Source organism: Hyaena hyaena, unplaced genomic scaffold (genome assembly GCF_003009895.1).
Source record: "Hyaena hyaena isolate Hyena2069 unplaced genomic scaffold, ASM300989v1 scaffold_68, whole genome shotgun sequence".
Lineage (NCBI taxonomy): Eukaryota > Metazoa > Chordata > Mammalia > Carnivora > Hyaenidae > Hyaena > Hyaena hyaena.
The window spans coordinates 3,391,427-3,463,515 of record NW_024080700.1 but is presented as its reverse complement, the minus strand read 5'-3'; positions in this window follow the sequence as shown (position 1 = coordinate 3,463,515).

Below are 72,089 nucleotides of genomic sequence, written 5' to 3'. Positions count from 1 at the left end.
TATTTAACATAAAAGCTACTCTTTAGCTTGAGAGTCTATCCTTTAGAATTTTTTGATGCTAAAATGCCTTTTTTTGATGAAACAATAGGAAGAGTAGATGGTAGATATTTGTTTGTCCTATACCCTTAATTGGCAAAATAAAAAGTTTATTACCTATGTCAAGAATCTAATTTAAAAAAGAATTACTGGTATAGTAGTCACTTGAGGTACATAATGTTAAATGGGTAGACTGAAAAAAACAAACAAGCATGATGTTGAGTAAAACACAGAATGAGATCTAAAGCACAATGTCATACACATAGACAGGAAAATACTGTATTTCAAAGATTTATGCATAGCAGGGATATATACCAAGTGTGGGGTGGGGGTGGGAGGAGAAGAAGGTTGAGAATGGGTTAAAGGGAAATGCATAAAACAAGAGAAGGGTCTTGTACCAATTGATGTTCACAATATATCTTAAAAGAAGTCAGTTGATTGAACGTTTATTGCTTGAGGTCCAAAATATAGACCACACCCCTCCCAACACTAGAAAGCACAGCTGCCTGTGGTGCTTTGTACCCCTTACTGTCTCCCTGGTCCCTGCAAAACCAGCATTGCAATAACACTCTATGGTTTGCAAAGTAATTTTTTCTTTATTAGCTCTTTGGATCCTTGAGACATCCTAGTGTTGTTGATATTATCATCCTTATTTTACAGACAAGAAACCTGTCAGAAAGTTTAACCAAACAATGAAAACATGGCAGAAAGTTTAGAGCTGAATCTTCTGACTTCCATAATTATGCTTTTTTCAGTTTCCTCCAAAAGGTCACGTTCCTCCGAGAATGAGATTCATCATATGGTAGGGGCAACAGCAAAATTATGAAATGTTTGCTGTTATGAAAAATCTTTTGGTGGCATCTTTCAATGCACTTATAAATGAAGAAGGCATTTTTTCCTCCAGAGCACTACCTCTGTCTCCTTCCTAAGTGTTCTTTCTCTCTTCCTGATACCTGAATTATAGGGCCAAAGTGATTCTTGGAGACAATTCTAATTTGGTCCCATGTAGGACAAAAGTCAAATAACTATAGAAGAGATTCATGTTTTATTTTTTTATTTTTTTAACAATTTTTTTTAATGTTTTATTTATTTCTAGAGAGAGAGAAAGAGAGACAGCGTGAGCAGGGGAGGGTCAGAGAGAGAGGGAGTCACAGACCGAAAGAGGCTCCAGGCTCCGAGCTGGCAGTCAGCACAGTGCCTGATGTGGGGCTCGAACCCATGAACCGCGAGATCATGACCTAAGCGAAAGTCGGACGCTTAACCGACTAAGCCACCCAGGCGCCCCTAAGAGATTCATGTTTTAAATGATCTGATTCTGGGGCACCTGGGTGGCTCAGCCCATTAAGCGTCAGGCTTCAACTCAGGTCATGATCTTACGGATGTTGGGTTTGAGCCCCATGTCAGGCTCTGTGCTGTGTCAGGAGCCTGCTTTGGATTCTGTGTCTCCCTCTCTCTCTTCCCCTCTTCCACTCATGCTCTGTCTCTCTCTCAAAAACATTAAAAATTTAATAAACAAACAAACAACTAAATAATCTGATTCTGGTTTTCTAAGAGTCCTTAGTGTATATGTCATGCCTATAGCCTTGCAGATGGGCAGTTTTTGCTCATGGCCACCTTGATTCTTCCCTGGTGAACTGTAATTCTTGTCCTGTCCTCAGAAAAACAGCTGCTGATATCTCAATGCATACCTGTAGAGTGTTATAAAGTTCCCTTTTAGTTGCCCTTCTTTAGGCTAATGAAACCAAGATTCTTTTGCATTTTCTCATAGAGACTGTTCCCAAGCCTTTAACAAGTTTTGGTTTTCATTCCTTTGCACTTTATATTCTCCCATTCCCCCTTTCTCTTAGACATTGCATGGCATCGTTAGATGCCAAGTGTGATAGTTTAGATCAGTGATCCTCAATATATATGTTCTGGACCAACAGCAGCAGTATCACCAGATTTGTTAGAAATGTGAGTTACCAGGTGCCACACCAGACCTACCAAATCAGAAACTCCATTGATTGCGTCCTGCAATCCAGCTTAGCAAACCTTTCAGGGAATTCTGATGTATGTTAAAGTTTGACAATTATTTTTCAGCACTCTTTTTCTTCTCTCACTGGGGACATAAGTCCTTCCTAGCCGCATTCATGTTGGATGTGCCCACATGACTTGCATTGGCCAATGGAATGCTAGTCAATGTAATATAAGTCTTAAATGTATTTGTATGGCTTTAGGTTGGCTCCAGTGCTTCAATGATTAACCACAAGAAGAACATGTCCTGGGTCCAAGAAAGTATAAGGTTATAAGGAACAGAACAGTTCAGTGTGCTTCAAAAAGAACTGGAAACAGAAATAAACTCTTTGGGTGTCTATCATTCTTTTAGTCTTGACTTCACCATGGACTGTATATGACACACTAGGAAGCAAATAATAGTCTAGTGAATGAACAATCTATCACTATGCTGCCAAAAATAAACAGATAAACAAGAAATAAATGGAGAACTGATTAGTTGAAGTACAGTCTACATTTTAGACTAACTTTGTTTAGATGTTAGTTTAGATGACCTTTTGGACTCTTTAGGGGTAAAATAAAATTCCAATCGCAGCAGATTGAATAAATAGAGCAGATTAAGTAAATGATTTTCTCACATTATATAATGTCTGGGGAGAGATGGATGGCATCCATGGTTCAGTGGGTTGATGATATCAGGATCAGCATGTCTGTGGAGAAGGGGCGGGTGCTAACTGAGCTGGTCTCGTTGCAGGTGTTTCAAATAGAGGGTATTTAATAAAGGAAGCAGTTACATGAGTGTTGGGAGAGGAGAGACCTAAGCGGAGATTGAGCCTCTACAAATGTTAGCAAGAGTATTAAGGACCAGAGAGATAAAAAGGGATAAATATGAGGCTACCTAGGCTGCCAGAGATCTCCATCATCCTGAGTTCAGATGCCTCTAGTATTCTCTTGAGTATGAGTGTACCTTGTATTACCTTCCTTCCCTTCCCACAATCCTTCCAATTCTTCCTCCATTACTTGTGGGTAGATCACTTGCACCCACTTCCTTATCTAAGGGTGCTGAAGATTACTCATCATACTTTCAGAAAACACTTGTGTTAAATAGACAGGCTCCTCAGGATGCCTGAATGGCTCAGTCAGCTAAGTGTCATACTCTTGATTTTGGCTCAGATCATGATCTCACCAGTTCAGGCGATTGAGCTCAATGTCAGGCTCTGTGGAGCCTGCTTTGGATTCTCTTTCTCCTTCTCTCTGTCCCTCCCCTGCTCGCACCCTCTCTCTCTCTCAAAATAAATAAATGAACTTAAAAATAAACTTAAAAAATACTTTATAAAAATAAATAGACAGATTCCTCTTTTAGAACAGGTGATTTTTTTTTTTAACACAATGGACCTGAAACAGAGAGGCAAGGAGCCTCAGTGTTTTCTCCCAGAAGCAGAAGTTGAGACAAAGATATGGTTTACAAATCTTGCCCAAGAAAATGTAAAGAAATTGAACAAGTCTTTACAAATATTTTTTAAAGTTATACAGGATTACACTTGAGAAACAGTATTCTATCCTATTTTTCAGTGCATGGTTCAGTGGTACTGAACACATTTACATTGCTGCGCATCCATCATCACCATCTATCTCTTGAACTGTTTCATCTTGCAGAACTGAAACTCTGGCTTCATTAAACACTAACTCCTTGTTGCCCCACCTCACCTCTCCAGCCCCTGACACTCACCATTCTCCTTTCCGTCTCCATGAGTTTGACTAGTTTTAGGAACCTCCTATAAGTGAAATGATGCAGTCTTTGCCTTTTTGAGACTGGCTTACTTCACTTAGCATAATGGCCTCATGCCTCATCCACATCATAGATGTTGGAATTCCCTTCCTTTTTAAGACTGAAGGAAAGTCCATTGTATGTATGTACCACAGTTTGTTTGTCTATTTATTCATGGATGGACACTGGGGTTACTTCCAGTTTTTGGGTGTTGTGAATAATTCTGCTACCCACTTGAGTATACAAGACATCAAACAATTCATACCCACAGCTGTTTCCCTTTAGATGTGGATAAAGAAGAGAAGCTTACATAGAACACAGGTTAATTCAAATTAAATTTGAATTAATTAAGTGTATCTAGTTAGCTTATGGAAACATAAACAGAGATGCCAAACTAAATGCCTTGGGAGAGGTCAAATATGTAAAGAGAAATCTGAAAATTATGAACAAAGAGGAAATTTATAAAATATTTAAGTGATTTTCACTAGGGTGTGAGTGGAGTGGATTATACTGCTGAGGTGCGGGGTTGTACTGGATTTTCTAGACTCTTCCTTAAGATGGATGGCAGAAACCCAAGCTCTAGAGAATATAGAAAAGTTGGATGGAGAAGGCACGTAGAGGGAAGAAAAGACTGAGAACCAGTGTTTTGTAAGAATAATTATAGGAGCTGAATTGGTAGAATACGGAGGGCCATTTTTGGATAGGACAGCATGTAGTTTCTAGCAGAGATCTTGAAAATCTGGGGATGAAAATACAGTCTTTTAAAGCTTGAGGTCAGAGGAAATCCTTAGAGGGAGAGACTGAGAGGTCATTAAGAAAATATTTATATACTTGGTTCACAAACAATGCTTGGACAGCACTCTCTGTGGTAGATTATACTTTCCAAGTATGACCATTACCCAGTGCTCTTCTAAAACTGTGCCACACTCCCAATAGGAAGTAGCGCCTAATTCCTCTATCCCAGAATCTGGATAAGCTTGGGACTCACTTGTAATGAAGAGAAGGTAGTGGAAATGGTGCTGTGTGACTCCTGTGCTTCGGTCAGAAAAGTCTTCATAGCTTCTGCCTTCCTGTTGGAATGCTGAGTCTTGAAGCTTTCAGTTGTCAGGAGTCATCTTCTTGTCCCGAGGCAGCCATGCTGTGAGGAAGCCCAACTAGCCAGACAGAGAGTCCACACTGAGAGGTCCTGAAACCTCTCCATATGAGAGAAAAAGATGCCCATAAAGTTTGTCCCTGGTGGTTATGCCTCCTGCACCTGCATGGGAGACCCTGACGCAGAACCATTGAAACTATAGGTCAGGAATTAGCCCCTCCCTGACTCCAGACCCACAGAGCCAGCAAGAGATCATAAGATCATTATTGTTGCTTCCAACAAGTACATTCTGGAGAGATTTGACACAGCTGTGGATAACCAGAGCACTGCTTTGGGACCAGGCACTGTTTTATGTACTGACGTATGGTGGTTTGAAAATACAAGTGTCCTTGTCTGTATTCACAGACCAGGTGTAAAAAGAGTAAATGAGGATAATTAGGAAGAACGCTTGTCAAAGAGATAGAATGGAATGACTAAGAAGAGCAGAAGAGGAAAATGACCAGTGAACAGGTGTAGATGGAACTTTCTTTGCATTTTGGGGTGAATGAGAGGAAAATGCCCTAAATGCAAAGTAAGCAGTGCTCCTTCCCTACTTCCTGGCTGCTGGATAGGATAGGATCGAGGAGGGCAAAACACCTAGAAGGGCAATGTAAGAGGGAAAAACAGAAACTTTAATATCTCATTGGGTCAAGTGTAACTTGAGTGACGCAGAGGTGTTAAGTCAGTTCCTAGAGATGGGTTAAATGCTGTTACAATAATCCCCCTTTTGGGGGCACTCAGGGGTCATGCTTCCTTTCAGGTGCTTATTGTTAAGCTGTGGGCAGAGCCATGCCTAGCTGTGGGTGTTTTGTGGCCAGAACAAAGGGCAAACTAAGTGTATATCCCCCACCACCACCCCACACACATAATTTATAGCATTTTAATCTTCCTACTTGTCTCTGCTTATGCATTTCTTATAGAATTATTTAATGATGTGAGTTCAATGGGCAATTTCAAAATCTACTTAATTTACCGTTTCTTTTCTCAGTGATGCAGCGAGGAACTGAGAACCATACGGCAGAAGTAGCAGCCTGAATGTGGTTGAGAGAGAAATCATCCAACGCCAGACAATTAACACATAGGCAGGCTCTCACCCCCTGTCCCTGGGTCCCAATAACCATGACAGGATGTAGGGAGTTTCACAGATCAGAGAAAGACAGAATCGTGTTAAAGGAACAGCATCAAACATATCTTACGCCCAGTCTTGGAATGCTCCCCGTGTCTCTAGATGTCCTATAATGTGAAGGGAATGCATTTTACAGGACAAATGCAATGAAAGCAAAGGAGCAGAGGCTGTAATCTTAAATTGAGTCAGTAGTCTGGAAAAAGGAGACATGGAGAGCATGCCCAGTAGCATTGGAGAAACTTGTTACTGTAAAAAGCTCAGGAATCCCATGTACGGATCTCTGACATCAGTGAATATACATTAGTAAGTCAGGAGGCATATGAATATTCAAAATTCTTCTGAATGGACCGACCACTCCGAGACAAAGAATGGAGTAGGTGGGAATGAGACATCACACAAAAGCAGGTGTTAAGAGTCCTCATCTGGCAGATACATCTGATTCACTCCTACGGGCTCTTCTCCAAAGATATTTCCCTATCAAAGCGCTGGCAAAGTGGATAGATCGCCAGGTGGGTCTCACCTGTAGTTCGGACATTCCACTCCTCCCAGACAACCTAGAACGGCCCATGTCATCTAATGGCCAGTCGATTTCAGAGCACTCTTTCTTTGCATGGGGGCAAACCGATAGGTCAGTTTCAAATCCAGGTTCGTAATAACTGAAGGGCATTACCCCACCTGGAAAAGACTTCAGATGACCTTTATCCAGCCTCATATGAAATGAGCCTGTCAGTCTCTGCTCAGCTTTTAAAGGTAGAAGGGTCTGCCCCACTCAACTGCTGCTAACCGTTGACAGTAGGAAAAGGTAGACCCACACCAGGACTTCCCTTTCATCCTGATAGACACGGGGTGGGGTGGGGAATGTGTCTGGTCATGTGGATGGAAAGCTGCAGACATCAAAATCGTCAACTGAGTCATAAGCATCAGCATGAAACTCAAACCGGAGAGAAGCTGGGATTAGTATCCAAACATGCCTCTGTTTCCTAATGCTCATTCAGACAGAGGTTCAATGGCTGGAAATTATTGAAATGAGGCAGATGTCAAGGGGATGCTACACAGGCAGCTACTTTCCAATAGCAGTCATTGTGTGCCTCCAGCTTCAGGATCCTTGTTAAATCTCCACATTGTGAACGGCCCTAAAGTACCTGCCGGTGCAACTTTCCTCTTTGTCGCCAAGTGGCACAAATGGATGAACAGAGTTGAAAGCTCCGGGATTTGCCTGGAGCTGTGTCATTCTTCCCATCATTAGATTTAGGAGAAGCCCCTGCGCCCCGCCACTACCGTGCGCACCATTTCAGAGTACGATTCGCTTCCTCCCTGTGGTCCTCGACTTCGCTCTGCTCCTCCCATGTAACTAGGGAGCCTCCATTTACATTGCACGGGAAGAGAAACGGTCTTGAAATAATAGATTTCCTCTTGGTTTTTCAACTGAGTACAATCAGGGTTGTTTTTCATTCTTCAAACCAACCGTTGTAAAGCATCTAAGAGGCAAGGAAATACACAGCTTTATGCTGGAGTGCAGGTTGTTTTTTGGCGAAGGTGGCCCAAGCCAAGGCATTCCTGGTCCTGAAGAAGACCGGAAGTGGGGGGAGGAAGCTTAAATGTGGGTCTTTTTTTTTCTTCTTCTAAGTCTGTAACTGCAACAAAGTCTTGCAACGTTTCGCCTACTCTGAGAACTGAAGCCGATGTTGGTAAAGAAGCTCAGTGGTATTTACTACTTCAGGAGGGGCTGAGGGGGACCCTCCAGAGGTTGCCAACAGATATAATGAAAGTCCTAGCTTTCTTCAGCGGAAAAAATAAGTCTTTATATGTAGGCAGGGTATATGACCAGATACAACTAAAAGTTTATAAGAAAGCTCTCTGTGTCCAAAGACACTATTGATGAAACCTGGGCGCTGTCTTATTTCACTGACAAGGGCTTTGCCGCAGCCTGAGGGACACGGGTTTTACTGGTCACTCACCTGCTTCTGGGTGACCCGGCATCACATGATTGAGCAGCTAGGCAGACAGACTTTCCTCCTGAAGAATGTCAGAACCCTGCAAACGTGCCCATGTTACCTTTCGTCCCCAGGCAATGCACATATTTTTTTGTGTGTTAAATATTCAACCTAAGTTAAATACTGAAAATAGGAGAGGAGAAAAAATTGCCCAATTCAGTATCTGACCTCACCTTACTTTATTTTTTTTTTCTTATTTTATTTTTTTATTTTTTATTTTTTTTTTACAAATAGTTTATTGTCAAATTAGTTTCTACATAACACTCAGTGCTCATCCCCAAAGTGCCCTCCTCCATGCCCATCCCCCCCTCCCCCCCACATCCATCAGTCCTCAGTTTTTGTCAGCATTCAAGAGTCTCTCATGGTTTGCCTCTCTCCCTTTCCCCCACCATTTCCGCCCTTCTTCTCCCCCTTGTTCCTCCGTCAAGTTCCTCCTAATCCTCCTATACTTGCAAACATATGATATTTGTCCTTCTCTGCCTGGCTTATTTCGCTCAGCATAACACCCTCAAGGTCCATCCATGTTGCTACACATGGCCAGATTTCATTGTTTCTCATTGCCATGTAGTATTCCATGGTATAGATAAACCACATCTTCTTGATCCATTCATCTGTTGATGGACACTTAGGCTCTTTCCATGTTTTAGATATTGTGGAGAGTGCTGCTATGAACATTGGAGTACATGTGCTCCTATGCCTCAGCATTTCTGTATCCCTTGGGTAAATTCCTAGCAGTGCTATTGCAGACCTCACCTTACTTTAGAGGAAGGTTGTAAAAACCAGAATGGCTTTCTTTCTTTCTTTTAAAGATTTTATTTTATTTTTTAAATGTTTGTTCATTTTTGAGAGAGAGGGAGAGTGTGTGTGTGAGTGAGGGAGGGGCAGAGACAAAAGGAGACAGATATCCAAAGAAGGTTCTGTGCTGAGGGTGCAGAGAGCCCTTATGAGGGAGGCCTTGAACCCACCAACTATGAGATCATAACCTGAGCCAACGTCGGCTGCTTAACTGACTGAGCCACCCAGGTGCTCCCAGAACGGCTTTCTTAAACTTACTTATATGAGCATCAGTAGAGAATATTACTCAGAGTATGTAGCTTTTGTTCTCTTCTCTTCCAACAAGACCATCAAAAAAAGGAAGAAAACAATCTGTCATATGTTATATATACTTCAAGAGTTCAAGTATTTTTAAATGTAAAACTTTTAAGCGCAACATAAAAAAAGTAGTTGAAAGCTATAAATGTGTTTTTGACTTCACAAAAGAAATATTTCATAATTTACACTCTCTATTCTTGAGGCAAGAGCAACTTCACCACTCATGAATTATTGGTTTCTTCGTCATGGTTAAATATTCACTGTCTGTCCATCTGTCTTGTTCATATTTTTTTCTGTTGATTTTTAGCACTCTTAGAAATAAGGAGTACATTTCAAACTCAATGCACGGGGGATTTTATTATAAATGGTAGCAAACTGGGAAAATGCAGACTTGATGTGTTAATCTCTACACACCGGTGTGGGAAGCTGGGTTGGTTACATTCATAGTGACGACTGTGGATGCTCTGTGGATTATATACTAGAATCACCTCACTTAAAAATAATCATATCCTATTAACTTTCCTTAGAAAAATCTTAGAACTTTTTAATGCTATGATCTGTTAAGATGTAGGTATGTGAATTTTTTAAATCACCATGAAGCTAAATTACCTGCATGTTCAAAATGGTATTCAATTGCAAACAAACCCTAAACAATAGTTAGAGTTGCAATATGCATTATCTCTAGAGGCTTGCCTGGATATTACATAAAAATGCCCATATTGTGAACTTCAGGGGTAACCTGCACACTGTGTATCATGACTGCACATACATACACTTCCTCCATCCTTCTGTGGTTCGTTTGTATCAATTTCACATATATAAAACCCCAAATAGGTATAAATATGCTCAGTTTTAGAAAAGGCTTGGTTTTGGAACAGATTGGAATTTGGGTTTTAGTCATCAAAGATGTGATAAACAACACTGGGCATTAATGTAGAAAACAGATTGAGCTTTTTAATGGGACATCAAATAAGACTTTATTAGCATCTATTAGGTTCCACCCAAAGCTCAGGAAATAGCATTAATGAGCATCATATATCAGCGTGTCTGTTATTAGATAACAGTATCCCTTAAAACTAGCAAGCCATATAGTACTTTATACTTTTTTACCTTTATCTTTAGAATTAGCTGACATTCTATCCTGTTACACTGGCCTTACTATTAGTAATAGTGAACCAATTTATAAACCCATTAGTGACACTTTTTCCAGAAGATAAAAACAGTCAAAATTATCTGGCAGCAATTAATCTTAATGGCTGTATGCAGTAAACAGCAATGGGCTAATTCCAGCTCTGTCAGCCCCATCAAACAATCCTGCATTAGGCAGCTTTTCAGTGATCCATTAAAGCATATTCAGAACAACAACAAATTCAATGCTGAAGGCATATGCACTAAACATTACAACAGTGATCTTCTGAAGCCATCATTATCTCTTAAATAGTACTTCCCCCATGTATTATCATTATGCTGTACATTAGAAATACTTTGATTAAACTCCCTTAATTCATAACAGACAGCTGCAGACCATTTATGCAGTTAATCTCAACACAACAGCTATTGAGGAAATATAACAAATGAAGGCTGTAAACTGGAAGTCATTACTATGAAAGATACTGGTTTTCTAGCCCTCTTAGAGCAGAGTGCATCGTAAGGATGGGCTTTGCGCCTACAATAATTGGGATGAAACTGTTAATGACCTTCCACTTTCCCTGTAACATCTGTCCTGAGGCTGATTGTATTGCAGACTGGGCGCGTGACCAGTTTAGATAGGGCTGTGTTCTCTGGGCATTGGCCAATCCAAGGGTTCCGCCAAGGAGGACCAAACCGGTGGCTACCTCCTTATTTCCGAGCCTTGGTATTGAGAAGTCAAGGTTTTGGTTACACGAATAATCTCACCGATGTCTTGGAATCATTAGTGTAAAGCACTGAAAACCTATTCTGCGCGTCTGTCATCGTTAGCGACAGCTTCTGATTTCCTTTCCAACAAGTGCTGTCTTTTAAAGTTTAATTCACAGTACTTGAGTTGACATCATTAAAAAAAATGATGCGTACGAAATGTTCTCTGTAAACTTTCTCTCCTATGTACGTGGTATTTTCTTTGAACAATTCAGAAAAATCTGCCTGCAAAAAAAAAAAAAAAATCCGCCCCCACCCAGATTTAAGTAGCCACACCCCAAGTTCATGTTCCGCTGAGTAAAATATGCACTGGTTGAATTTGATGAACAAGAAACCTGTGTAAATTTCCCCCATAATACACCTTCACAAGCTCTTTCCTTTTCACAGGTAGAGAAACCATAAACATGTTCATGAATGGGCTCTATGTGCCTGGCATTTTTTTTTCCCTCATATAGGGTTTATTTCAGAGTTCTAAACCACAGACACCGTGTCTACCTTTTGATGAAATGGCCAACTAATTAAAACATAAATTTAGAGTTTCTTGCCATCTCTGACAGTACTTTCAGCTTTCAGGGTTAGCATCAGTGAATTAAATATTGATCCCAAATGTAAAGTGCCGCCACTGTGGAGTGATAAGGGCTTAGCTTTCAGAAGGAAGACCGATCCCTGTGCAGTTTGCACTGAATGCTTATGGGGATTTCCACCATGGTGGCTAAATTGACCCATCCCTCCAAGATGTCCACGAACACATGAATATTAATGTTTGCCAGCGTGTAGAGAGTAGATTAGCTGGGTGGACATCACCCATCACTTTGGGCCCTCAGGTTACCTCTGAGGCTGTGGAGACCCCTGCTTGCCCTCTCCCACATTCCTATTCACCCCTCCTGGAACACCATACATTTTAAAGAAGAGGCAGCTCTGGGAAATTTTCTTGATTTTTCTCTCCTTTCCATTGCATTTATTTGAAAGGCATGGGTGTAATGACTGCTTCTGTCTCTTATTTCTCAGATTTGCATTTGTGACAAAGCTGTGCCAAATCCCTCTTGGGTACCTGAATAGCCTGAGGCCAATTTCAGGCCTCAAGTGTGGTTGGAAACAGCAAGGATTTTCACCCATTTTGAATGGTCTTCTCATCCTGGGCCTCAGCTCCCTGCTGCCTGAGTTACAAAGCTCTACTACCAACTGCGGACTCGAAAGTAAGTTTGAGATAATGCCCCTCCTCAGAAGTTCACAGCACATCTCAGTGTAGTAAAGCCTCTGATAAGGTCTAGAGCAAAGAAGCCTGTTTAACTGTGATTAACTCAGCATTCCCCAACCTTCCCAACCGAGTTTTGTTTTTTAAATAGAATAACTGTTGTCATCTTATGGGGCACTAATCTTTTTACAGAATATATTTTGAGACATGCTTTTCTAAATTCCTGTTTTTAATATTGACATCTCAAGATTAGTCTGTAGTAGGAAAGAGCAAGTTTGCAATTTGATTAATTATACTCTCCTCTGAGTTTTGTTTGTAAGTTTTGGTTTAGCTTAAAGATACCCCATTGTTGACAAGTGGGCATTAGCAAATAAAATTATGTTTGGAAAAAAAATTTGTTTGGAATTCACAAGCTTGCTTGACTTTGATAGATCTTGCCATCCATTCCAGGAATCTAAGTTTATCAAACAATGTTCATGTAGAAGTTTTTCTGATTAAGACATAAGGTTTTCTTCAAATAATGATTAGAGTTTTGCAACTGATGTTAAACATATGGATAATTCACGAATGTGCTCATTTACCCTGCTGGGGAACATTATCTTTAGCTACAACACAATTATATTGTACATGGAAAGTTCTATCTAGATATATTCATATATATCTATATCTGCCTCTATAGCAGAAGCTTCAAGTTATGAGCAGGTAAATTTTCCTGCTTGGAATCTCAGCATACACCCTCTCCCCCATAGTAACTGTGTTGTAGATGTAACTTATAAATGTGTTTAATCCACTGTAACTGCATGGCTAAAAAGTTACAAACTGTAATTAATAAGCCAAATTCAGTAGAGTTGCCAGGCCAGTAAATCAAACCAAATACAAAAATGATAAGGTGATAAAGTTAACTAAGAAATCCTTTAACACGTTTGATCTAGGATACTAAGACTTGAAGAAATGTAGGTTTAATTTTAGAAGATGAGTTGTAGATTTAGGCACTTGCACGCACGTGTGTGTGTGTCTTCTGACGTAAACTTTAATTGCAATATTTCTTTTTTTAAACTTATTTTTTATTTTTGGGAGAGAGGGAGAGAAAGAGAGAGAGAGAGAGAGAGGAGAGAGAGAGATCACATGCAGGAGCCAGTGAGGGGTAGAGAGAGGGAGAGAATCCCAAGTAGGCTTCACGCTGAGGTGGGGCTTGATCTCATGAACCATGAGACCATGACCTCAGTGAAAATTAAGAGTCACATGCTTAATTGACTGAGCCACCCAGGCACCCAGTGCCACCCAGGCACCCAGTGCCACCCAGACACTGCAATATTTCTAAACACTGTCCTAAACTTATGTACTATCTCACTCTAGCCTTCCATTTGGACAGATAACAACAGGTCTTTTTCCCAGAAAAAGTGTTAAGATTCCTGTATGGAATAAAAGAGAAATGAAGAATGAGAGAGAATAGAGAAAAGATAATTTCCTATGAAATCTAGGTAATAATTGGCAGTAATGGGGAAAAGAGAAAGTAGTTTTGAGGGTGTGTGTGTGTGTGTGTGTGTGTAAGAGAGAGACACCCACAAAGGTATGCTCTCACACACACACACACAGAGAGAGAGGATGGAAGAGAGAGTGAGAAGAAATAGAGTTCCTTTGGTGGATTTAGATAAGATGTGAAAAGTGAAATACAGAAAACCTGGGAGGAAACAGCATTTATACAGTAATTTTTCCAAAGGCGGACATCATGAGAATGGAATTAAGGATGGGAAGAAGAGTCTTACTGTCAGATGCCTGGGGTTCAGTTTGTCTTGAATTGTGAATCGAACACCTGTGTAAGCATCAAGCCTCAATTCTTTTCTAACCCTTGCTGTAGAGTTCAGTCCATGTGACTAAGTTTCAATTTCATTTCCTTGCTTGGCTGTCTGGTTCTTCACTGAGCCTGGTGCTTGAGTACACCAACCTTTGCCTGTCCTTTCTCCCAGAAGGCTGCTCTGGTCCATGCGTTCCACCCACTGCCTTGTCACCTGACCCCTGTCTTGCCCACCCCTTTCTCCCCTCTGCCTCCTTTTCCCTAGGGATCCGAGCATGCTTCACTTGGTCCTGGGTGCTTCAGGACCTTCTTACTAGCTGGGCTCAGGTAAACCCTTCACTGCTGTCTATGTTTCCAGTATCCCCAGCCCATGCTTTATACTGGACGCAGAGTCATCTTAGGAAATGCCAATTTGTGCTTTTCAGAATCCTCCTGAGCCCCATGCCTGGCAAGGTCCATATTCTTTAGCATGATCCATTTTCTACGTCTCCTACTTTGTTCTCTGTCTCCTCTGCCCCTGTTCATCTGCTTTCCTGACTATTCCTCAAATGCACAATGTTTATTCTCAAATCCATGTCTTTGCACATCCAAGTCCCCTCCCCCTAACTTCTTTTCCTATTAACTCCCTCCTACTCATCAATACTGAATTCATTTATCATGTCTTTTGAAAATCTCTGTCTCTGGCTAGGCAAGAGGCACCTACTCACTGAATTATAATTCACTGAACTGTAATTACTTTCCTGTCTCGCTTTGACCTGCTTGAGGACAAGGACAATGGTTTTTGTTTTATATCCTGAGCTTGTAGATGATTTCTTGGAACATAGTAGGTACTTAAAAAGTATTCACTGAATGAATGGACTAAAGATTGTACAGCAACACCGCATACAGGATCATTGCCTTTTCTGGTGTACTGTACAACTGCAGAATTCTTAAATGGCCAACAGTTAGTTTTTTGTTAATAGACATTAACTACATTATATAGAGAAAAAGATATTTGTAGCATTCATGTAAATAGATTAACAAGCACCGATCTGTGTGTGGTAGGATTGCAAGTGGTTTTATCCAACCTTTATGTGCATGAGTGTGTTGTCTAAATTCCAAAAAAAAAAAAAACCCAAAAAAACAAAAAAAGGAATGTTACTTTTATGATAATAAAAAAGAGATAACTTAAAAAAAAGAAATGTCTCCGGGCTGCTGGGTGGCTCAGTCGGTTAAGCATCTGACTCTTGATTTCCACTCAGGCCATGATCTCATGGTTTGTGGGACCAAGCCCCACATCTGGCTCTGTGCTGAGCATGAAACCCGCTTGGGATTCTCTTTCTCCCTCTCTCTCTATTTCTTTGTGCCCCCCCCCCCATAGTAAAATAAATAAATAAACATTAAAAAAGAAAAAAAAAAGAAAGAGAGGCAGCTGAGTGGCTCAGTTGGTTAAGCGTCCGACTTTGGCTCAGGTCATGATCTCACGGTTCCTGAGTTCGAGCCCTGCTTTGGGCTCTGTGCTGACAGCTCAGAGCCTGGAGCCCACTTTGGATTCTGTGTCTCCCTCTCTCTGTCCTTTCCCTGCTCATATTGTCTCTCTCTGTCTCTCTCTCAAAGAAATGAATACATGTTAAAGAGAGAGAGAGAAATGTGTTCTTAACACGGCTCACAGCTTTACAAAGGAAGAGGACAGAACAGGGCCCTCTGCTGCCACCTGGGTCGCTCTTGCTCTGTTCTACTCTTCCTGTTCCCTCTGCTTCTCTCATCTTCCCATTTCCCCCTAGGCTGCTGGTGATGGGAGATTTGGCCCAGACTTGGTGACATTTGGTTCATGTTTGCCTGTGGGTGGAGTGCTTCCAATATTAGTACGCTCGTCAGCTTTAGTACCTCCCTGCTAAATGAGACTCTTACCATCATCAACTAGCTATCCTCGTTGCCAACACATCCCCGAGTTGTGGTGGGAGGGATCTAGGCAGGGCTAAAGGGCTTGCTTCTCCTGGCATTCCTGGTGAAGTGTGCATCCTAAAGGGGGAGAATTGGACTCAGTCATTTCTTTGCTTCAAGACACTGTACCAATTTCTCCTAAGGAGGCAGAATGGGTGGTTTACCAAACTAAAATAAAGGAACCCAGCCAAACTCCCCACACAACTTCCCTTCAGCAGTAAAGTGTGTCCTGGGCATTCCTCTGGACCATGAAGACAGCATCTCTGCCCACTATGGGGCTGAGCGCAGAGCCCACTCCGTAAATGTTGTTTATGGGCTAGTCCTTCTGAGTTCCACTGAATGGGGCTTTCATTCCACTGAAAGTGAGCAAATTCTCTTAAATAGCAATGCAATATTTAATGTTTTTTTCCTAACGACATCTACAGACATATTGAGGAAAATTGGTGCACTGGTCTAATGCTATTAAAGATGATGAAGAAAACATGTAATGATACTTGAAATAGGCTAGCCTTCTCCATTCCTTCATGACAACATTAGGTGACCAAAGGCTTGGTTTTAGCGACAAGGTCTACTGATATGCTAAATCAGTTATGCTCAGTGAACATTTAGAGGGTGCTTAATACACTCAAGGTACCAGGCTAAGAGCTTCAGGGGATAAAATAGGAAACCCGGTCCCTGCCCTCAAGGAATTTACACTATGGTGCCTGTATATGAAGCATGATAGAAATTCTCTTCTCTTTGTAACTCAGTAGAATCAACATTTGTAGTTCCCTTTATTAAATGGTTTTCTTTCCATCGAGGTTTATTCTTAGCCCCACCTTGAACATTTCAGCAACTTACCAATGGCATGATCCATAACTTTTGGGCAAGGTTCTGTTTGTGCGTTGATGTATTTATTTGCGTTCTCACTCAACAAATATTTACTTAATGCTCCTATGTGCCAGGAGCTGTTTTAGGAGCTTAGAGATATAGTGTGGAACAAACCTTTGACACACACACTAGGAATTAGCAAGAGGTATGAAGAGAAAGCAAGCAGAAGGAGGGGGTCGTGAGGGCAAGGAGCTCTTCTGAGAAGGGGTGTGTCAGGAAGCCTTTCTGAGAAGTTGGCATTTGAATGAAGCCTTGCAAAAGTCTGGAAGATACGCATTAAGAGCAGACTTCCCAGCAAGTACAAACGACTGAAGCGGAATGAAGTAGGAGTGTCTGCAGAACAGTAAAAAGAGCAAAGGGGCTGAATTGAGGGTGTTAGGTAGGAGGTGAGGGTTGAGTCATCATCAGGCTCCAGAAAGGAGGGGACTTGTCGGCCAGGGCAAGGCCTATGGGCTACATTCCAAGTAGAGGAGTTTGAGCGTAGCATCTAACTAATCCGATCTTCATTTCAAAAAGATCACTCTGACTCTTCTGTGGAGAGAGCCTGTAGAATAAGTTAAAAAAATGAATAAGTATCTACTCCATTATTTCAGTCCTGGGTCCAAGGGGATCTGCACAAATACACTATTCTTTCCTAGTTTTGCTACACGGCCAATAACTTGTCCATACGATGGCTATTATTAAGGTGCAATTTCTTCTTGGAAGGTTTGGCTCAATATTGGGAAAAACTGTGTAACAACTAAAGCTCCCCAACAATGAGCTCTTGTTCCTAGAAGTGTCCAAATAGAAGCGAGGTGGCCTGCCATCCAGGGCATAGTACAAGTGATCCCTCTGCGAGCAGACATGGACTTGATGCATTTGCGAAATGCTGAGTCTTTGGACTCCTTTGCTTCCCATTAAATGATATAGATAGGACGGGATTCTACGTTTAAAATATGGAGAGTCTTGTGGACATTATCCTGTGCTGCCCACATCCGTCATTCTGCCACTTGGGCAGAATGGTTCTCAGCTTCTTCTAAAATCTCCTTGGCTGGAGAGTGCTGCTTTGTCCAAGGTCATGCTTCTTCCTGGGACATCCCATATCCTTGGTCAGTTGATGTAGGGTATTAAAAGGCTGACCCCTTGCTCCACCTTGGGATAACTTCCAAGGGCCCTCTAGCTCCAGAGCTCCTGAGGTCAGCTGGGACTTCATAGACACTTCAAGGCAACCCCACCTCTCTGTGTTCCTAATCTAGCCTTCTTTCCCACCTGTTGGTCCCTTTGGACCACTCTGCACCCTGCCCCCCAACACACACCACCATAAACTCTACCTCTGTGTTTGCTTCTGGGAACTCAGATAGAGAGCACCATTGTGTAGGAAAGTAAAGTGGCTTAGATATAGTTCAGGGCTCCTGCTTGCATTTTGAGCAGGTGCATTGTCACATAAGCCTTAAGGGAGCCTCAGGCCACGAAGGGTCTCTCTCTCACTCTGTATTCAGAGAGAGGACTGCTCAGAAATCTCCATGCATGCTCCAGGGAGAGACAAGGAGTGCACAGTGTTGGGTACACAGTGGCAGCTCGGTAAATATGTATTAAAATGTATATATTACAACTCCCAGTCATATGTGAACAGAGGGACACTGTGCTCTTATTGGAAAGGTTCTGTGCACCACCCTAAAGGGCAGAGGGCATGTAGGAGCTAGTGATTAGCAGCTCCTGAAGGAGAGTGGTGACCTCCATAGTGTCTCGGTCTGAGGGGCTTTGTGAGGAAGAGGTAGAATAAGATCATGGTTTCTCTTTGGTGGAAAAGGAAAAAGCTCATTGTCCCATGCTCTGGAAACTGCAAAGGATTCTGGGCCAGCCCCCGATGTTGAGTGAGAAAACTGAGTAGCACTGTAAGAGAAATTCAGAAACCACTCAAGGATGGAAAAGTTTACTATCTCAAATATTTTGAGCGAGTGCTATCTTTATAACTTCACCCCAAATCATTTGATATCTTCCTCTGATATTTTATTTTTACTTTTATGTCCCTTCCTGAAGTGCTTTAAGAATAAAAAAATTTTTGCAAGTATCTTTCATATGAATTGACTCGTTGGCATCAAAATGCTAGATGATAAATTGATCTACAATACAGAAAAATGGATTAAGTATGATATGTACAAGCGTAGATTTCACTGGAGCCATGCCTGTATTTTGCTGTATTTTGATCTGAGGGTAGGAGGCAAATTTTGTGGGCATTAACTTGAATTCTGTAATGCATCATGAAAAAATGAAAGCGTCCAGATAGGTGGTATGAAAAGGAATAAATACTTCAGCCCATTCATAACAGGGTTTTTAACCAAGGTTTATAACCTCCACCCTACCCATGGTTTGGGATGCTTCGCTCTGACCACGTTTTATTGCTTTTGTTGGAGGCAGTGCGATTCAGTGATCTAGATTAGGGGAAGCCATCCTGGGTCAGCAACTGACCCTCTGCTCTCTAGCTACACGACCTCACGCTGGCCACTCATCCTGGTGGCTCAGTGCCTCATCTGTAAAATGGGAATAAATATAATAATGCCTAACCTGTCAGATGGTTTTGAGAAGTTAGTGCACATCAAACGCTCAGAAGGGTGTGTGGCCCGTGAGAAGTTTTAAATGATTAACTATTATGCTTCAGATGGAGTACCCCTTTAAAGAAAAGGGGCTCCAAGGTTTCCAAGGCAGTGTGTGTGTCGTATATTTCATTTGGTGCCTCCCTGCTAAGAATGTCTCTGAAATGATTGTAGCAGACAGACAGAGGAAGCCTACTTGAAGATCCAATGTGGCTGCAAGGGAAGGCAGATACCCACTACCTCCTATGGACGAGTCCGTTGCTCCCCCCACCCCCATATCCAGCAATATTTTTCATTTTTCACAGTTTCTTCAGAGGAATTATTATTTCATGCATTTTAGCTCTCTTGTTTGTCAAATGGACACAAACTGTTTAACTGTTTATAGTGCAGTGGGAAATACTTGCTGAATAATTAGACTTCTCCGTGTCCAGTATGAGCGGATCTATAAGCAGCTTATATAGCTCCCATAAGCTTGTAGAGTGGCTCATACTTGTTTTGAAAAAGGATATTGGAGACGAGAGGTGGCCTCTGTTACCATTTTTATTGTTGCATTGTTTCCTTCTCCAGCTGCCGGCAGCGCTTCGTTAAGGCTTTATTATTGCATCTGGATTTCAGTGTTGACTGGTCTCTCTCACTCTTGGATCACATCCATGCTGTAAACAAGTCTTGCTTTGGAGTCAGTCAGACCTGGGTGGACCCAGGCTCTGAGAAAGCAGAGGGAGGGGAGTGATACAGCTTCTTGTGGGGTCTGCCACTCTGTCTCCCAGACAGCTGTGAGCAGGAAGGAAGCATCAGCTAAGGCAATGCCCTATGCAGGACCCAGGAAAGGTGGCCTTCTCCCCTTCCTGCTCAAGGGAGGTGATCTTCTATCTGCGAAACGAGATGCTTGGGCCCCTCGCGGGTGTTTCTTTCATGATTATGGAATCTGGTTCTGTCTAGTTACTTCCAAAGTCTGATCCAGGAACAGCAATACAGTGTCTTTCAACATGACCAAGGGTTTCCAGCCTCTGTTTCAATAATCTGTTTGGATCCAAATGTCTTCGTTCCTTGAATAAAACAAACAGGCAAAGAAAAACAAAATATAAGAGGTGAGAGATTTGCTCATTTCAACTCCCACAATATATTTTTAACCTGTAGTGAGTTTCAGATTTCCTGACCTTAAGGATCTTATTTCCTCATGCTGTGAAATGGGTACATTGCCATTCAAATCGGATTTCATGCAAAGCACTTTCTCCACGTTTGGGTTGTTTATTGCATTTTGTGCACTTCGTTTGAAGCATATCATTTGAAATCAGATTCATTAATTTTAACATCAGGAAATAAATGATCTTGTAAAGATTCGATGTGCATGTCTACAAAGAGATACTATTATGGGCTATATGGGAAATAATCATTATAATAGCATCCAAGAGCAGTCAAGAAAATTTATAGCCATGGGGTAATTATCCTATTCATGTTTTTATTTTTTTTTCTCTTTCTTAAGTTTACATCGCTGTGAAAATTCTTCCTCTAAGGCTAGGTCGCATCTCATGTGAATCCTAATTCAGATACAGGATATATTTATTATGCTGGCCCTGCTTTTGTGGCTCTAGACCAAGTGGAGTGGATACAGTTGCTGAGAATACTGTGTATTCCAAAGGAATAAAATCTAATATATAGCAATATTATGTCCTGCTTCTATATTCTACAGAGAAATGCCTAAACGTGAAACCATGCTTCATTCTGTTTCTAAAGCTGTATTCACATCCTCCCTCCCCCCACACTTTTGGGGACTATCATGCCGGTTTTCCAAGTAAACGAGGCCTTTACTCTACAAAGAATGAAAGCTCTGGAAGGTTGTGCTCTGGACTTGCCGTCTCCTCTGTCAAGTCCAGTCCATTTCTTGCTTCCTTTTTCCAGGCTACAAAGCTACAACAATGTTTATATTCATATGAAGTATTTCAGCAATTCATAGCCAATTTATCAATGACCACGCAGCTGCAGGCACCACAGTCTAAAAAAATATACCAGCGCACTTGGTGTTTACATAGGTTCTGAAAGCCCCGAGTCGTGGCCAGGGGACAGAAGCCCCGGAGTCCTATTCGAAAGGTACACTGGGGCCCCCAGCCAGAGATGGTGGAAGGGTGTTTGCGTTATAGCACAACACATCATTAAGGACACAATTGTTATTTAATGTGACACAATCATCTTTCTGCTCTTCATGAAATCCACTTAAGTAATTACCTTCTTAGCTCATTGGCTCCGCAAGCTGCCTGGCTTGAAAGGGTTATATATTTAAGGAAACATTAAAAACTGGCTCGTACAATCACCCCCTTCAAATCGACTTTTACTTATTAACATATTCAAAATGAAGATCTTTACCCCCCAGACATCCCCCACCCCCTGAAAGAGTGAGGGAACTCCAAGGTAAATAACTGCTCTGGAGCATTAGCAGGATTTCAAAAGAATAAGAACACATTAGCCAAAGTGTCTTCTACTTTCAGCCATTCTTAAGAAAACAGCTGATACCTGCATATAATGTCTGGCTCTTTGTAGTTTCACTTTGACATCTGTTTTAGCCAATCAATTTGTCATTGAAGCCAAAATGCTGCTTGAAAATTTGCCTTGGCTTTCTCCTTTTAAGACAAGAACACATTTCTGAAGAAAAAAATTCCTTTCCAAAGCTCAATGCAGGCTCCCCAAGCTGTGTGGGTCTTAATAAGTGGCGTAGTTTTGAAGCCTCGCTTTGAATAGTCTAGATATTAAGACGGATGATTTAAAGAATCCACGGAACTTATTTTCAGAGCACATTTACATGCCTTTCAAACAGATTTTTTTATTATGACGTGTCCAAGATGAGCCTGCAGAGATTTCGCATTATTTCAGAAAAGCCGCGCCGAAGTACAGAATTGAAATTACTTGCAAACACACATCTGCATTTGAAACTTTAAGCTCGCTTTCAAAATACACTGTACAATCCATGTTTACTATAAATACAGCGAGGTAAGTCTGAAATACCTTTATCTTATTTGGTAGCTCTGTGTTTGAGCCTCTTTGTTTGAACGGAAGTGTCAGCTGTATTTTACTTTATTATATAAAAAAGTTTCAGAATTTAATTAAGGGTCAAGTACCAGCAGCAGATAAACGCAACAGCTAAAGCATATTTCTGATCACTCTGAAGTCTGCAATCATGAAAATTATTATCATTGAGTAAAACTGGTCTCAATGATGGTGACTGGGAGACAGATTCTGTGTTACTCAGTCGTCATTTACATAATAATGGGTTCCAGTTTTCATCAGCACCTTTTGTTTGTACAGTGCTTACTGCTACAGTAAATTGTCAAAATGTCATTCCTCTCCAATCAGCCAGAAAATATCAACAGTAAACAAGGCACAGGAAGAAATTCTCTGATTAGAAGTGTGGCAGAGGAAGAGGAGAGAGCTCAAGTCTCCCGAGCGCTGGAAACGTGTCCCCAAGAATACAGTCGCCTGGCTTAGGAAAATGACTTCTTCCTTCCGCCCCCTCTGCCGGCCCCTTTAATGAAGAAATACCACTCTGTTGCTGAAGTCGCTCTGAAACCTCAGGAGGGTCCCTGGGGATTAATAGATTTACATATGTATTTGTCGGTGCCACTCTGGTGCCTCTTACAGGGTCATCAGCCTCTCCTTTTCCTGGCAAACTAGCTCGGTTTAAAAGGGGCCGGGATCTCCTAGTGATCTTGTCCCTGCTCATTCTCTGACTGTTCGCTAGTGGAGTTCTGGTAAAGGAGCTGTGGGGGAGGATTTGGCCCATGCCCACACTGCCATCACATGGGGCACTTACAGACAGGCTCCTATCAGCTGACTAACCAGGGCTCCAGCGGCTGAGAGATGGCTCCCGGGGGAGGTGCCCAGGGACTCAGGGGCTGGGGAAGAGCCCCAGGCAGCAGATGGGACTTCCACTCCCCTCTCGACTGCTCGCCTCGCTTTTCTATCCGGCCATCCCTTTAACTCGGGGATCAGACACGTGCAAGGATACAATGCCAAAGCCAGTGGCAACATCGAGGGCACTGAGCTCCGGGTGCCCGACTACGAATTCTTTCCACAAGCTCTGCACCCCACCCCGGCCTTCCACAATATTTAAAAGTATGTAAGGTACATGAAATCAATGAATCTTTCTGTTCCTCGGTGAAATCTGCCCAGGACCAGAAAAAGAGGAGGATGAATTAATACAGTATATGCCTTATAACCATTATAGTTACAAAGTATATTAAAATTAAAGACTTCGCATTGTGTTTGAAATAAAAATGAATATAGTGGCATTCTGCCAAGAGTCCCAGAAACCACTCTTGTGTGGAATTGAAACATTTGGCTCATATAATACTTAATTTATTTTTATGAAATGACAAGTTATATAAATGTATGTTTAAAACAGAGGGGCACAACATTTTTGGGGATAAGTTTCTTTGTATTCTGGCTTATATAGCCCCACACAGTTAAGACATATCTAAATAGAACAAAAAGCAATAAACTTCCCCCAAGTGTTTTTTTTAAAGCTACACGCTTCCCCAAATATTTCAAAATGTGATCGTAGAGTTAGGTTGTCCAAGAAAAGGCTCACAGTACCTTCTTTTGGGAATGAATGGGAGTTTAAAATCTATTGACATGAAGTGTTGACATCAGGAAATAGTCTGTAGAGCATTCAGGTTTCTTACCATGCACTTTATTTTGCTCGGCTACTTTTAATTTTTTCCCCCTACTTCTTCTTTTTGAAAATCCGACATTGTCCAAACCCTTTCGATTAAGAAACTTGGCTGAATGAACGCGCCGGGACACTGTAGTGGTGCATCAATAAACAGGGGGCTCGTGAAGCTGGGCAGCACGCGGGAAACAGGGCTGATCAGCGGTAATTACCCTGACACCTCATGCAATACAGGGAATTAACTCCTAGGACTTGGGGCCGAATGAAGAAGAAGTTGATGGTTCACGTTGTGAATGCATCAGTGCCTGAACCCATTACCAGTTTGAACGAAGATGGGAATTTGCTCTACTTTTGGGGGGCGGTGGGGGCGAGGTTGGGAATGTAGAGCGCTGTGCAGAAAATGAGAAAGTAACGGAGGATGCTGAAGCAACAGTCATTTGGATTTTTATTAAGGCCTTTACCTTTGGATTCTATACCGTATCTGTAATACATAAATCCATGGCAACCATTGTCGCGAAAGGAGGGAGCTTGTCGCTGTAAAGAAGAGGTTAGTGTGTCACCAGATTAGGTGAAGGTATTCCGCGACAGACCTAAAGGAACGGAAGTGCTCGAAAACACAGAGTCAGGAGGGGAAGCGCGGCTCAAAAGGCAACTAGTTAGCAGCTGGTACTATGACCTTTAACTGCATCCATGGTAACTGGGCTAAAGATGGAGTTCCATTTTATTATCCTCACACCCACAATGTTAAGCCTGTGAATCCCATTGCAATTTAATGGCTGAAATCAGAAGGCAGATCTGTGTTCATTGGACCAGTGCCGATACCCTCTTAGCTAATGAGCGCAATAAACATTTTCATGCCAGGAAACCAGTGCAAGTAGAAATATTATGCCATACAGAAATATATACCCAAACACAAAGAAATGGTCAGTAAAGCCCGTCTTTTCTGTGGACTTGCATATTCTGATGCTCAAAGCCAATCATCTTTTCAGAGAAGAATTTTAAAGAGCTGCAAGGCTATTAAAAACGGTGGCATACCAGAAAGCTTATTGTGCACGAGAAATCTGAAGTTATGAATTCTAGACTTAATGACTATTACTGCCTCTTCTATTATTTTCCTTAATGAATCTTATTATTTGTAAATGTATGCTTCCTTTTATGTGGTGCCAGTACACTTTGTTCTTTTTCCCTGACTTGGCGCTGTACCTTCAGCTCGTCAAAAAGAGTGCAAAAGAGACCCCCACTTTTTTGGTAACAGGGAGGACGTTCATATTATAACTTTGCCTTCCTGGCCATTCGGTCCATAGTTCCCTAAGAATTAATGGCAACAGAGTTGTATTGTCACAGATCGCGTGCAACCTGCAAGGATCCTTAGATCACATGTGTTTGTTTTGAAGCCCCAGGAAAAAAATGATGAAGACAGCTGACCACGAGCGGAGGAGCCTTTGATGGTGCCTGCCTTTCTGAACAAACACTGTTCGTGAACTTGCTTTTAATGGAAACACACAAATTCAGGTTCAGAAGAGGACAACTGAATCTCAGTTGCTCAGTTCAAGAAGCCGGTTTAGGGGTGCCTGGGTGGCTCAGTCGGTGGAGCGTCAGACTTTGGCTCAGGTCACGATCTCGTGGTCCGTGAGTTCGAGCCCCGCATTGGGCTTGCTGCTATCACTGCAGAGTCTGCTTTGGATCCTCTGTCCCCCTCTCTCTCTGCCCCTCCCCAGCTCACACACACTCTCTCTCTCAAAAAATTTTTTTAAAATTAAGAAGCAGCCGGGTTTAAAGGTTTAAGTCCGGTTAACAGATTCTATGAATCTTAACTCTGTGTTGGTTTTCTGTTCACATTCTCCCAATAATCCTTTTTACAAAACTTACTTTTACCATATTCAACTTCAGTGGTGTCAGTGTGCTGCTTGTATCGAAAGACTGCCAAGAATTATCCTTGAAACCTATCTTACTTGTTGCAACAAGGCATAGTTAAAGTAATAAAACAACATGAGTGCTTGAAGAAAATGTAACTTACGGGACATCCCCCCCCGCCCCCCCGCCCCCCGGCCGTTTCTTTCAAAATTTTCCTCAGGAGTTCTAAAGTATTTCCAAACTTTATTTTGCCCAAAATGGTCTTCTGAGCAAAGATGAGGGTTTAATAATTTTCTTTATCAGGAACAATAAATGTTTTCCTAATGGCACAATGCCATGTATCCTTTGTAAGAAAAAGCCTGAACTGTGTTGTTAACAGAAACTATTTGTTCTGGAAACGATAAAGGTCAGGAGGAGATAATTTGGGTGCTTCTTATCTTTTAAAACAGTGCCACTTTTATCAGTATCAGAAAGTTTTAGGAGGGTTGATAAAAAAAAAAAAAGAAGAAGACAAAAGAAGAACTTAGAGCCCTGAATAATCACACCTGTTTACTTGACTCATAAAAGGGCAGGATGTGCCTCTATCAGTTTAATAAAAGATGTTCTATCAATTTAGACAATTATACCAAAGATTAAGAATGTCATGAAGCTGATGAAATCTCCTAGGTAACATTAAAAAATAATATGCTTTTAGATCACATCATATATTAAATGACAACTGCCAATTTTTTTAAGGGAGTACTCAAAATTCTTTCCTGAATGACAATTTGAAGTTAAAATACTTTGTTCTTAACAGTTAACTTCATTGACATGACACTTCTCGGCTAAGGAAAGTTGGCGAATAAGGGCTTCTTAATTATCCAAGTAAAAGGAGATGGCAAGATAGCGTATTTTATGACCTCCCTGTATCTTCATTTAATTAAAGAACAACAAGAAATGCTTTGCTAGCACATTACTCGGCTGAAAATATTTGAATATGACTCACATTTAAATATTTGTTGTCCTCTTGACTTTATTTTATTCTGAACAATTGCTTTTCTTATCATTAGCTTGGTAAAAATTATTTCAAGCTTTAATAGAAAGATGCCATGGGACAATGAAAAGGAGCCCACCATGACCTCGGCCAGACCCAGCTCTGCGGAGGGCAAATTGTGGGATCAGAGACAAATGGTTTATGTAACGCAGCTCTCCTGCATGGCCCTTGCTTGTGCAGAGTGTGTAACACTATCGGCTCCTTTATGAGGACTGTTCTACAAATACCTGACAGCCACGAGGATCCTGAGAGGCCCTCAACATGGGCACTGGGGAAACCCCTAGAATCCCTTACTCATCTTTAAACATGGATTTGCTGTAGCCTTGGTACCTGAATGGAAGAGTCCACCAGTCCTCTTAGCCTCTACCACGTGGAGCCTCCCCCCGGTGAAGTCCACTGCTCCTGGTTGGCCCAAACAGTAAAGTAGAGGGCCTGAGCCCCACTGACCACCACAGAGACTATCAGTCCAGAACTCATGCGTTGGTGACAAACTCTGGGGGACAGGATACAAGTGGAGATACTGTCTGCCAGTCAGGATGTTCTCCTCTCCAAGGAGCTCTGGTTGTCACTCACCCCAGCTTTGCATCAGGCTCCCCTTTGCCAAAATCTGTCTTCTGCTCCTCCTCCTCTACCTTCACCTTCCGGATCTCATCCCACTTTCATAATTTAACTCTCTGCCCGGCCAGGCAAAGCACAAAGTGCTTCTGGCTTGTTTGCGACAAGGTATAAAAAGCACACTGTCACTTTGCACTTTGCAACTCGTGGGTCCCCGGTACGTATCCCCTTGGCTACATAGTAGAAGTGAAACTATCGCTGTTATTCTCGGCAGCCTCTGCAGGAACAATGCTCATTTATCAGGCTCTTAGCCTGTGCATGTCGTAAGCATGATCTCGTTTAATCTTCACAGCAATTCTATGGGGAAAACAATTTTGGGAGGCTAAGTCAATTCAGAAGTTAGAGAGATAGTAGGTCATTTAGTGGAGCTATAATTCTCAGAAAAACCGACTCTGATAAACTCTGAGTTTTGGTAGGCATTTTTGTGGTACAGACACTGAGTTCTAAAGATTCTTAAGCATTGTGGCTATTTGTGGAATTGGAGGGTGAGGGATCCTTTTCTAACTGATTTTCTTACAAAAGTCCCAGAATCTGCATCGACTTGACTGCTTAGTGAGAAAGAGTGTCGTCACTGGACTCCCTCTAAGAGCTCCTGTCTGGACTCCTGGACTTAGAGTCTTATCCTTTGATGCTTACTACAAAGCACTGACAGAGGGTGTTTGACTCCAGTCAGTCCTCTCCTTGTGCCTTTCTCTTGTCCATGGCATGCCTGTGAGTAACTTTATGCAATGCCCATGTGCAATTTTACCTCCATCGCCTGGCTTCCAGTGGGCATTCAAATGCATATCCATTGGATCAACTGACAAATTTTCGTGGCCCTCTTTAGTAAAAGCTATTCTTGCAGAGAAAGAATGTGGAAGAGAAATGATGAATTTTTCAGTTGAGATAAGCCGTTATTTACATTATTTACATGTACACATCACCCTTGCTCTCTCCTCAAAGAGCCATGCAAGATAATACATCAACACGTTTTTTGAGTTCTTCAGAAAAAAGGACTTAAAAATAAAGATACACTTGACTTTGCAAAAACATCCAATATGATTCAAGAACCACCGCTGCTTCCTGGTTAGTATGGAACGTGCACATCTGCATCTACAGGTTCACTCTGCCTGCAAGGAGTGGGGACCGCACGAGGGTCCAAACAAACTGGGCAGGAAACCAGGCATTTCCCCAAATCAGGGAAACTCTCTCCATAGGATCAGTGAAAGGAGCAGTTCCGATTCGGGAAAAGTCTCCCCCAGTGACTCAATGCATTCTCATGAGGGAGAACAAGTCATATCACAGAAGACTTGTAGAAGAAAGGCAGGTCAACAATAGAAAGCAATTTTCTAAATATATCAGATCTCAGACTATGGATAACAGGAGAAAGGAAAGCAACATGTTTCAAATGTGGCACAATGGCAATCTAATGCTGGAGAGATAGAAAAGCAAAATGACTAATAGGCAGAAACAGAGGAGAGTCGAAAGTCAGAAAATCAGTTTATGGGGATAAGTTCCATAACATTGAAGGCATGGAGAAAACATACAAACAATAGGATCCTGATCTTTGGATAATAAATAAGGCAATTTGCATGCACAAGTGACTCAAAATGGAATTGTATGGAAAGAAAACCAAGCAATAATTCAACATGAAAAATCATCCCATCCTCAAACAAAAACACAACTCTTCTTATCAAATAATATAGTCAACCAACCAGTTTCAGTCAATGTAGAGAAGTACTTTTGGTAGACGGTTCAGTGTAAGATTCAAAAAGACTCATGCATGAAGAGTAACTGTTTTTCTGAAGGCCAAGGTCATGACTTTATATATTGTATAAAGCACTTGGTATGTTTTTGGTGCTGTTGGTATTATCACTATTAGATCCATGAGGAAAAACTGAAAGGGTAAGTAGGCCAAGGAGAGTAAAACATTCAAGTGATAGTCTTTTAAAAATAAATATCACACACTGCCATTTAGAATAGGTTAAACATAAGGAAATTATAGATAAAGTTGGTATTGTGTCCTCCTAACATTTTGGAACTATTTTATTATACAGCAAGACTTCCCCCAAACAGGTAAATAATGCTAAACATGCCTTCCATTTATTTCTGCCATAGCACAGGGGTAACTGCATCCTTTGGGTAACTGTGGTAATTCCAATAGTCACTATAATAGACCTATACACAGAGGGGAAACATGTCAGATTAGTGGTACTCTAAGACCAGAAGCATGGCAGACAATGTGTGCTGATACCTTCATTAGGACGTGCTTACAATTGGTCAGTCTTTCTGGATGGTAATTGTTTGTGCTTAGAGATGATCTAACATTTTTACTCTATTTTCCCTGTGAATCCAAGAGTAATCTAAAGACTTAATTATTTCATGTGGTTAAAGAAGGAGCAGTTTGGATTTTCTGGGTAATGGAAATATAAACAATTAGGGTCAGAAGCTATGGTTCCTATCCATTTTTACTGATAATTTCCCCAAATGCATTATAATGGAGTTTCACATAGGCATACTTACCTTGCTCAAATTCAAGTACATGAATTTCCAAGAGGAGTTATGATGAACACACACACACACACACACACACACACACACACACACACAGCAGGAGAGAGAATTGTAATAGTTTGGGGCGATGTCCCCTGTCTTACCTTCGCCTTGAGCATTGCCATGGGGTAAAACTATACAGCAAGAGGGGTGTTGGCTCTTTAAATGGCCACAGTCCCTGTATCTCAAAGCACAATACCTCTCCTCTCTGAGTGGGGTTCTGGGAATCTATGTATAGGAAATGCTATTCACACAGCATTACATCCAAATATTAGACCATTGTACCATCTGTTGTTCACCCTCGGAAACAACGATCTATTCCGATCTGGGAGGAAAAATGGTCCAGAGTGACTTTATCATGAATTAGTACCATACTTCACTTTATAGCGGATATAAAGGAATTTTTGCTTCAAGGTCATTCAGACCCTTGCTTTTCACTTTAGCTGAAATCCTCACCTCCAAGTAAGATGTGACTCTACTTTATAAACATATTTACCATAATAAGTCAAGTGAGTTTTAGCTTGACTTGGGGGCCATAATTATTACATAATCTGTGTGATAAAATGTATAATTTATTAATAAATTCATGTTATCATATTTCTTTTTGGTCATTTGTTCCATGGTCCTAAAAATATAGTTCAGAAACAGCAGCAATATAAATGCTATGTACTGTTTGAGAAGAAAGTGGCATAGTGAGGGATAATTAAAAATTTTATATTATAAAATCACTGAATTCTTTATTTCTTTGACTTATTAAGCCAGATTAAATTGTCTCCGTTATCTCATCAAAAATGACTTCTACCTATTGTTGATTATAATTTCTTGTTTTTTTCATTTGCATTATACTGATACTGCTCAATACAGTTGGCATTAGCCATATGTGGCTACTTAAATTTCCATTATGTAAAAATAAGTATAGGGGTACCCAGGTGGCTCAGTCGAATAAGCATCTGACTTTTGGTTTCGGCTCAGGTCATGATTCCACAGTTTGCTGGATTGAGCCCCAAGCCAGGCTCCACACTCACAGCATGGAGCCTGCTTGGGATTCTCTCCCCCCCCCTCTCTCTCTGTCCCTCCCCTGCTCATGTGCATGTGCACACACACACTCTGTCTCTCTCTCAAGATAAATAAACTAAGAGAAATAAAATAAAATAAAGAATAATAAAATATTCAACTTTTTAGTAACATTGACCACATTTTAAATGTCCAATAGCTACCTATGTCTTGTGGCTACCATAGAAGGCATAGTTAAAACATATACATCATTAAAGAAAGTTCTATTGGACAGAGCTACACTAGATTTTTAATTTGGAAATTGAAGAAATTTCACATTTTAATTAAATTATGGAGTTATTTCTTTTTTCTCTTCAGAGGCAAAATAGCTTTTCTGCTGTTTCCTACTACGTAGGCACTGTTGTATTCTGCAACTCTAGGCAGAAAGAGGAAACACATTACTGATTTTTACTAGAGCTAACTTCTCAGGGTTAATTTTTGGTTTTTCTTTTATTTTTGTTGATCTCAAGATATACTGGTGTTTTTGATGTTCAAAGATGGTAGAATTTGAAACTGGATTATTTGAATTATACATGGTTTATAGAAATAAACCATTTAAAATAGATGGTGTAATTTACAGGGCTTTTTGGAACAGTGAAGTAGTTTGGTAGGTTTAACCCTTCTGTCGGTAACAATGTAAGATCAGGACAAAAAGTAAACACACATAAACAATCCAAACAATTTGCTGTTCCTTTTGATCAGGCAGAAACTTGGTGCAGAGGGGTGTGACTTTGAAAGGAGGATCACACAGATAAGATTAGAAGTTTGTGGCCTTTTTGAGGACACTCCCTAATTGGAATATGGTTCTGGTTGCCTTGTTTGCTTGAGATTTCAGGAGACAGTTCAGTTGCTGCTCGTCAAGCAGCCAGCAAGGAAGGGGATAGATCATTGCAGGTGAGAGTTGTAAAAGTTGGTGAACTCCAAATTCGTGCAAAATCTTTCCCCATATCCTTAGATTCCTATCAAACAACATTTAGTTGGAGGCCTTGGGATCACAACAGAAAAGCATCAGAAACTGAAATAATTAAGCAGAGATTTTAGCTGCTACCTACCACATGGGGGACCAAGTTTACAGCCAGAGTTCATCCAGATTAACAGCCTGCTATTGCAAAAGTCATTTTTTAGAGGATCATTACAAAATCCAGAGCCTCAATAACACACTATTTTTAATGTCCAGTACCAAAAAAAATTTAAATCACTACATGTTTAATGAATCAGGAAAATATGACTCACATCAGGAAAAACATAAAATAAGTCGATGGAAAGTCACCTTGAGGTAACTCAGATGTTATAATTAGCAGACAAGGTCTTCAAAATAGCTATTATAAATAGTCAAATATGTAAAGCAAATATACACATAATAAATTAAGATATATGGAACACCAGGAGAGAAGTAGAAACTGTACAGAGTAACTAAATGTAAGTTCTGGAATTGCAAAGTATAGTAGCAGAGAAAAGAAATCACTGGATGGGTTTCAGAGCAGACTGAATAAGGTTAAAGGAAAAGTTAGTGAACTTGAAGGCACATCAGTAAAATTATCCCATCAAAAAACAGGGAGAAACATGATTGAAAGAAAATTATCACAGTCTTATAGGTCAGTGAGTCTGCATCAAGTATTCTAACATGTGTAATTGGAGTCTCAGAGGAAAGGATAGACGGATAGGCAGGAGATATATTTTATGAAGTAATGGCCAAAATCTTCCCAAATTTGGTGCAACACCCAAGAATCTCAATGAATCCCAAAGATAAAAAGAAAGTAAAACCTGGACATATTGGAAGCAAAAAGGTAAAAAAGAAGGCACCTGGGTGGCTCCGTGGGTTAAGGGTCTGACCTATTTCAGCTCAGGTCATGATCTCAGAGTTGTGAGATGGAGCCATCGATCTGTGTTGGAATCTGCACTGAGTGTGGAACCTGTCTGGGATTCTCTCTCTCCCCCTCTGTCTGCCCCTCCCTCATTCACTCTCTTTATTAAATAAATAAACTGTTTTATAAAAAGTAAAACCAAAGATCAAGAGAAAATCATGGAATCGGATGTAGAAGAACACCATAGAACATAAAGGGAAAAATGATTAAAAAAAAAATGATGACTGACTTATCAGAAAAAAATGAAGGCCAAAACTCAAACAAAGCAATCTCAATACAAATGAACTATATCTTTAAAATGATGAAAGAAAAAAAAATATGTCACTCAAAATTCTATGATCAGTGAACATATCCTTCAAAACTGGAGATGAAATAAAACATTATAAATCAAAGAATCCTAGAGAATTTATTACCAGAAGAATTACATTGCAAGGAAAGCTTTGGACATTCCTCAGGCCAAGGGGGGAATAACAGAAAGAATGAAGACCACTAAAAAAGACAAGTAGTTGGGAAAGATAAGAGACTCTACAGATAAATTTATTTTCTTCTCTTAATTTTATTTGAGACAGATCTCTTCAAAGCAAGTCATAACTCTGTTGAGGGCTTTATCATGGTTGTTGATATAATTGATATGATAGCAATAGTAAACGGAGGTAGATGGAATGACACTTTTGCAAGGTTCCTATATTTTATGTAAAGAAGTACAATATTAATTCAGGATGATTTAGTCTAAAGAGTCACATTATAATTCCTAGAGGATCCATTAAAATTGCAAAGAAGCACAGATTAAAAAGCCAATAGGTCGAAATGGAATACTAGACATATTCAGTTGTTTCAAAAGAAGGCAGATAAGGAGAAAGAGAGAAACCGAAAACATAAATATAAAACAAAAGCAAAATCACAAACCTAAAAACAAACATATCTATGACTACATTAAGTGTAAATGAATAAGATACTACAATTAAAAGGGAGAGAGTGTAGGGTTGAATAACAAAAGCAATACTCTAAGCTATGTTGTCTATAAGAGACATACTTAAAATGCAAAGACACAAATAGATTTTAAGCTAAAAGAATTTAAAAAAAGGTCTATGTGCAAATGCTATCATAAGAAGCTGGCATGTTTATATTAAGACCAAAGTAGATTTTAAGAAAAGGAGTGTTAGTAGAAGTAAACAGACATTTCAGTCACAACACAATGGTCAGTACACCTCGATGACATAATTATATTATGTGCTTAATTATTATTATGTAAATGATTATTAATATACATATTAATAATGTGAACATAATAATTATGAATATAGTTCCAGAATAAAAGCTCTCAGAACTGAAAGGAGAAATAAATCATTGCAATCACAATGGCAGATGTAGTACTCCTCTCTACTGCAATCAGTCATTTTCCAGAACTAGAAAAATCAGTAAAGGTATAGAAAACGTGAATAATACAATTAACAACCTTGATCTAATTGATGTTTATAGATCACAGCTCTCAATAACTGCATAATACATATTCTTTTCAAGTGCATAGAATGTTCACCAAGGTTGGTCATCTGTTAGACTATAAAATAAAATTGAAATTTCAAAAGGGTGACATCTTAAAGAATATGTTCTATGAAAAAAAAGGAATTCAATTAAAATATATGGTTCAGCTTCTTCTGAAAATCAGGTTTTACATTTCTACAGAGTGAAGATTATAATGTTCAGACAGAATTCACTAATGCATTTTAATACTTCTATAAATAAAATTATGATGATTTGAAGTTAGGATTTCAACATAGAAATTTTAGAAGGAGAGTAACACATCAGACTTAGTGCTGAAACTGAAAAGTAAGTTGTCAGTAGAACAAGATAGCTCAACATAGATTCACTGGACAGAAAAGCAGGCTTGATATTACTCTAAAATGTTATAAGAAGCTAGTGCCAATTAAATCTGTCTACATTAAAAATATATATGATGCTCCTACATTTGGATTGAGATATAAAGTGAAAAGTTTTTTGCAAGATAATTTGTCAGTATGTTTCATAAGTCTTGGAACAGATCCTGTTATGCCACTTCTCAAAAGAATATTGCCTGAAATGTTCTGATTTGTATGACCAAAAATATCCAGTACAGTGTTATTGATATGTTCGTCTTATTATAGAATATTATTTTGGTTTTATTATAGAATATTATTCACATGAATAAGCTCATAATATATTGCTAAGCAACACAATCAGCTTGTATAAAAAGTATGAGCAGAATGATACCATTCTATGAAAGTTACATATCTATAAAGCCTTAGAAAAATTATGAACGAATAAATATCAGGTAATTAATAGTATAGTCTCTGGCTATTGTTTTCTTTTGTACTTTCATTAACAAAATATTCTTCAAAAATGTGTAATATTATACTTTGTCAAAACTATGGCCTAGTTGTGTTCTTAATATCATTATTTACATACATACTTAGCATACATACCATACTTAACATACGACTGACTACGTATTGAGTTTTAGTGCTTTGTATATGTCATATCATTTATTCTTTGCAGCAAGCAATCAATTTCCATTTTATAAATGAGGACACTGAGATAGAGATTGAGTAATTTGCCCAGGTGTATGCAGGCAGCATGTGGTCAAGCTGAGATTTGGTCCCAAGACTGACTCCAAAGCTGCTACTCTTAAATCTCGTGCCACCGAATCTTCCAGAGCACATTTCTATCCACAAGGGGAAAAATTACTGAAAGAAAAAGCTGCTCAATAATGAGATACTATTCCTAGGAGACCAGCAGAAGAAAAGCAAATGCAGAGTGCTGAGGCTACTGGGAATACCTATTGGGAAGTAAGTGGAAATGGATGGAATTTGCTACTGGAGGTAACAGAGCCTAAAGATGTTTGAAATAAGTTGGGGGCAGGAAATTTGGCTTACTGCTTGAAAACAGGTCTGGGGCAGAGCACTCAGGTGGATGAAAGAAGGCAGGGAATATCGGTTACCTGTGCTCTCAGGTGAATGTGAATCTATGTGTCCAGAAAAGAGGCCCCACTTTGTTGTCAGGAACTGAATGAGCTGTTCCTTGAGTGTACACAGCATCACCGGAAGGAAAGAAACCACTGTGACCACCATAACACCGGATTCTGGAGTCAGGACCCTTGGGATGTGGAAGAGGGACAGGAAAGAGCTCTATGCAAGGGATGAGCACAGAAGGAGAGATAAATAAATGCACACAATAAAACTAAATGTTTTGCAGGTGAACCTGAAGATGAAAATTTTAAAGCATATTAAAAGACTTGTAATGCTGAGGAAGAGAGGCAAGATGCCAAACATGCATGAAAGACAAAAAATCGAAACAGTAGAAAATTTTGAAAATGACTTTAAATGTGCTTAGGAATCATCAATGAGATAAATGAAGGAACAGTACCTGTAACGAGAGTAATAAACAAATCACAAAGTACAAGAGTATAAAATAACATGTTGGAAATTTTGGAAGTAAAAAATACTAACTTACATAAAATACAAAAGTGACAAGGTCAGCTCTAGAGTGGACACATTCACAAACTCTTGATTTTGGCTCAGATCATGATTTAACAGTTCATGAGATCGAGCCCCATGTCATGAGCACAGAGCCTGCTTGGGATTCTCTCTCTCCCTCTTTCTCTCTGACTCTCCCATGCTCACATTCTCACTTTCTCTCTTTCCCTCTCAAAATAAATAAATTAATTTTTAAAAAAATTGAAGGATAGAATTGAAGATTTCGCCTAGAATATGTCTGTCTCCTTCTTACGTATCCATACACAGATTAATAGATATCCTTTCCATATATCTATTCTAAAAAGGTACAAAGCTATATACCCAAAGTTACAAACCTTCAGTTATAAGATTAGCACAATGACTATAGTTAATAAGACTGTTCTGCATATTTGCAAGTTGCTAAGGGAGTAGGTCTTAAAAGTTCTCATCACAAGAAAAACCAATTTGTAACTGTGTGGGGAGATGGGTCTTATCTAAAGTATTGTGGTGATCATTTCACAATACATACATATATCAAATCATTACAGTGTACATTTAAAACTAATACAGTGTTCTATGTCAATTATGTCTCCATAAAATATTTTGTGAAGAAATGAAGGAATGCATGTATAGATTTGTAAACCTCTAAACTTATGGAAGGTAGGTCAAAAAGCTGTGACATAGGTCTAATAGGACTCCAGGAAAAAGACGCAGAAGGGATGGAGGAGGAATGATATTAGATAAAGTAATGGGTGAAAATTTCCCAACACTGATTCAGGATACACGTTCTTATATTAAAAATTCCTTTCAAATAAAGAATAAAAAAACAGAAAAGAAATCCGCATTTAGATATATCATAGTGTGACAGCATAGTATAAAAGAGCACACCAGAAAGAAAAGACAGGTTACACAAAAGTTTTTGATGGCAGACATCTCACGTGTAGTAAATCATACCGGAAGACAATGGATAAATATATTCAGGGTCATCAACTTTGGATTCTATACCCAACTAACTTATTATTCATTAAAGAGATTTTTTAAAAAATTCAGAAATATGAAGACAGATTTTACTGCTTACAGGCCTTATTGAAAAATTCCTGATGAAGTACTTCAGAAAGGGGAAAATAAGTACGGGGTAGAAAAGAAAAGTAATAGTAAAACTGAATATACAATAGTTTTCCTATCCAATAGTTTTGACTATAACAGGGGTGCCTGGGTGGCTCAGTCAGTTAAGCCTCTGACTCTTGATTTTGGCTCAGGTCATGATCTCACAGTTCATGAGATTGAGTCCTATGTCAGGCTGTGCACTGACAGTGTGGAGCCTGCTTGGGATTCTCTCTCTGCTCCTCCCTTGGGTGCGTTTTCTCTCTTTCTTCACTCTCTCTCAAAATAAATAAGCAAACATAAAAAAATTTAAAAAAGTAACTATCGACTATAACAAAGTACACATACTGTTTTTCTATGATTCTTAAAAATAAAACAAAAACTGTATTCAATGTCAATAATAAGACAGAGGGGACAGTGAGAGACAGAGTAAGAGAAAGACACACAGAGATGGACAGAGGGGACTAAGGAGTGCTGGGTACTGTTCCCAGCACCGGTGACCCCTTGTCCTTTTCAGGAGAATAGAGACACCAAATAACTGTAGGGTCTTGTGAAAAATGTTCACAGTTAATTTTCGGAGGTAAATGAAGTAAAGGGGAAAAAGTTATCATGGAAAAGAATTACAGTAAAGCTAGTTCCAAATACATCTTTCATTGCAGGAAGTGTTCATAGATTAAATACCTTTATTGCAAGATTGGCACTGCAGTGATTTTTTTAAAAAAAAGATATAGCTATATTCTGCTTATATGAAACAAAATCACACTGAAAATATTGAAAATAAAAAATGGAAATGGACCTCATAACTTTCAACTGTTGGTATAGCAACATTAATACTAGATTGAAAAACAATATTTTATGGCCAACATCATTGTTCTGGTTAAAGAGGGCAAACGTATGATTTTGACAATTAAGGAAGCACTGTCCACATGAGCATACATGTACTTTTAGAATTTGGAATAACTGTGACCTTAAAGATCAGAAGGTAGAGGGACCGGTCACCCTCCCCGACCCTCCCGGCACCCCATACACTCCTGACATTTTATAAGATTAATTCTTTTTCCTTCTCAAATCCCTGCTATCTTGGTGTTCCATTTCTGGGAGGTGAAGGAAGTGATTCTATGCCCAATTTTATTTTTCAGTATTGTTGTAGTATAACTTTTCTCACCTAGCTGTAGGCTCAGTAGAGAAAGTGTAGAGAAGCAGGTATTCCGGAAATGAAAAATGGAAAAAATGCATGAAAGCATTTGCGGAGGTGGGGGGGGGCGGTGAGCAATCCCGCGAGAAGACAAGGCGGCTAACTGGAGGGGTGCATGGCCGCAGGACTGCAAGGTTCTTGGCTGCTGGGAGTGTCTTGGCTTGGCGGGGTGGGACATCCGTTGGATAGATGAGAAGCCACGTGTGGTGGCAGTTGGCCAGCCAAAGCCACCATCCTCCTTACAGGAACACTGAGAGAGAAGACAGACCCGACGCACTTAATGTGACCAGGATGGTAAAGGAAACCAGTACAGCTTTAAAAATGACTTCATTTAGGAATTTGGAATGTGGGTGTAAACCTTTTAGAAGAGGGTTAGAGAAATCTTTCCAGGGTTGCAAGGAAGTTGTGAACTGAAGTCTCTCATGGAGTCCTGGGTTTCACGCGAAAGGGGCGGGGTTTGGTAGTAAACTACTATTAAGCCCTAAAGGACAGATGCATGGGGGTAATTGAGTTAGTCCCTTCAGATTTAAGTCAGCATCACATTCAATCTGAAGCAGCATAGCAGATAAGTACTAAATAGGAAATGATTATTAATATTTAAAAGACATGGGCCACCTGGGTGGCTCAGTCTGTTAGGCCTGCGACTTCCCCTCAGTTCATGATGTTGGGGCTTTTGAGTTCCAGCCCCATGTTGGGCTCTGTGCTGACAGCTCAGAGCCTGGAGCTGCTTCAGATTCTGTGTCTCCCTCTCTCTCTGCCCCTGCCCCCCCTTGCACTCTACCTGCCTCTCTCTCTAAAAAGTAAATATTTAAAAAAAAATTAATATTTGAGAGACAGCTTTTGCTTGCAAAAGCTTAAAAAATAGGAGATAGTTGTTGTTTGGCTTCATGTTTTTTTTTTTTTTTTTTTTTTTTGTCAAGTTAGAGAGGAACAACAGGGACTCTCTGCATCCCGTCTCTTCCATTCCTGGAATTTATGAACACTCAGCGATTGGAATGGGAGTTTTCCTGTTCTCCTTTGAATCTGTTTCATACTCCCTCTTTCTTCCTCACATTTCTGTCCAGATCCTTCCAGAAGAACCCCAGCCATCTTTGGTGGGTGTGGGTTGGAGTAGAGCATGGCCACTGTAGGTAATGGAAGCACCTCACCAACGTGTAAACACCACTCGTGATCTGCAGGCACCCAGAGGCCGTTGGCCAGGCCACTATTTCCTAAAGCCCAGGTAAAAATATTTCCTTTCCTATGACAACCCTGGAGGGAGAGGAGAAACCCAAAGCACAGCTTGCTTTCGATATAGCCATTTCATTTGACATAGTCAGTTTTATATTACTGCTAAGCCATGGAAGTGTTTTTCATTGTGTCACTCTCAGTTATTATACGTTTAATAAAGAAAAATGTGTGCTTTTAAAAAAGCTGTGTCACATCTGTGAATTATTTTTTAATAAAAGTCCCCATTTCTTCCAATAATTAATGACCCACTTGTTACCAGCAATTAGGTGTAGTTTTAATGTAGCTTCTCTTTCGTGTGCTAATTATACATATATTTTTAAAGTACCTTTCTTGGAGGAAGAGGAAAACATTTACTCTTGTTTGGGACAAAATGGCGCAGTGTAAATATTTGCTGTAAAATAAGTAAGTGTGATTCAAGTGACTTGAGTTTTGGTATTACTGAGAAATTCATTGATATATATATATTATATATATATATATGATATATATATTCAAATTCATTCAACTCTGTATAAATCCTGAGCTCAATAAAGGTCTGTGTAGGATACTTTAAGTGGTAAATACATATTTGTATTTTGACCTTGTGATCAGTTCCCAAACTTTACCAGCTATTTTAGTATTTGTTGTGTTTTTTTTCAAGGCAGCTGCCTGGGAATAACCCTTTTTATAGCTTTCAGATACCGAAGCATCTATAAATAGCCTTGTAGCATTACATTAGGTGACAGAGAGTCCAATATTCTGTCGCATGTGCTATGTGGAATTTGGAATTTTGAATTAAAAAGTAGTTTAAATGGCATTTTGGTTTTAGTAGTGAAATTAAAAGCAAGACACAAATCACAGAAGAGGGACAAACAGATGTTTCTCTGATAGCTGGATTCCTTAGAAAATTGACTATAAATTCAGGAAGATAATTATTAGCACTGGATTATATAATCAGTCTGATTTGGCTGGTTATCTACAAAGTCATTAAAAAGTGTCAGAAGAATCAAATGTATATTGTATACCAAATAGAAACTGCTGTTGGTCTTCATTGAAACCCCTTCCGCATATCTTTTTTTTTGTATAACTTAATTAGCAAAGTTAAAATTAAGATGAGACTCCAGTGTGTTTAGATGAAACAATTTCTATGAGAGGACACTTCATTAAAACATTTTAATAATGCAGTAAACTCTTGGTTATCAAAGAAATCTCTTAAAAACGATCTTTTTCAATGAATATAATTATTCAATGTGAAATATTTGTGCTATTCAGGAAAAATCCAACTACTGCTCCTGTCGTGTTACATATGCCAGGCACCTGTTACATGCTCTGCTAACAATCTTCACTCACTAGTCTTTTTAACAATGCTGTAGCTGGAGTACAATCCACATATGTTTGTTGAGTATCTAGTGTATGCTTGACACTATTCTAGGCTCTGTGGAAACACTAGTGAATAGGACAAAGTACCTATTTTCATGAAGCTCACACTGTGAGGAGGACAGGCAAGGAAACAAACAATACAGATATTTAGGTTTTCACAAAATTGTGCCACCGTCATCAGTGTCAATTTTAGAACATTTTCATTAACCCAAAACCAAACTTTACACTCTCTGGCTGTTGCCCCCAATTCTCTTATCCCTTCTCCCCGCCCCAGCAACACCCCTAGACATCCAGTAGCCTACTTCTGTCTCTATAAATTGACCGATCCTGGACATTTGATAAAAATGGAATCATACAATGTGTAGTCATTTCTGACTGGCTTCTTGCGCTTAGCATAATGTTTGTAAGGTTTATTTCTGTTGTAGCATGTACTGATACTTTTTGTTGATGAATGATATTCCATTAAATAGATTTTATTTATCCATTCATTAGTTGGCAGACACTTGTATTGTTTCCACTCTTTGGCTATTATGAATTATGCTGCTATAAACATTCATGTACAAGTTTTGGGTGGCCATAGGTCCTCATTTCTATGGAGTATACACCTTGGAATAGAGTTACGGGTATATGGTAATTCTTTATTTGATCTTTTGAGGAAGTGCCAGGCTGTTTTTCAAAATTGCTACATCATATTCTGTTCTCACCAACAGTGTATGAAGGTTTCAGTTTCTCCACATTCTTCCCAGCACATATTATTAACTGTTGTTTTTTTTTTTTTTTTTTTTTTTTTTTTTTTTTTTTTTTAAGTATGAAGTGGTATCTGGCTGTGGTTTTGACTTGAATTCCCTTGATGACTAATGCTGTCGAATATCTTTTCATGCGCTTAGTGATCCTTTATATACCTTTTTTTTGGACGAATGTCTACTCAGATCATTTGCCTACTTTTTAATTAAAGTTTACTAGGGGCGCCTGGGTGACTTAGTCGGTTAAGCGTTCGACTTTCGCTTAGGTCATGATCTTGCGGTTCGTGGGTTCGAGCCCCGCGTCCGGCTCTGTGCTGACTGCCAGCTCAGAGCCTGGAGCCTGTTTCAGTCTGTGACTCCCTCTCTCTCTGACCCTCCTCTGCTCACGCTCTCTCTCTCTCTCTCCTAGAAATAAAAAAAAATATTAAAAAAAATAAAGTTTACTTATTACTTTTGAGAAAGAGAGAGAAAAAGAGGGCAGGAGCAGGGAGAAGGGCAGTGAGAGAGGAAGAGAAGGAATCCCAAGCAAGCTCCCACGAACTACGAAATCATGACCTGAGCTGAAATCAAGAGTCAGACATTTACCTGATTGAGCCACCCAGGCGCCCCATTTGCCTATTTTTAAACTAAGTTATTTGGCATTTTGTCATCTACATATATGTATTCGTTATTTTATATATATTCCAGATATGACTTTTCTCGAGTATATGATTTGCAAATATCTTCTCCTTTTCAGTGTGTTGTCTTTTTACTGTCTTGATAGTATCCTCTGAAACACAAAAGTTTTTAATTTTCATGAAGCCCAATTTATCTTTTTTATGTGATTGCTTGTGCTTTTGGGGGTTATATGTTAGAAACCATTGCCAAGTCCTAGGTCACAGAGATTTACTCATATGTTTTCTCTGAAGAGTTTTATAGACTTAGCTCTTCCCTTTAGGTCTTTCATTCCTTTTGAATAAATTTATACATATGGTGTGTGGTAGGGATAATATGTTATTTCCTCCCAGAAAGGAATAAACTTGCTTTTTATAGAAGTGGTTTCAGAAAAACAGTGTTAACTTATCAAAAACTAATTATGCTTATGCCAGTCCCTTTTCTGTGAGCAAAATAGAACAATCTCCAGCTTCAAGGGTGTTACATTGTGCATTGATGATGTAAACAAATAAATATAACAGAGTTAAGTCATGTAAGAACTATGAAAACTACGGAATGATAAAAGGGGATGGTGAGGGGATGCTATTTTTATATTGAGCTATCAGAGAGTATCTCTTACATAAGGTGACATTTGAGCAGAGATTTGAAAAAAAAAGTGTGAGAGTAAGCCCTGAATATATATGATTTCATAAAAGCATACCAGGCAGAGTGAACAGCACGAACAAGGGTCCTGAGGTGGGAGGCTGCCAGATGTGTCTGAGGAACAGCAAGAGGGATGGTGTAACTGGAAAGAGGAGAGGAGTGATAGACATGGAGAACTCAGGGGTAGTGGTGCCCTAGAACACTCAAGGCCTGATGGATCATGGTGGAGACGTTTGAAGTAACATTGATTGGGACTGGAAGACACTGGAGGCTTTTGAGCACAGGGATCAGGCAATTGGATGATTTATGCTTTACAAGGATCACCTTGATTCAGGTTGGAGAATAATTTGAAACCAATTAGAAAGCAATAATTTGGGCTAGAGAGAATGGTTGGTTCAAGGTGGCTTGGTTCAAGGTGGTAGTACTGGAGATGATCAGACACCAGGCATATTTGGAAGATATGACCAACAGGCATATACTGTGAGAAAAAGAGAGATGTTAAGGAGCATTGACGGATTTTAACTTGGGCAATTAGGAGTATGAGTTGCCATTAACTAAGATGGGATAGCCTGCCAGATACACTTATCTTAGGAAACAGATAGAGTTCAACTTGGAGCTTACTGAAATTGAGATGCATATTAGACAACCATGTGAAAATAAGTGAGTAGTTTGATACAATTCTGGGCATGAGGAGAACGGTCTGACCCAAATGTAGAAAGTTCAGGGTTTACAGCATAAAGTTAGTGTTTTCAACCTCAGGACTGGCTGAGGTCATTTAGCGTATGAGAAGGAGAGAGAGGGAGACGACATAATAAATGATTCCAGTGGTCCACTTCTAAGTGGAAGGAGGAACACGAACTGGCCAAGAAGTCCAAGAAGATGTGACGAGCAAGCTAGGAGAACTCAGGGCGGTGCCATGATTGGAGTAGGATCAAGAAGAAATTGGAGGGAAAGGAGGAGAAACAGTAGGATGACAGTAAGTTATTTAGATTCAACAAATAGTAGGCACTTCCTATATTCCAGCGGTTGTTTTAGAGATAGCTCAGTTGAAGAAAAGAGAACCAAATCTAACCTTTGTGGGTATGACATTCTAACAGGGAGACACAATCAATGACTGGTAAGTATGTAAATTATACAATACATGAAGATAATTCCTGGATTGGAAAATTAATACAGTAAGTAATGAGTGCACATCTTTTACCTAAACAATGGAAAGAATTGAGTATCTTTTACCTAAGATGGGGAGACTTTGGAGGGGAGAGGTTACTTAATATTTTTGTTTGCTCAGTAACTATCTGTAAAACACGAAAGTAATAAGTTTTCACGAAATTTCCATTTAGTAAAAAGTACTTAGCAATAACAGTCCACTGAACTTTTATGTTTCTTAAGGCCTTCTAAATTCCATGATTTTTAATTTTAATATGGTATTGTCTTGCTCCCATGAAAAAAATGGAGATTAAAATTTTTTTTTCTTTTTGAGAGACAGAGTAGGGGAAAGGGGCAGAGGGAGAGAGAGAGAGAGAGAGAGAGAGAGAGAAAATCTTAATGAGGGATTAATCCCACTACCCTGAGATTTTGATCTGAGCTGAAATCAAGGGTTAGATGCTCAACTGACTGAGCCACCCAAGAGCCTCCAGAGATTTCAATTTTAATGATAAATCTTCGACATTAGTTAGTAAATGTTTTCTATTAAAGAAATCATAGAATATGTTTTTAATAGCTCCTTTTGGAGCTCCTCAATTTGGATTCTGAATAAACAGGCATCTACTGTGTATTCATAACTCAAGTTTGTGAATGATTAACGCTCTCAAGAAGCAAACACTTTTGGTTTGGGAAAGTCAAATAAGGCTTTTAAATATTTAAGTTCTATGGTTCTCTACTAAATATAAAATTTACATAACAGAAAAGATCTTGGCTGTCATATTTTCCACATATAACTTATGATTCTGTGGTATGCTATATATCAACCCCAGTTATGTACCCATGGATTTTTCAGCTGAAATAAAACCACTTACAGTGTTTTTGTCAACCAAAGTGATTCTTTGGATGAGAAACACATTTGACCTGCAGCTCAAATATCACACTCATTGAAGCATGGCCTGATTTCCCAGGAAGTCAGTAGCTCATTGAGCTGTTCTGTCCTAGTAGTTGGCTTATATGTTGATTATAAAGCATTATCACCTTGTCTTTATTTTCTTCTTCTTCTTCTTCTTCTTTTTTGCATAATTGAAATGCATTGTATTTCAATTATAGGCTTGTGTTTGTGTTTCCTTGGGGTTATCAGGTGCTCTTTGAGGACAGTGGGCCTCCAGAGTCTTCATGGTTCCTGTTGTATGGAAGATGTCCAATAAAGGAATGAAGATACCCACCAATGAGCAAATGTTTCCATACACTTTTACCATACATAAATGCTGTATCTGAACTCTCTCCTTGAGAAGTTAAAACAGTCACAACCCAAAAGCAGTGTCTCCCCCGTTCTTCACTGAAGCAAAATCTCAGACCTCGGGAGAACCCTAGGATATTCCTCCATGGCCTAAGTAGCTGAGACACCAAAGAGCTCAGGTGCAAAACATGACCCAACCCTGTAGTCCCTTCGCAGAATTACTCTTTCTTGCTACAAGAGTCAAAGTTTTCTTGTTGAGTTTCAACGTGAAGGTGCCATTTTTATAAAGTAACGAGCTTGGTTTTTCAGATATTATACCTAAACTAATGCACACAAATAGGTTATATCCTTTTCTGGTTACTCTAGGTCTCCACAAAATTCTGGGTGCTAGACTAATGCTATGAAGGCTATCTCCTGGCACTGTAAAGGACAACCTTTAGTGGGACAAGTAGATTTTTATAGGCGGCCTATGTCTTCATAGTCACAGTTCCTGGTTGGATGCCCTCACACTATCAGTGTTTTGAAGAATGCCTATTTAGGGCAAGGGAGAATGTGGCTACCTAAGTATTTGTGAGGGGCACGAAGCTAATACAAAAAAAATCCCACTGGTCTAGGCTTTCTCCATTGCTTTGTGGGAACCAGGGAATTCTCTAGTAGCCATAGTTAAGGGTCACTTTAGCAATTGGAAACACTGATCAAGCAGCAAATTGTTGGCAGGGGAAATCCAGACAGAAGGTAGCTTAAATTGATGGCTTCTGTGGAAGCCAAGGGAATTTGAAACAATTTGCCTGGGATTTTGCTCGGCCAAATCACCTTTACAAAGCGCTGTGATGCCCCAACAAGGCGTGGGCCCCAGATCACAATCAGAAAGCGGGAAACAAGAGTTCCTAAATGCATCAGAATTATTCTAGAGGGATGAAACACCATCTTCCCAAAGAGGCTTCTCCAATGTATGGTCCCAATTTGCTCTGAAAGTATCATTATTCTCCCACTGTCCAAGGAACTCATTATCTTGTGTTATCAGGTGCTAATCAACTTCAGAGGATCTTACATATGATTTTCGTGAATTTCAATTTTGACTGTAATTGTGTACGACCTCCTTCATTAAACTCATTGGATATGAACACCAATCTAACTCAGATTAAAGATGGATGAATCCAGCTGGATATATATCTTTGTCTTGAAAAGATTCAGATGACATGGAGACAGTACAGTACCGGCCTGTTTTGAACACCAAGGGCCCTCACAAAGCCAGTGCCTCTCTGTAGATGCTTCTCCATGGCATTACCCTTCTCAGTACTTACTGCACTCTGCCACATTTTAATGGTCAGGGATACAATGTTCCCTTCAGGTTATTCCCCCTTTTACAATGCATATGTGAGGAATAAATGAGATTTTAAAAACCTACCAAAAACATCTGGGCATTTTTGCCTTTTAAAGAAGGCAATCTTGGTGTAAAAGAGAAACTGAAGCCTGATTTTGTGTTATAAAGGTCCGAGCCTGAACCAGGTCTGTTATCTGCTGCTACTCTTGCAACTTTAGGAAAACGCTTCTGTTTTGGAAGACCCAGTTTGTGTATCTGTAGAATAAAGGTGATGATACCTTTCTATTTTTTTTTAAAGTTTGTTTATTTATTTTAGAGAGAAGGAGCACATGGGTGAAAGCACAGGCATGTGAGCAGGGGAGGAATGAGAGTGAGAGAGAGAATCCTAAGCAGGCTCTGCACACTATCAGCACAGAACCCCATGCAGGGCTCAATCACACACACCGTGAGATCATGATTTGAGCTGAGATCAAGAATTGGATGCTTAACCCATTGAGTCACCCAGGCACCCCTGATGAAACTTTTCTTCTAAGGCATCTGTAGTGGCCAAAGGTTTACTATCACATGATGGAGTCTGTGCAGTATTTGGAACATTCTTGGTAATCACAAAATGATTTTTAAAGATAAAAGATTTTTTATCTTTAAAAAAATTTATCTGTAAATATCTATAGAATTTTTATAGATTTTTCTCGATGTATATACTGGAGAAAAATGTTCATTGGGAATGTAGCTGGGGCAATGCCAGTATCTTCCTGTGCATGGAACCTCATCACACGTTTGCTGAGTCACTGTAACTGAGCTCCAGACTTCACCACGGTCATCCCCCCAACTTCCCTACAGCCACCCCCACTGGTGAAGCCTGAGGGGGAAGCAGTGTGGACACATCAGACAGAGACCCTCCCAGTGGATACTTCCAGATCCACTGGCCAGATGAGGATGATGTTATTACATGTGCTTATAGTCCATGAAAACAACAAATAATGAGGAGAGGCCTAGGGTAGAAGATGTAGAAGGTTTCAAGGTTGTGCTTCTGTGCTTCTCACTATTCTTTTTAAAAACATTTACTTATTTTAAGAAAGAGACTGTGTGCCAGCAGGGAAGGGAAAGGGATAGAGGGAGAGAGAGAATCCCAAGCAGGCTCCACGCTGTCCATGCATAGCCCAATGTGGGGCTCACACTCAAGAACCATGAGATCATGACCTCAGGCAAAATCAAGAGTCAGTTGCTTAACTGACTGAGCCACACAGATGCCCACTTCTTACTTGTCACTATTCTTTAGCAGGTCCTGTTAAAGGGATAGTAGCTATTTCTAACAAGTTTAGCATCATTTTCAAAGTGCCAAGTAGATGATTTTGTTTTATTTAGAAAAGGATACTTTGTCTTTAGAATACAAAGGGGCTATCAACTTTTATAGGTGACAATAGTAAGTTATAAGAGCAATAAAATTAACACTAATTGGGAGCTGGTAGTGGGCAGACATGGGGGAAAGCATGGTACCCTTTGAACTAGATTTTATTCCCCCATGATGTTTGAGAAGATTTCAGATGTCAGAAGAAACCATCCAATCCTCGTGTTTCCATTGAGAGAAGGAAGTTGTTGTTTCACTTTATTTTTTTTTAATTTTTAAAGGCTTTATTTATTTCTGAGAGAGAGAGAGAGAGAGAGAGAGAGAGTGAGCAGAGGAGGGGCAGAGAGAGAGGGAGACACAGAATCTGAAGCAGGCTCCAGGCTCTGAGCTGTCAGCACAGAGCCCAATGCGGGGCTTGAACCCATGAACTGCGAGATCATGACCTGAGCCGAAGTTGGACGCTTAACCTCGGGAGCCACCCAGGTGCCCCTGTTGTTTCACTTTTGAGAAGAGGGAAAAAAAAAAAAAACAGAAGAAACATTTCCAGCTGAAATCTGTTCCACCTTCACTCCTTTCTGGTTGGATGAGAATGACTTTATGTGAACAGTGAATTTGAGAAAACGAGCTGAGCCTGGTGAGTCCCATGATGTAACTGTCCATCAAACAGGTACATTGAGGCCTGTGTTTGGCCCTTGGTTAGCTTAGAAGAATAGGCTTTGCCTATGTGGGGCTATGATCAAATGGTAAAATGTCTAAACTGGGGAGAGCAGAGCATACCTAAACCAAATTCGTAAATCAGTTTGGTGGTAATTTTCTTTTCTATCTCCCATGTCTTAATTCTTAATGCATTCCAAACCAGGTGTGAAAGAAGGTAGAATTTTTACTTGCCACCTCAAACTCCCAAACTGAAATTTTAATGGGAAAATCAAACATTGATTAACCAACTCTGTGGTAAGAACATATCTGATGAATCTGTAGAGGGATGTATAGCCCTTGTTCAAGAATGAGACAAATAATTTGAAGCAGCCTCAAGGAAATAGAACTTATGAAAATTCTGTCTTCAGAATAGTTCCCTTTTGAAGACAAGGAAGAGAGAGATTTGAGTAACATGGCATTGCCAAAGATTTGCCTGAGTTTAAATACTCTTTGAGTATACACACACCACAAAACAAAAAAGCAATCTTACTTTTAACACGCCCATTATTCCCATAGGAGAACAAAATGGGACTTCTGTTAACAGAATCCTACCAATTCATCTTTTAACCTGAATCTCACATTTCTTCCAGAATATGGTCTCCTTCTGGATGGCAATAACTTTTCTTACCATTTCAAAGTAGAATTTGTAAACTATTTGCAAGATAAAAATTGTCAGGTCATCAACATATTTAGATAAAGTGGAGGAAAGTAATATTATATAGGCTTTGTTTTTTTCATCTTATATCTATTGTTCATTTTAATAATCAGATTGTGTCCCGTGTCCTACAAATGTTTGATTTCTCTGAGTGACACCCAGAAGATTCCCTATTATGCATTTGGGAGGGAGAAAATGAATTGAAATCTAATTGTCCTCCAATTCTGAGATACATGCACATTTTCTGAAATTCTCACAGTAATATGAATAAAGAGACACATTGTGTTTGTACAAACAGTTCTTTTTAGAATGCATACATGTAATTTCTATAGCCACTCCTAGGAAGCCAGAGTACATGGATATTGCTCACTCAGGGTCCTCTGGTCACTTTGATCTCTTTGCTGAGTTGTACCGACATTTTTATGGGGATAAAATCACAGGGCTCCAAGATGGAGTAAAGCCAACTATACTCCTGCTTCCGGGGAATAAGGCATTGTGAAGAGTTTCCCCCTTTTCTCAGACTATAAAAGGAAGTAAACTATAAAAGGAAACTTCCTTGGGAAGTAAACTTTTCTATACAGTAGTGAAGAGTGTACCACTCAGAGGAGTCAAAGAGATAGCCCTCTCACCCCAAAGTCAATAGGAAATTCAAGTCCATTGACACTGTCATTGGCAGAGGGAGATCTTGGATGATTGACATAAATTGCTATCTTAGAAGGGCTGGAAAGAAATGTCATTTCCAAAAGTAAATAGCTGGTGTGTCCATGGGGGGGTGGAGGGGTGGCCCATGGACCACTGCACAGCAGGCAGCTCGCTTGGCATTTAGCTTAGTTACACCAAAGCACTGAAGATACTCATCTGAAAAAGGAAAAGAAAGAAAAAGATGAAAAGGGATTCCATTGCTTATTAGAAAACCAAAACCCTCGCTACGCACCAACCAGACAGAAGGAAGGATAAGCCCTGTTCACACCTTGCCTGGCTCTGTATCATATTTTCAGTCCTGAACAAAGGAAAAGAGTAGAGGCCTTTTTCTGCTGAATTATCTGAGGTGGCAAGAAAGTAAAGCAGGAGCGCCTTCTCAGAATCTCTGCTGCAGAGCAGTGATTATCTGGGCTTGCAACATCTCTGAGAAGGAAAGGGGAAGGGATGCAGAAAGTTAACTCTGATGAAAGATCTCTCAGCATACCACTTACCAACTTTGCATCCTGTCTTACAAGGTATTAGGGAGATGGAAAACAAGGGCAGCTTTCAGAGGTGGAGTTGGCAAGTGCACAGTCAGTGTTACTGGCCTGAGATGTGAACTTTGTTCTTTGTTTGCATGCTAATTACATTGTGTCAACAGAAGCAATTGCCGCTAGTGAAAATGTAACGATGATTTCTTGACGATGGTCTGAATTTGTGTCTTTGAAGAGTGAGAAAGGGGGTAACTAATTGCTAATAACTTGTAAGCTCATGGAAGGAAAGGTTTGCAAAGTGAGCTGCGTATTTAAACTATCTTAAAGTAACTGTTGATTGTTGAAAGGAAGACAGGATTCCATTAGAATGTAATTTTGGAATATTCTCATTTGCTTGCTTTTTGTTTGTTTGTTTGATTTCAGACCGTTGGAATGATTTTGCAGATGTTCAGTGGAGTCCAACAGTGATATACCTTTTATATTGGTGTTGTTTTGTCTTTCTGGTTAGTTCTATGTACTGCCACAGAAAGTTGTACCAGCCAGCAATTCCAAAGACCTAATTTCAATATCTCTTCATTTTGCCTACACTGACATTCTTCAAAGCTGGTAGGTAAATTTTTGGGTTATCTATGACCGTGTAGCCAATTATTCCAAACCTCAGTCCTGAAGAATAACCATTTATTATACTCGAAGATTCTGTGGGTTTGGAATTCAGAGTGAGTATAAGGGGTGCTTGTCTTTACTTCATGTTTTCTGGGACTCTGCTGGGAGGACTTGAAAATTTTTTTTCTTTTGCTTATAATTCCTTATAATGTTAAAGGATACTTCACACTTGATTTTATTTGAAAGGATGGTCAAATATATTTTGTCCCTTTTGTTTTAAAATTTAAAAGTAGGACTACTCCAAGATGATAAACTTTTCAGTATGAAAATGGAAGATATGCCATTCGTTCTGAGGCTGCAGAATGGGAGAGTCAGACATTAAAGTACTGACAGTCCCTTGGGAACGCATGCGCAGAGAGGCCTGGCCAGCGTTAACATCTGCAAGAGTGAAGCGCGAAGGGTCAAGGCCAGGAACACGGAAGAAACTTGATGTTTTCTGCACTGGAACCCATATCTTCTCTGTCCGGCTACTGAGAAAACCATGGAGAGCTTTTTGCTGGAAAGAATTAAAAATATCCGAAAAGGCTTCATAGCTAGGACTCTGCCTATAGAACCTTTTGGAAAAGGCAAAACTCATTTTAGATTGGTGGTTGCCAGGGTTTGGGAGGAAGGAGGGAGCCCAGAGTTTTAGGGGAGTAGAGCTACTTTGTATGATGCTATCATGACACATGTTGTGATACATGTAACTGTATATATACATGTGTAATATACATACATAGTACACTTGTCCAAACCCAGAGAATGTACAGCATCAAGAGTGAACTATCTCCTGAACTACGGACTCTGGGGATACTGATGTGTCAGCGCTGGTTCATTGATTGTAGCAAATGGACTACTCCTGTGGGGGCTGCTGACAGCTGGGGAGGCCATGCATGTGTGAGAACAAGGGGTAAATGGGAGCTCTCAGTGCAGTTTTGCTGTGAACCTAAACTTAGTCTAAAAAGTAAGTTCATTTTTTTTTTAAAGGGCACATCAGGTAAATTCGCTTTAACATAGAATTTGAGAAATGAAACTTGGGTACTCACCCACAGGAGTTTTATTCGGATAAATCTATTAATGTATGGTCCAGTTTGCGAAAATAGTCCAGCATGTATATCTTTGTTTCAAAGAGTCTGCAAACTCATCAGAGAAGAAGGCCATCAGTCCCCTCTCCAAGTGCACTGTTTGAGTGGAGAACATAATATAGTGCCAGCAGATAGGACCGTCTGCCAAGAAAAGTTGGACTATCGCCGTTTCTGTTAAGAGGTGCTCACGTTTAAAGCAAGCTGGGCAATTATTCAGTTTGACTTGAGCTGGATAGACTCCATTCGGAGCCTTGGTTTGGGGTATCCCGCCTTTCACAGACAGAACAAATTAGAGGGAGCTCTGAAGGGAGCATCAGAAATGATAAAAGGTTTAGAAAATGTGACCCAGGAGAAAAGGTTAAGAGAACTGGACACATTGAATCTGCAGAAAAGAAGACCTGAGGGAGACATAATAACTATTTTACTCCTACATAAAGGGATATTATAAAGAGGATGGGGACCAATTATTCTCATTAGTCAATGGGGACAAAACAAGAAGTAATAGGCTTACACCGAGGCAGGGCAGATTTAGGTTAAATATCAGGATGAGCTTTCACACTATCAGAAGTTGGAGAAGATGAGGGAGGGTTTGTGTGGGCTCCTCTTGCTGAGAAATGGCTGAGGTTGAATTTACTGTGTGACTAATTGGGATGGACTGGTGATTTTCAAACTGAGTTCTCTCTGATACATATAGCTTCATGTGTCATTTAATCCCCTACCCCCTAACATAATAGATTTGGGGATCTATGCAAATGGGAACAGATACGTACGTCTGAGGGCTTTCCATTCTGCATCTTTACATTATAGCGTCGGGGGAAGGAACACTATTCTTATATTAACGTCAAAATACATTTATTACATCTGTTATTAGAGAGTGCACAGTGTACTACTTCATAATTCGTGAAATGTACAACTTCCATCAACCTTTGAAATGTTTTACAGAAACATAACACTCAATAATGTCTAAACAAGTGTGTGACAAGAACACTGAAACACGCTTTCTATAAGGAATAAAATCGTATCGCTGGTAGGTTCTCTCTCGCTCTCTCTCCCTCTCTCTCTCTCTCCCTCTCCCTCTTTCTCCCTCTCTCTCTCCCCCTCTCTGTCATTTCCTCATTTCAATCAGGCTTTAGAAAACCCTTGGCACCTGAACCAAAGGGACGCACAACCACAAACACTCACCCCCTACTGTGGCTTATTGGAATTTTATCTGCCTAAAGATTGGGCAAGTTTACCTCATTATTTCTCCACTCTCTTATTGGTCACAAAGTTTGTAGCCCTTGATACATCTTTTCATGGAGCCATTAAGTGAAACAGCCAGTAATGAGTATCTTCATAATGACCCATTTAGTTCCTTCCACTGGAAGGGATGTATATTACTTCTGCAACACTTCACCTACTCCATTCAAGAAAGCAGCAGCCCTGGTTAGTTGCCATTACAAACTTAACTTCTCTTGAAATCACTGGCGCTACAAAATGTTCTTTTAACCTCCCATAATCTCGAGTTTTTAGATATGCAATGTCTTGTCTATTGTGAAACCAGTGAAATGGTTTTAGAGATCCCTGTGGTTCTCATACATTTATATTTATCCCAAACTCTTTCAACTGCCAATTGTTCATTAAAATAAATTGGAATTGTTCATAAGACATAAAAGCCCTTTAATACCACCCGATGCCGATCTTACCAGGATATCTTTGTGAAAATAGCATCCTTTAAAATCATTCTGATTTTCTAAACTGATTGTTTAAAGGCAAGCTTTGATTTATTCAGAAGTATTGATACTCCCCGACATGCTTGCATTTCCTGGTAAATAGAGCCTAAATTACCACTCAGGCCATAAAGATGGTCAAGATCATTTCCCCACCACTGAGCACAAGTCTTTCTGTAGTCTGGTGTTTTTGAGTGAACATGACACAGGAAATACATGTTAAACAATTCAATGCTGTATTTCTTGGCTTTGTATATTTTTTCAATATATGCTAATGAATGACAGGTTTTGTACTCTTAAAAGAAATAAGTCCACAAGAACAAATTGGAATCTGATTTTACTAGATGGTCACTAAACATTAATAATTTAACATTCTAACCGTCTTTGCAAATCTGAGACCGAAAGCAGAGGATGTTTAAATTTTTTAAAAGAACCGTTCAAGCAGCCTGTGGAAGTTACTCTGGGCATGACACATGAAAAAAAGTGTTTCTAATTTCTGATTTCTAAATGTAACAAATCCCAAGTCCTTTGCACCTTTTCAGAATTATAATCACTCTACCACCTGTCCTCACTGATGCCAAATCATCTCCTAACTTGCAAACCGACCTTCCAAGTTCCCTGTTTAAAACTCTCTTGACTCTGCATTGTCTACCCAGACAAGCACAAACTCTTCTAGCTTCTAACTCTTGTCGACCTTTCTCTGATTTTTTTAAGCAGTAGCTCTTTATTTTTCTTTCCCATGACACCAACAATTAAAGTTTTCCTTTCCGTTATACAAAGCTTGCATTTGGAAAATACTGAAAGCATAAACATTTCAATACAAACAAACAAACAAACAAACAAAAAACCCCAATCAAATTTCCTACGAAGCAACTTTCAATCCACCATAAATGTCTGTATTTTCTGTGTTCCATTCTTTACATGCAATGTTTCTGCCCGAAATGCCTTCCTTCTACTCAGCCACTTTGAGATGGATGTTTCCGCATTTAAGATTCGGATAACATGTCGCCAATGCTTTCTAGAGCCCCTGACCCTTGGATGTAAAATCTCATCTATTGTAGGTATTTGTTTTAAATACTTCTTACTCCTTCCTGTAAGATGGGTTGCTGCTTCAAGGCAAGCGAAGTCATGCCTTTTTATATCCTTAGCACTCAGAGTTGTGCCTGCATCAGGTAGGGTCAGTGAGTTTTTGATTAATAAGTAAACGAATCATATTCTGCTGGTCACCGCAGACTCCAGTCAACCCACAGCCATCCCTACCCTGCACACCCTTATGATGAGCAGGGAACACTGTTTGTTACTTAGATCTGGGTGAAAAAAAGGCAGCCTCTGTCACTGGAGCTGGCTTATCTCTTGATCTTGTTATTTAAGTCAGGTTTCTCTGACCCAGAATTTGGGTTTATAATACTCATCCAGCTACTGCATTACCTGTTGAAAAGAAAATCATTACTATGTGTTAGTAACCTCTTTGCTATGGCTGTCAATTAAGAAATAGTAGTGTTCAAAGAAACGAGGCCACCAGCTTTAAATGGTTATTAAGCCACGGATTCTATTGTTTTCCAAACTAAGTTCTATTAAAGTGATATGCTTACACAGAAATACCCTCCAGAAATAATGTGGCTATGCTCGCTTTCTATATGGCTGGACATGGCCAGTGCCCACTTCTGTGTCAGCTCTAAAGCCTCCCGCCACTAAGTTTGAAGCTAGCATATCTCATTTGTGATGCTTCACTTGTGTTCCACTGCGAGATTGATTCCCTGAATTCAAAGAATTCTAGCAAATGAATGATTAGGAATACATAATTTTAGGTGACAGCCATGGGTCTGCAGTAGAATAATTTGATATTTGAACTGCACACACTTATTGGGAGGAATATTACTGTGATGTGGTTTGAACGACAGTAGGCTCAGAAAGAGACAAAGGGAGGGGGAATCTTCTGGGAATCTTGAAAAACCACTTCTTGCTGTGGATTGGTTGTTTCCACTTTGCACTGAAATGTTACTGTGCACTAAGCTTAGAATGAAAAACAAACAAACCAAAAGGTCTTGGGTAGCCAGTCACAATATTTTATATCTTTCTACTGATAAATAGGTTACAATGTATTTTATTATACATCCAAGTTTAAAACTCTTACCAGAGTTTTATGTTCATGTTAGCACATAATTTGGTTGCTGTAATATTTTCTTTCTGGGGCCTCATATTTTAATTTTTATAGAGGGATGGCACCCAATTATGTGGCAGGGAACAGTGTGGTGTAGTGGGGAACAGTGTGGAGTGGCAGGGAGGGCTATGAGCCAAGGGACCTAGGTTCTTGCACTCTCTCCAGGCCACTCCCTATGCCATTTTCTATAAATCCTTCGACTCCTCTATCCTTCTGATTCCTTGTTTGTACCATATTGTCCCTCAGGACTCTTCCAGACTTTACAACTGAATGAGTCTATTTCCCATATGGTTTTTATAGTCTTCCCCTAGCTACGGTTATTTTTCTTAAGATAATTTCTCATCTTTTTATGCATTTCATTCCTGTCCAGAGTGTTTGAAAATAGTCATCTTCATTGGTGCCTACAACTGTGATTTAAACATTTGGACCCCCTTGGAGCCCATTGGGTCGTTAGGATCCAGTTAGTCCATTAACGGAAATGCACGGCAGGAACGCAGAAAGCCCTGAGTGCACACATCTGTAGAAAGGAGCAAGGCGTCATTCTCAAGGCCCTCGATGATGGGGCCTGACCTGCTCTGCATCCTCCTGGGTGCCCACCACAGAGCTTTCCGGGGTCCCTGTCAGTTGACTGTGTGGCGCCCAGAGATATTCCAAGCAAGCCTTATGGAGCAAAGAAGGGCTTTAGGTACTATACCTTCGGTACAGATGTGCAGAGCGCGTGAATTACACAGCCTTTGAAAGAGACAAAGGCTATTGTATACTTATGGCTTATTTTCCTCTAAGAGAAGAACTTAGTAAGCGTTTTTGACACATGGACTAAGTGTGTCTGCGTAGCAGCTGGAATGACACAATGGACCCTAATAGCTTTTTCAGGTTTTTTTTTTTTTCATACTCTTTGCACACTGCTGTCCTTCCTCTTCCCCCGGAAGATTTGCTTACAAGCCACTACCCTGGGCAACGTTCTGATGTGAATATTTCTTCGGGGACATGTAAAAGCCAGGCAACTTTTAGGAGCACGTTCCCTGAGGAAGTCATTCTGTTCTTCACACATGCCTATTCCCCTAAATTCCAAGTGCTACTATTTTATGAGATTCCTTCCCAGTTTGGATGATGAAATAATTTATAGTGCAGCAACATCAGGTCTCTGGAGACTGACTTTGTCCACCCAATTCTGTTTACCATGAGCCAAACACCTCTACGACAGCTATGAAGGTGGGGCCTTGCCACAAGTGTGGCCAGGTGGCTGTGATTCTGTCTGAATTAACACATCAGCCTTGCGAAGCTCAGAAGAGAAAACACATTGCACATGAAGTCGATGAGACACTGCCACACTCTCCATTTCTGTGTGTGTTGGTTGGTTTATTTGTGATGTGTGGGATACAGGGACGAGAAAGACAGGTAGGAATGTGTGTGTGGATGTTTATCTTTTTTTTTTTTAATTTATTTTTGAGAGAGAGATAGAGACAGCATGAGCAAGGGAGGGTCAGAGAGAAAGAGGGAGACGCAGAATCTGAAGATGGGCTCCAGTCTCTGAGCTAGCTGCCAGCACAAAGCCCAACATGGGGCTCGAACCCACGAACCATGAGATCATGACCTGAGCTGAAGTTGGATACCCAACCGACTGAGCCACCCAGGCGCCCCCATCATTTTTAAAGAGAGTGTAAATTGCACATGCCATGCCTCCCTCCGCCATGATTTAAATGCTTGATGCTAGAATGCATTTCGCCACAAGGGATTATCTTTTCAGCTTTGCTTATACCATCTTTCCACTTTTGGTGTTGATGGGGGGGCAGTGATGGGGGGCAAGAGAGGCGATGGTCCTGAGAAATTGAGAACTGCAGCATTCCGATGGCGACTTCCTTCTCGGCAGATTCCTGTCAAGAGCTACAGGAACATGACTTTAAATGGATCCATAACAAAGAGTTAAAAAGACATTAGGTCTTTTTGTTCTTCTGTGGCAAAACAGCAACTTCAGCTCATATTTCAAGATGCATATTTGCTGTGTTGGTCCTAAGGACTTAAAAGTGGAGTTGAAATCAATCTCAGATGGATTATCTGTGTGATATAAACATGTGGGCATGAAATGTATGGAGAGTACATATGGCAGGCCCATCTGATATAAACAAGTGGGGCTGAGAAATGTACATACATGACGTGATTGATTTGTTAACTGTGTATGTAAATGGAGCTGAAGGCCCATTTTCAAGCCTGACCTGTGATAAGCAAATGCATATAAATACACAATAAACCACGATAACAGAAGAATAACATCAATTAAAACAATTATGACAACTTCTAGTCATCACGAGGTATTGTTTCAGTTCCATCTTAAAACAGGAAAAGCTCCCAATTGTTCTTAAATCGACTGGTAACTGATTCCACATTTGTGGAGCCTTGACACAAAAGGGTTTTTGTCCCCCGTTTGTATTCACTGAGGACATGTGAATTCCAAAGCCCCAGAAGGAAAGTTATGTATGGCTCTCTGTCTGACTGAGACAGGTTGAAGTGGTGCCTACCAATAAGATGCATCCTTTATTTCAGGATTGCGGATGCCCATTTTATATTTCCCTACCACGCCGAAAGGGCAAAAGCCTCAGTATTAGCATTTTTAATGACTGTCATTAAGTGTACGGGCTCACGAATCTACAACTCACAATTTATGCTTTAGTAAAATCCATCTGCATTATTTGGTGGTATAGTTGAATTGAACAGAGCGCACAGTAATATATCTACATTTACTAAAGGCAAAAAATTTCTCGAAATCCATGCTTTCATGACACGAAATTATTCTGTTCCTGTGCATGGGTGCCTGTTTCGCCTAAAGAAGCAAGGTTATGCCCCCGATCCCCAGGCACAAGTGCTCACTATTTCATGCACTTGCTTCTGGGTCTTTGTGGAGACTTTCCTTTGGAGTTAACCCTTTCTCCACTGTTATGTAAGTAGTGGTTAAATACCTACTCCATAAAGCGATGCTGATTCCCCAAGTGAGGGAGGGTTGCTTGTTCTTCTTAGGTCTCCTGCCCTCTGTAGCAGGGACCTCTGCTGTGACTCTCATCACTTGACCTTGTGAGTCCCAGGTGACACGGGGGTTGTTTCTGGATCTGTCTCCCCAGGGGGTGAGGACTTGGGCAGATCAAAGCATCTTCGTGTCATATCTGACCAGTTTGTCTCAGCATCATGATAGGAGCCACCTGGAAGGTTGTCAACAATTGCTTACTGAATCTTTAAGACTCTGCCAATCTCTGTTTAGACTCAGAATTTCAGACATTTTTTAGATACCAATAGATTGTCCTCAAAGCAAAATAGTTAACTATTGCTGCTTGGCAGCTATAATGAATTATTGCAAAAGATCTGGGCTAAATAATTCTGATTTAGAATCTGTATGGCATCTGTGACTTGGCCCATCCACTGCAAAATTGACCTCTAGAAGAATATACTTGACAGCGAGGACCCAGTGACATCTTCTGCCCTCTGAGCTCTCCTGGCTCTGTGGCTCCACTGGTCATCTCCTCTCTAACCATCATTTACTAGGGTAACTGGTTATAGTTGGCTGTCTTCTCTCCCTAGGAGAAAACACATTCATGGATTTTTTGACTCAAATGATCTGAGGGGTTGCCTTGAATTCGCATTTACTCTCTTTGTGAAGGCCCAACTGAATGTCAATGATGAAGCAGTCTTGGGTGTAAATCCTCTTACTCATAGTTTTGTTGCATTTGTGAAATAAGGGGCATTGGCATTTAAATTAAGCTTCTATATGAGACATGAATAAATAATTTATTTGGAAACCTGTAGGCACCCAACACAACTATGTAGAGGAAGGGTTTGACTTCTGACTCAGAATTGGATAGCCCTTTGGATACAGCTGTACTGATCCCCTGGTAGATTGACCACCATGGACAGTTATAAGAAAAGACTTTCTCCACTGTTTGCATAATTTATTTCTTCAATGGCTCAAATCAATATACATCATAGTGAAGGGAGCCTTAAGGATCTCTTTTGTTTTTCATTTTTCTGAGTCTCTTTCCTCCTCTACCAAGTAAGGGGCTGGACCAGCAGATGATGGTGTAAGCTTCCTTTTGATGTTAGTAGCCATCTCTGCCTACCAATGTACAACCATGGAGGTTACAAACACATGTAGATTATAATTGGATGAATATAATGTTTCTCCTCAGGTGGCATATTTCCTTCCTAAAGGGAAATGTATGGCTTCAAGGCAATGGGTCCTGAGGTCCATCACCAAAGATGTTTATCTTAAAGGCAACATCAATTCAGATTTTATCAATTGCCACCAAACAAATGGACCAGTTTTAATGATGCTTGGCCACTGGGTCAGATGTGAGGGCACAGCTCTTGCTTCAGTTCTACCAGGAGGGGAGATGTATGTTCTGTGGAATTCTGGAAGACTAGTTTAACCTCTGTGATGATAGCTGTGGCTGCATTCACCTGGAAGCAAAAGTGGGGTCATGTCGAGTTGAGGGAACTATGGACAATTTCATAGGAAGACTGAGAACCAGGCAGAGAGTGCAGGAGATAAAGCTAGACACACAGAGACAGGGCTAAAGGGAGTATATGTCATTGAGATGAGAACTGTGTTCTCATGGGGCGCCTGAGTGGCTCAGTCAATTGAGTGTCCAGCTCTTGATTTTGGCTCAGGTCATGATCTCATGCTTCGTGAGTTCGAGCCCCACATCAGGTTCTTCACTTACAGTAGGAAGCCTGCTTGGATTCTTTCTCTCCACCCCCCCCCCCCCGCTCTGCCTCTCTCTCTCTCTCTCTCTCTCTCAAAATAAATAAATAAGCATTAAAAACAAAGAAACATGTTCTCCCCCCCTCCCCAAGGCTGGGAAACTATAGTAATCAGAGAGGACTGGTTCAGGTTTACTTGGCTTGTGGCAGCCCACAGGATGGTGGGTGTAGGTGTACGCTGCTGGGTACCTGGTCAGCAGGCTGGTCTTCAGAATACCTACACTGGGCAGTGGGGAGATGGTGGGCAGTGTAGGCAAAACACAAAAGAAAAATGCATACCAGTGTTACAGATCTCCAGGGAAAATGGACATAACTCTAATTTGTGCTGAGAATCACTAGGGAAAGTCAAAGGATCATACATTTTATCACGCAAAGCTGAAAGGGGAAAATCTATAATCATTTCTGTGAAAACTTATGCCCAAACAAGCCTCCTTGTTTGGAGTTCCACAAAGAGTATAAGTTCCTCACAAACTATTCCTTGGTGATACAAAAACATCTTCTCTGCTATCTAACACAAGGGCAGGAAGCAGATATTAGAGCTAAGAGAGTTGGCTACGGCACTTTTCAGCAGAGGCTACATCTTGAGATCATCTGGGATGAAATGAAGAGCAGCTTAGGTCGAAGTATCTAGGAGCGGACAGGGAATGAGGAGTCAAACAAGCAAAGGCTCCTGAGAGAAACTGTAAGGGAATGGGAAAGCAAGGCAGGTCAGGGGAGGGAACCAGGCAAGGGAGCCATTTTAGGCAATGGTGGCCTCAGTCTGAGTCCAGGAGGGGCTCTGGAGTATGAATGAAATCTGAGAGATATCCTGATACCCTTCATTGAAAGTGGCGGGGGAGCTTTCACACTCACTCTGGTCAGAAGAGAGGCTCACTGAAGAGAGGCTTCAGGTCCCTGTGCAGGTGTGAGAAGCGAGGTACCCAGGAGTGGCCTGAGGTCAGGATAGGTGCAGCGGTGGGAGGTAAACAAGACAATCTCACTTGAGCAGAAGTGTCCCCACAAAACTTTCACCAGCCAAAATTTGTGTAGAGCCTAGTGGGTGCAATTTGGAGTCAGAGTGTTTTTTTTTTTTTTTTTAATGTCTAACTTTCTTACTGGACATAGGAATTTAAGCAAGGTACTTACATATTTTGTCACACAGAAAGTACTTACAATACACACAGCTCAGTGCCTAGCCTCGTAAGTGGTTAATAGATGTGAACAAAAATGAGAATTGAATTTCTTATGCTTAACTGGTTATCACTGACTAAGCATTTAATCAGGAAGATGCAAATGGAGTTGGATAAGGAAAATTACTAATAAAATGTGTCCTGATACTTGAGGGCAAGCATATACTCAGGCTTTTTGAATTCAGATACCTCAGCTTCTTTTGATCTGAATTATTCGGGGAACCCATTCAACTTTCTGCCATAGTCCTGTTTTGCTTGGAAAATGCTAATGCTACTGACATTATGATTCTTTCATTACACAAATTATAGAACTTCTTGGGGCCAAATTTTCTCATCTATAAATAAGATAGCTTGACAAAATGATGTCTAAGTTTGTTTCCCAAAGTTTAGTATGATTCTTTTTTTTTTTTTCCGGTATTTGCCAGCTTACAGTGAATTAATCATAAAAAAATTTCTACTTTATTGAAGGTTTCAAACAAACTCTTAACCTTTACAACTCAAAAATACTATGCCAAACTATAAATTAAACTTCAGCCTGAGACATGAAGATAGGAATGTATTTAGTTCATGTTGATGCTCTGTTGATTTGTTATTTGAGGCTTGAAAACAGCATAAAGCAAGAGAGGAGGGTAGAGTTATTTTTATTTTATTTTATTATTTTTTAATGTTTATTTATTTTGAGAAAGATAGAAACAGAGCGTGAGCAGGGGAGGGGCAGAGAGAGAGAGAGAGAGGGAGACACAGAATCTGAAGCAGTTTCCAGGTTCTAAGCTGTCAGTATGGAGCCTGATGCAGGGTTCGAAATGAACCGTGAGATCATGACCTGGGCCAAAATCAGATACTCAACTAACTGAGCCACCCAGGCACCCCAAGGAGGGTAGAGTTATTTTTAAAAGGGTTCAAACAACTTTGGTGACTTCTGAAGAAAATTTGCAAACAGAGAAAAAGTTGTAAGCCTCGTGTTTGCTGGCAAGAGTAAAGCTGTCAAAATGAAGAAACTCTTTAAAACAGTTATTGTGTTGAAGACACTTGATGACAGCTACAGAGGTCTTTCTTGAGATGCATGGTCTTTGTAAAAGACAAAGATTCTAAGTTAGGGAAGCTCTCAGATTAACATATTCCCTTTAAAAGTTACCTAAAAGTAGGGCTATCTGTGTGGCTCAGTCAGTTAAGCATCTGACTCTTGGTTTCAGCTCAGGTCATGATCTCACAGCTCATGAGATTGAGCCCCACATCAGGTTCTGTGCTGACAGCATAGCGTCTGCTTGGGATTCTCTCTCTCCCGCTCTCTCTGACCCTCCCTTGAGAACACACTCTCTCTCAAAATGAATAAACTTAAAAAAGGCACCTAAAAGTAAACAACAAACAGGGTAATAAGATTTGAACATTGAAATTTTTCTAGAGAAATGCAAGAAAACATTTAAAAGTACATATATTAAATTATAATTGTGATGATTTAAGAACATTGTTCTTGATCCTACTATGAGCCTTAATATTTTTTATGATAGGTCATTTTATCTTTAAAAAAAAGTTTACTCATGGAAGGATATGCAATGAATAAAAATTTCTTCAGGGATTTTGGGGCACCTGAGTGGCTCAGTCAGTTGAGCATTCGACTCTTGATTTTGGTTCAGGTCATCATCTCGTGGTTCATGAGTTCAAGCCCCACATCAGGCTCTGTGTTGATAATGCCGAGTCTGCTTGGGATTCTCTCTCACCCTCTCTCTCTGCCCCTCCCCTGCTCATGCTCTCTCTCTAAATGAATAAACTTAAAACAAATTTCTTCATGGATTTAAATATGAGGCTTGAAAACATGATAATTAACCAATCATATCTACACGTAGGATACTAAATCCATATTCTTAGTTTGTTCTTATAGTAATTACTTACATATGGAGATACATGTTTTTAAACAAGAAGTTTCAGAATATAAAAAATTGAAATTATTTTAAAAGCTCCAAATGCAATTGTTTTATATACTGTTCCATAGTCTGCCTTCTTCCACAATCTATCCCACACACAGCCTTGGGGATCAGTCTTAGCTAGGGAAGCGGCACCTTGAGCATAAACATCAACGTTCTTCCATGGATTCTAATTAAGATAAGCAAAGGAATATAGAAACCTGATGAGGGTTGGGGAGTGGAGTAAATTAGTGCTCCACAAGTAAGGTGGTATTACAAACATTTGTGGAAATTCAAGTTAGATATTCTGTAGCTGGACTGCCTTTGAAAAGGACACTGACAGAAAACCCTCATTTGCCTTCCCATAGAAAGAATTGTGCTTTAATAACATGTAAGTTGAGATTCTGTAAGAAACCTAATTGTGACCATTTGTGAGGGGAAAAAGCAGGTCACAAACAAGATGGGGAATATGCTACTCAGAATCTGTTTTTCTAGTTTCAAATAACATGTCCAAAATGGAGATCAAGTATGGCTGTATCAAGCAGCAGAGCAGTATCTTACAAGCATTCCTTGATGCTTGGTCAAGTCAGTAGCAGGGGTCCAAGGCCAGAAATGTGTTTTAAAGTCATTTACTAGCACAATTAAAACAGTATCTATAGCTTCAAAACTACTAGAAGAAAACCAATCAAATAGATCATCATTGGACATTGTCAAAAAGCAAAAAAGAAAATAAAAGAAAAGAAGAAATACATAAAAGGAAAAAAAAAGGACTAAGCATATCATTTAATAATAGATTAAAATGAGTTAGCATTTTAATACCATACAAAACATATGTGAAGGCATTTTAAAAATTGACCCTTGATAAAGCAATGACTAAGAAAACTATACAAAGAGGTATACTCAGAAACAAACAAATAAAAAGAACAAGATGGCATCCTGAGCAATACACAAGTATCCCACAGGAAAGAAAGGAAAAAGAAATAGAGGAATGAAAAACTGGGAAAGCAAACAAAAAAAATTTCAGACTGAAGGTTTATCATACCAATAATTTCCTTAAAAGTAAATGACCTAAGTACATCAAGTAAAAGATAAAAATTGGTAGAGTGGACATATGTGAACCTTGAGAAACTTAACAGAAGACCATGGGGGAAGGGAGGCAAACAGAGAGGGAGGGAGGTAAACCATAGGAGACTCTTAAATGCAGAGACCAAACTGAGGGTGGATAGTGGGGTGGTGGAGAGGGGAAATGGGTGATGGGCACTAAGAAGGGCACTTGTTGGGATGAGCACTGGGTGTTGTATGTAAGTGATGAACCATGGGGATCTATGCCAAAAACCAAGAGAACACCTTACACACTGTATGTTAGCCAATTTGACAACAAATTATATTTAAAAAGAATTGGCAGAGTGGATTTAAAAAAGAGAGATGCAACAATATACTGTCAACAAGAAACTCAATTCAAATACAACATGTGTAGGTTGAAAATAAAAGAATGAAGGACACCTAGGAGACTTCAGCCTAGGTCATGACCTCATGGTTTGTGAGTTCAAGCCCAGCATCTGGCTGTGTGCTGACAGCAGAGCCTGAAGCCTGTTTCAGATTCCGTGTCTCCCTCTATCTCTGCTCTTTTCCTGCTTGTATTCTGTCTGTCTCTCTCTCAAAAATAAATAAACATTAAAATTTTAAAATTTTTAACAAATTAAAAAATTTTAAAATAAAAAAAGAATGAAAAACATGTAGCATGCAAACATTAATTTAAAAAAAAGCAGGAGTGACTACCTTAATATAATAAAGTGGACTTCACTGGAAAGATAATTACTAGAGACAACAATGGACATTACATAATGATAAAAGGATCAATCCACAAAGAGGCATGGATGACCCTAAAAATGGGTGTACACCAATTACCTGAAACTTCAAAATGCATGCAGCAAAACCGCTAGAGCTGAAAAGGGAAACAGTGCTTGCTTCGGCAGCACATATACTGAAAGGAGAAATAGAGAAGTGAACATTTATAGTTACAGATTTTAGCATTCTGTTCTCAGCAATTCATCAAACTAGTAGACACAAAACCAGCAGAAATATAGAAGAATTGAACAACACAACCAACCAAAAGAAATGCATACCAAAAATCCATAGAATGGGAGTGCTTGTCTGGGTCAGTTAATAGAGCATGCAACTCTTGATCTTGGGATTTTGAGTTCAAACCTACTTGGGTTAACAAACAAACAAGCAAACAAAAGAACCCATGGGATATTCAACAATATAGACCATATCTTAGGATATAAAACAAATCTAATAAATATGTTTTAATAATAAAATTATACAGAATATGTTCTCTGATCATTAGGTAATCAAAGTGGGAAATTGAACGGGAATATCTCCAAACACTTGTAAATTTATATAACATGCTTCTAAATAAACCATGGGTAAAAGAGAAAGTGTGAAAGGAAATTTAAAAATATACAGAAATCAATGAATTGAAAATACATCTCATAAGACATGTGAAATAGTTAAAGCAGCACTGAAAGGAAAATTCATAGCACTAAATGCTTACATTAGAAAATGTGAAAGCTCCCAAATTAATAATCTAAGTTCTTATATGAAGAAATTAGAAAACAAAGAGTGAAATAAACACAAAACAAGCAGAAAGAAGGAAATAATAAAAATAATAGCAAATATCAATGAAATTATAACAAAAAAATTTAAAAAACAATCAAACAAAAATGGGTTATTTGGGAAAAATTAATAAAACTGATAAACCTTTAGCAAGACTGACAAAAATGAAAAGAGAGATTACAAACATCACCAATATCAGGAAAGAAACACAGTATATTACTGAAGATTCTTCAGCTATTATAAGGAAAAAAAGGAATACTGTATAGTACTGTATGTTCTTATTTCAACAACTTAGAAGAATGTACTACTACTTCTTTACCACAAAATTACCAACACACAACTAAGATAAAATAGACAATATAAATAGTCATAAACCATTAAGAAATTGAATTTGTTGATAAAAATATTCCAAATAAAATATCTCCAAGCCCAGGTGGTTTTTAATGGAGAATTCTAACCAAACAAGTAAAAGTGACACCTATTCTACATAATATTTTTTCAGAAAATAGAATAGGAAGGAATATTTTACACTTCATTTTATGAGATTAGTATCGATATCTGATGTCAGTACTAGATAAAAAGAAGACCAAAGAAAAGTAGACAAACATCTTTCATGAACTTAGTCATAAAAATCTCCAACAAAATATTAACAAAGTGAATCCAGAAATATATAGAACAGATTATACACCATGTACAGAAGGATTTTTTTCCCCGAATATGCAAGGCTAGTTCAACATTTGAAGATCAATCGATGTAATCTACCATACCAACAAGCTAAAAAGAAAAATGATGTGATTACGTCAATGAATGCAGAGAAATCACTTGACAAATTCCAATAGTCATTCATAGTGAAAACTCAAAATCAGAACAAAGGGAAGCTTCTCTAAATTGATAAAGAACCTTTTCAAATGATGCATATCTATCATAAAACTTAATGGTGAAATACTGAGTCCTTCCCCCTAACCTGATAAACAAGGAAAAATGTCTGTCTCCATCATTTACATGCAACATTTACTGCTGGAAGTTCTTCCACAGCAGTAAGAAATCATGAACATGCATATCTAAAAGAAAAAGAAAACTATTCCTATTTGTAGCCGACATTATAATTTTATTGTCTACATCGGAAATCCCAGGATATCACAACATCTCCTAGAACTAATAAGTGATTTCAGCAAGGTTGCAGGATACAAGATCAACACCAAAAATTAACTGTATTTCTAGAAACATGAAAAGACTAGTAGAGACCCAAACTAAAAACAACATACATTATATATTTGCGCCAAAGAGAATAGAATACTTGGTTTTAAATCTAATATAATATATATGTAGAATCTCTTTGATGAAAATTACATACCACTAACCAATGAAATCAAAGATCTTACTAACAAGGAGACATACCACATTCATGGATTAGAAGGCTTAACATAATAAAAGTATCAGTTCCTCCCAAATAGATCATGGGTTTAATGCAATTGCTAACAAATTCCCAGAAACACTATAAATTTGTAGATACAGACAAATGTAATTTATTTGGAAAAAAAAAAGTCTCCAAAAAAATTCAAAAGAAGAATAAAGTAGGTTTCACTCTACCTGATTTTAAGGCCCTCTCTATAGTAATTCAAGACATGTGGTATTGGCAGAGGCATAGACACATAAAAGTGGCACACAATATAGAACCCAGATATGGTCCTACACAAATATACTGACTTGACTTTTGACAAAGGTATGCAAGCAATTCAATAGAGAACCAATAGCTTTTTTTCAGTAAACGATGCTGGAGCCGTGGTACATCCATATACAGAAAAGTGAACTTTAACTTAAGTCATTTTATACAAAAATTAACTCCAATATAAAATGGATCACAAGTTTAAGTGCATGAAAAGAATAAAACTTTTAGAAGAAGACACAGGAGAAAATCTTCAGGATCTAGAGCTTGCTAAAGAGTCCTCAGATATGACACCAAATACACAAATCATAAAAGGAGTAATTGATAAATGGGACTTCATCAAAAATCAAACTTTTGCTCTGCAAAAACCCTGTGAAGATAATGAAAAGACAAGCTACAGACTGGTAGAAAATATTTGCAAACAAACAATCCAATTAGAAAATGGGCAAAAGACATGAATAGACATTTCACAGAAGAGGATACACAGATGGCAAATAAGCACATGAAAAGATGTTCAATATCATTAGCCATTAGGGAAATGCAAATTAAAACCACAAGGAGATATTACTACACACCTAAAAGAATGGGTGAAATAAAATAAGTAGTGATATCACCAACTGCCAGTGAGGATGCAGAGAAACCGGAAAACTCATATATTGCTGGTGGGAATGTAAAATGAAAATGAGTATAACAGTTGATTATAAAACTAAACACATGCATCCCATATGACCCAGCAATGGCACTCTTAAAAAAACATTTTGGGATAAATTGGACAATTTATCCAAGAGAAATAAAACTTATGTTCACAGAAAAACCTGTACATAAAATTTCATAGCTGTTTTATTCATAATGACCCCAAACTAGAAACACGTCCTAAGTTCTTCATCAGGTGAACGGTTAAAGAAAGCAAAAACAAAAGCAAAAAACAAAGCAAAACTGTGTTACATCTATACCATGGAATAATGCTCAGCAATAAAATGGAACAAACTAGTGATGCATGCAATAACTTGGATGAATCTCAAGGGCATGATGCTGCATGAAAAAATCCACTCTCAGAAAGGTCACATACTGTGTGATTCTATTTACATAACATTCTTGAAAATGAAATGACAAAATCGTAGGAATAGAGAACAGATTAGTGGTTGCCATGGGAAGTGTCTGTGGCTATAAAATGTAGCAGGAGGTATCATTATGGTTGAACTCTTCTGTATCTTGACCGTGGGAGTAGTCAGGTGAATCTACATTTGTGATAAAATTCCATACAACTAAAACACATATGTAACATGAATGAGGGTACATAAAACTGGTGAAATCTGAATAAGGTAAATAGATTTCATCAATATAAATCTCTTGGTTGTGTACACTGCAGTTATGTAAGATGTTACACTGGGAAAAGTGGGTATATTATTTCCACATTATTTTTCTATATCATTTCTTAAACTCTGTGTGAATCTGCAATTCTCCCAGAATGAATAAAGCCCAACTTTTCTATGTTCTTCTCAACTTGATTGATTTGGTCTTCTAAAATAGTTTAGGATTTGATTACATCCATATTCACAGTTGAGATTAAACTGTAGTTTTGTTTTTGAGTGTTGTAAGAGCTTTATAAATATAACCAGGAAGCTTTCTATTTTTTCCTCTGCTTTGGTTCCATTGATATACCATGGTACTTCTTTGAAGCTGTTGGAAGAATTCACCTCTAACTCTATTTAGACCTGTAGCATTTCATGAAGCTAATTCTTTGAAAATTATTCCAGTCTCCCATTTAATTGTTATATTCAGTTTGTCAACTTTTTCAGCCAATCTTGTCATTTTATATTTTCATAGATTCTTCAATATTTCCAAGTGTATTAGGATCAAGTTTGTATTTGATATTATATTACCACTTTTACATCTTGTTTATGCAGTCCTAGCTCATGTCTCAGATCTACCTCATCCTAACCCAAACTTGCATGTTCTTCTCGTTCCTTCAGTTTTAGTTTTCCAGGCAACCTTTAGAACCAACTGGAACCATTTTGGTGTATGGAATCCTGTAGAGTTCTAAATAAATACATTATATATATAATAATATATAACAATAAATAATATATAAAAATGTATTTACATAGGTATATATGTATTATATATGTGTGTGTATATGTGTGTATATATATATGTGTGTATATGTGTATATATATATATATATATATATATATATATATATGATCTCACTGTCTATCACAATAAATTCCAATAGGCTTAAAACATGGAATAGAAAAAAAGAGATGAAGAAATTTTAAAGTCTTGAAGAACATGTAGTTTACTTGATCTCCGTTTGTAGAAGGCTTTTCTCATCATAAATGCAAAAAAGGAAAAAAAAAACATATGTTTAGCTAAACCAAAAACTAAAAGAAAATCCTAAATTTTAAAACCAGGTGGACACTTCTTTTTTTTTAATTTTTTTTAAAAAATTTTAATGTTTTTTATTTATTTCTGAGGGGAGGGAGGGTCAGAGAGAGAAGGAGATACAGAATCTGAACCAGGCTCCAGGCTCTGACCTGTCAGCTCAGAGCCCGATGTGGGGCTCAAACCCACGAACCATGAAATCACTACCTGAGCTGAAGTCAAATGCCCAACTGACTGAGCCACCCAGGCACCCTCCAGGTGGACATTTCAATACATGAAGCAGGAACTATGGGATGTCCATAACCAAAGAGGTGAACTTTGACCTCAGCATGTGAAAAAGTTAACTCAAAATGTACCATAGGCCTAAGTGTGAAACCTAAAACCATACAACTTCTTTAAGAAAACACGACACAAAAGCCTTTCTAGAGATATTTTAGATACAAAAGCAAAATCACTGTTTATAAAAGAAAAAACTACCTGATATATTGGTATTTTTGATAAACTGGACTTTATCAAAATTAAAAACTTCCTCTCTTCAAATGACACTATTACTCAAAAACTAGGATAAGCCACATATTAGAGAAAATATTTTTAAAGCATTTATCTAAAGAAAGACTTGTAACTGGAATATAAAGAATTCTCAATGCTCAATATTAAAAAAATTCAATTAAAAATGGGCAAGATATTTGAATAGACATTTCACCAGAGAAGATATATAGATGGCAAATAAGCACATGAACATATGCTCAACATCATTAATGATTAGGAAATGCAAATTAACACCACAATGAGATACCAGTACATACATATTAGAATGGCTAAAATTGAAAACTCTGATTATCATGTGTTGAAAGGGATGCAGAAGAGCTGGAATGTTCATATCCTGCTGATGGAAATGTACAATGGTACCCAAGTTTGGACAATAAAGACTCTTGCCATGGGGCACTTGGGTGGCTCAGTTGGTTAAACGTCAGACTTCAGCTTGGGTCATAATCTCACGGCTCCT